The sequence below is a fragment of the Mesoplodon bidens genome, assembly GCF_964165515.1.
Source record: "Mesoplodon bidens genome assembly, chromosome: 2".
NCBI classification, from domain to species: Eukaryota; Metazoa; Chordata; class Mammalia; order Artiodactyla; family Ziphiidae; genus Mesoplodon; species Mesoplodon bidens.
The window spans coordinates 164,353,391-164,409,159 of NC_138177.1; the positions used below are offsets into that span (position 1 = coordinate 164,353,391).

At 49.9% G+C, this 55,769-nt stretch overlaps 1 protein-coding gene across 1 annotated transcript; it reads right to left on the reverse strand.

The window, feature by feature from the left end:
* Positions 1-10,420: 10,420 nt before the first annotated feature.
* Positions 10,421-46,637, reverse strand: OPRD1 (opioid receptor delta 1; the record flags this gene model as incomplete). Its single annotated transcript, XM_081224183.1, has 3 exons — positions 46,402-46,637; positions 13,421-13,770; positions 10,421-10,953 (listed from the first exon to the last, which is right to left on the reverse strand). The coding sequence occupies exons 1-3, from the start codon at positions 46,614-46,616 to the stop codon at positions 10,421-10,423; spliced, it is 1,098 nt and encodes a 365-aa protein (XP_081080309.1). The 5' UTR covers positions 46,617-46,637.
* Between the last annotated feature and the right edge of the window lie 9,132 nt (positions 46,638-55,769).

Genomic DNA, 55,769 nt, shown 5'->3' on the forward strand with positions numbered 1-55,769 from the left:
ATCTACTTCTGCTCTCATTCTGGATTCTCCATCCACTCACTACAGCCAGGATGGTGAAGAGAAGCTCAAAGGGGTCCCGGGGGCCCATGGGAGTGGAACAGCAAGCAAGGGGCCCTTTTGGAGCCCCACGCTGTACAAGGGGAAAGACTGGACTTTCATCTGTTTATTCACTGCTTATCCTCAGTCTGAGCACAGATCCTGCCACACTGTGCACAATAAGTATTAGTTGAATGAATGAATTTGAGGCAGCAGCTCAGGGTAGGGGAACCTTCTTGGGTGGGGAAATCATCCCTCCAGGTGGACCTCATCCACCTCTGGGTGCTTCTCCTGGTCCTCTGGGGGTGGGGATCTGGGCTGGGTTTCCTACAGTTATTTTTTTAATATAAATGTATTTATTTATTTTTGGCTGCATTTGGTCTTCGTTGCCGTGCACGGGCTTTCTCTAGTTGTGGCGAGCGGGGGCTACTCTTCCTTGTGGTGCGCAGCTTCTCACTGCGGTGGCTTCTCGTTGTGGAGCACAGGCTTTAGGCGCGCGGGCTTCAGTAGTTGTGGCTCGCGGGCTCTAGAGTGCAGGCTCAGTAGTTGTGGCACACAGGCTTAGTTGCTCCGCTGCATTGGCAGGCGGATTCTTAACCACTGTGCCACCAGGGAAACCCCCTACAGTTCTTAGTAAATATTTTCAGCTTTGCTGTGTCTTCCTTCTCTTTCTCTCTGGAGCAACATCCTGACTATCAGAGGAAGCTGCTGTGTGAGTTTGGGCAAATCACTTCCCCTCTCTGAGCCTCCAGCTCCTCATTTGTTAAAAATACTCACTTTCGGATTTCCCTGGTGGCGCAGTGGTTAAGAATCTGCCTGCCAATGCAGGGGACACGGGTTCGAGCCCTGGTCCGGGAAGATCCCACATGCAGCAGAGTAACTAAGCCCGTGTGCCACAACTACTGAGCCTGTGCTCATGAGCCACAACTACTGAGCCCACGTGCCACAACTACTGAAGCCCGTGCGTCTAGAGCCCGTGCTCCGCAACAAGAGAAGCCACTGCAATGAGAAGCCCACATACTGCAACGAAGAGTAGCCCCCGCTAGCCACAACTAGAGAAAGCCCGCGTGCAGCAACGAAGACCCAATGCAGCCAAAAATAATAAATTAAGTAATTAAAATAAATTTTTTTAACTCACTTTCAAGGTTTTAAATTATTCAATTGAAATATTTATTATGACTTTTCATGTGCCAGGCACTGCATAAGGCCCATAGATTTAAAGACTAAAGGAGGTAATCGCTTTAAAGGACAGTAGTGCCTGACACGTAAAGGGTGGTCAGTCAGTTATAGTTCTCCATGCTCACCCAGTATCTCCCAACAGAATGCCTCCCTCATTTAAGACCCTCTTTCAGAAACCAGTTCCAGTCCACAATTTCCAGGGATGAGGAGAAGTCTGGGCCAGTGGATGAGCTGTGGACAACAGAACAGGAGAAAGGAATAGGAACCTAATAAGGGTGCTAATGCCAGGCATGGCCAGTAGATGGCAGCAGCGTCCGTGAAATGAGCTTGTCCTCCTGAAGCCTCTCCTAAATTTCCCCCAGACCAGGCTGTATTCATACAGTGAACACATTAGGGTGAGTAAGTGTGTATCCTGGTGGGAGGTGTGTGTACAAAGAAATGCGTGTGCATGTGTATGTCAACAATACGTGTACAGGTGCCAGGAGTGAGTCTGGGTGAGAGAACAGAACGCACCCAACAGTGTGAAGGAGTGTGGCGGGAGGAGGTTTGTGCACACAGTCAGGTATGTGTACGTGTGGCCTCCGGGTCAGTGTAGGTCTATTTGCATGTGGCTGTGTGGTGTGTATGGACTCCCCCCAAACCCCCAGAGCAGCCTCTTAACCTTTTGGGTCCTGGAGCCCTGGGCACCTAATGAATCCCGTGGCAAAGCACATACTTGACACAGAGTGCATACCCCATTTCAGAGGGTTCTGGAATCACTGTGAACCCCCTGGGGGTTCCCCTGGGTAAGGGAGTACATCCAAATGTTAATAGAATGGAGAACTATGGATGACGTTTTGCCCCTTCTTTTCAAGCTTATTCTCAGTTTCTATAATGAGCATTTTATAATGACCGTAAACATCACTGAAGAAAAAAACCCGTGTTCCCTTCCACCAGTCTTTCCTTCCCTCTCCTCCCAACACCTTAGGATGCAGCTGGGTTCCCCTATGTCTGGACGAGCTGTAGGGCCCAGCAGCTTGCTGAGAGAGGGCAGGTCTTGCTCAGCATGGGGGTGCTCTGTTAGCAGCTGCGGGATACCCAGGCAGGGCCAAGGGTCAGCACAGTGCAGTCAGAGAAGGCTTCCTGGAGGCAGTGGAAGCGGCACTGACTTGGAAGTGTGAAAAAGCTGGCACCTGACAGAAGTCTGCCCAGCCCGCCCCATTTCTCTGAGAACCGCCTGCCCTTGGGCTGGGCCTCAGCAGTCCCCTTACTGTAGAGGGTCCCCCTCTCTCTCCGAGGGATTTTGAGGTGGCAGGCAGGAAAGATCGAACTAAAACTACTAGCATCCTCTGTTGGGAAGGAGCACGAGAGGTCATCTGGATTTTTCAGGCAACTGGAAGCTACTGAAGGTTAAAAGCAGAGTGTGTTTCCCCATTAATAATAAGGTGCCCCCGTTACATGCACAGCTGTTGTCTTGTTGGGTCCTCAAGAGAATCCTGGCAAGTTAGTTACAGTAACTGTTTTCCTATTTTACAAAAGAGGAAAGTGATGCCCAGAGTGGTCCTGCCGATGTGCTTTTCCTCAGGGCAACTCCAGAGGTGAATTTTAAAATCTCTACGGTGCACATACTCACATAAACGCCTAAGGCTCTGGCACGTGCCCACTCCCCTCCTCTCCCTCCCCTCCCCGCCTCACCTTCAGAGCTGTTCTTCCCAGCCTCAGTGGGAGTTGGCTCTGGGCAGAGCTGCGGAGCCTCTGGGAGATCTGGACTTGAGCCGCTCCCTGAGTAGAGTGAGGCCAAGCAGTCAAGGCCCCTCCCTACCCCCCCGCAGCCCGGTAGCCCTGCCTCCACCGCTGCCCACACACTCTGCAGCTGGGGGTGGGGTGAGATCCCAGTCTGGGTCAGGGCACCCACCTGAGTTGGAGCTTTTCACCTTGACACAGCAGGGCCCAGGTGGGCAGCCCAGGGCTGGGGCTCGAAAGGGAGGTTGCCCCAGAGGGGAAGAGGGGCTCTGTGCCCTGGTGCTCTCTTAAGGACCCAGTCACACATGGTGGGGAGGCACATCCTGGGCAGGAAGTTCCCGTTCCAGAGTTACTGAGTAACCAACCATCAGGGCGAGGAGACTTGGGGCTTCTATGACCAAAGGCAGGGTCACGGTAGGGCAGGTGGGAGGAGGGTGGAAGCGGGGAGGGAGGTTAGTGGGAGCCCCAAGAGGCGTGTGGGCAGGGCTCTGGAGGACAAGGGCCTTAGATTAGGGGGTGGGCCACAGGGAAGAAGGAGGAGCCAGTCTGGAGGGGTGGGGGTGGGAGACGCTCTAGGAAGTGGCTACAGCTGCCTCGTGTGTCCGTCTCTCCCATCAGGTGGGGTTCTTAAGGACAGTGTAGCATCTCCCTCTGAGATAGGTCCTGAGGGTAGGGCTACCCTCTCCACTCAATGTCAGTGGGCAGGTCTATGTCACCCCCCAGATTGGGCCCCCCTCATGAGGGGAACACAGAGGGTGAGCAAAAGAAACAGCCAGAGACGTGGACACTGAGAATAGGGCTCACTTTATTGGGAAAACAGAAGGTTGGGTCCTTGGTCCCAAAATGGGACCTGGGAGAGGCAAGAGCCAGATGTTTTGAGTCAAGTTCATTTTGACATGCCTACCTCCATCACCCCCAAAGGGGGGCAGCTCCAATTACAAACACCAGTCCCCCAGGGGGTCTCTGGTTTTTCCCAGTCTCTGGGCAAATGCCCAGGGGATTTTACCAATAGATGTCTGCTTCTCGGATCAAGGAACATGAGGGAAATAAATGTCTCTTTCTCTCCCAGGATGGCAGCACACTCAGAACCCGTCAACTCCTGCCTCTGCCCCTCCATTGTGCAGAGGCCCAGAGAGGGACGGAGCCCTGCCTAGGGGCACACAGCCAGCAAGTGGAGGATGGAGAGTCAAACCCACATGCCCTGTCTCCTGGCTTGGGACTCATTCCAAGAGGAGATTCTAGAAGATGAGCCCCATCAGATGGATGTCACCTGCACCAACACCCGCCAAGGGACTCCATCCCCATGACTCACAGGCAAGCCAGAAGGCCCAGGCCAGTGCCACCCAGGGACCTCTCTTCCCTCCCAGGCTGTGCCCCAATCTCGGGTCCCTGGGCGGGTAGTCCTGGTGAGGACAAAAGGGGACAGCTATGTAGAAGGTACTTGGAGAGAAGACATCCTCTTGAAATTTGCTTCTCCAATGCATGCTGTCCCCACTTCTGAAACTCAAGGAGATGGTTAAAAAGGAAAGTTCTTTGCTCCTGACCCACCTACAGCACTTAAGAGACGGGGGTCGGAGCAGGTATAAGGTGTCACATTAGATGACATTAAAAAGCTCCATTTGTTGAGCACTTACTATGCACCAGGCATAGTGTTACCAAACCAGGTTCCTCTGCCTGACACTCCTTCATCCACTCCGTAGAATAATAATTGCCCTGTGCCAGTTGCAGTGTCACTTGCTGAGAACACTTGTGTGACCCAAACAGACAGGTCCTTCACTCATAGCCTCTTTGTAAATCTTCACAACTTCTTACCAGATAAGCGTTGTCATCCACGATGGAGGAAATGGGCTCAAAGAGTGAAGTGACTTTCCCAAAGTCACACAGCAAAGACATGGCAGGCAGTCAAAAAAAAATCATAGAACGAGCAGGTCTTCCAAGGCAGGGAGAAACTGGAAGGGAGAGCGACCTGCCAAAGTCACAGCAGTTTCTTGGATGGCTGGCCTGTGCCGCTGCTGCCAAGGTGATGAGGCACAGAGCCTGGCAGGAGGATGCTCAGTTCACACCTGTCAGCCGGACACCAGGGTCTCCCTAGTACCACCAGTGTAATCAGAGTGTCCTCTTGGGAGCCAGGAGGAGGAAAGCCGAGGAAGTGCACTCGACAGACCCAAAACAGCATTCTAGCTGGCCCAGCCATGGACAAGCCGGTAGCCTTGGGCAAGTCATTCCCTTCTCTGAGCCTCAGTTTCCTCATCTGTAAAACAGGGGTAATAATGCCTACTTCACAGTCATGCTGTGAAGACGAAATGTTACCCCATGTAAAGTGCCTAGAACAATGAAGGGTCCCTGCATGCTGTAGTACCTGTTATGCTTACACTGGCCTCGCACTGAGATCTGTGCCTGGGAAGAGCTGCGCACAGGTGGGGCTCATGAAGGTGGTGCTCGTGGAGCCAGAACCGGAGCGACCCCCAAGCCTAATGCTCCACTCCATCAGGAGGCCCATCAGGAAGGCACCTCATCAGCCCCTCTCTGGGCCCCATTTTGAATTTCCAAGCTGCCCGCCACCAGAACCACACAGCCTGCTATTCTAGCCCCTGCTAGAGAGTCCTGACCCTCTCCTATCACTCCCCCCAACACCCAGCACTATGTGCTCAGTGCCCAGAAATGACATAAAGGAAGACACGATGATGAGATTATAAATGAAAGGAGTGTGCGTGTGTGTGTGTGTGTGTGTGTGAGTGAGTGTGAATGCTGGTGCCAGGATCCGGGGGGATCACTTCCTAGGTGTTTTGGAGCCTCCAAGCTGGCTCCCAGCCTGGATCTGCAGTAGCTGCCAGGTGGGAAGGCACGCCGAGGACAGGCTAAGGATCTGCTGATGATGACAGAGGGGCTGGTTTTTGGGTGGAGGCCCAGCAGGGGCCCAGCCTGGACTGTTGCCCCTCGAAGTCCTCTCAGGACATAGTGACCCCTCTCCATCTTGGGGAACATTTCAAGTTCCAAGCCAAACAAAGCTCCTTAGACAGCAGCTTCTGGCACCCTCATTATTATTACAGGATAACCCTGTATTGGGGGCCTACTATGTGCCAGGCAACATCTCTATCCTTCAGAGAGAGCGCTTGGAAGTGAAGTGACTTGCCTAAGATCACACTGCTAGCAAGTGGCCAATAATCCGGCAAAATCAGGACACTTACTAGAAACTGAGCATCATATTAGAGACTGAATCAGTCCCTCATCTTAAATCTAGGAGGAAACAGAAGCTCAGAGAGGGCGAATCCCTTGCTGGGGTCACACAGCCAGCCGGTTAGCATCACAGCTGAGATTTGAATCCATTGTTGGGGCTTCCCAGGCCATGCAGAAAACTGAACTTGAGGGCTCTGGTTTACTCCCATCACCCTCTTGCCCGCCCCACCCAACCTCTCTTACATGACACTTGACATTATCCATCACTCTCTCCCCCTGGGAACGCCCTCCTCCGGTTTCCATGGCAGCACATTCTCCCCATCCTCCTCCTGCTTCTCTGGCAGCTTCTCACTCTCCATGGTGGCTCCTGAGCCTAAGATGCAGGGGGATCCCCAGTCTGGGTCCCCCATCTCTTGTCTTCATCACTACCCCTGAAAGCTCATCTCCTTTTCCGTCTAGATCTCTAGCTCTGACCTTACACTGCAGCTCCACTTTTAAGTAATAGCGGCTACTTACCATGTGCTAAGAACTTATGTGCTGGGCCCTATACATACATTAATTCATTAAATCCTCACAACAATCCCATGAAGGAAGTCCATTCTACGGATGAGGAAACTGAGGCACAGAGAGGGAAAGCCAAGATCTGACTCCAGCCTTAATTAACCACTACTTCTATTATAAGAATAGATACGAAATTGTAAGACATTTTGAAACCAGACGCAAAAACTTTCCTCCCACCTCCTGAAAAGAGAGGAGTGGAAATTTTGGAGGAAACCAGACCTACTCCACCGCTTTGAGAGCTCTGTGATGATCTAGAACTACACGTTCAACTTGGAGCTTTAAAATGCATCATGCACAATACACTTTGAAACGTGAAGGTTTGGAGAGCTTCAGGAGGAACAAAATTTCATGGAAAATTGCCCCTTTCCCTCAGATTTTTCCATTTAAGTTTTAAGTCTTCAAAAACCTCATCCCAGGATGCCAGCTACTAAGGCTCTTCTACTTCAACAATGCCTGGAATTCACTGGAAACTTGGACCCTGGAGTTCCACTGACTTGAGTTCTGCCACCACCAAAGAACGGGCTCTGTGACTTAGGGGTAAGTGGCTTGACCTCTCTGAGCCTGACTTCTTGTCTAAAATAAGGGCAATGCTGGGGCTTCCCTGGTGGCGCAGTGGTTGAGAATCCGCCTGCCAATGCAGGGGACATGGGTTCAAGCCCTGGTCCAGGAAGATCCCACATGCCGCAGAGCAACTAAGCCCGTGCGCCACAACTACCATAGAGCCCACGAACCACAACTACTGAGCCCACGCACCGCATCTACTGAAGCCCACACGCTCTAGAGCCCATGCTCCACAACAAGAGAAACCACCGCAATGAGAAGCCTGCACACCGAAACGAAGAGTAGCCCCCGCTCGCTGCAACTAGAGAAAGCCTGCGCGCAGCAAGGAAGACCCAACACAGCCAAAAACAATAAATAAAAATAAAATAAGGGCAATACACTTGCCCCACTGGGCTGTCATGAAGATCAGAGGGATAATGTGCATCAAGCATGTGGCATGGGGCCTGGCACACAGAAGCATTCGGCTAAGCCCCACACTCTGGCTACACACAACTTCTTGGGTTTGCCAAACACTTGAACATTTCCATGCTTTTGCACACGCTCTTCTCTCTTCTCGGTGGTCAACTCCTAGTCAACCTTGAAGGCCCTCTGACCCTTTCCACCTCTTCCAGAATTGCTACAAATATAGGTTTCAGTAAAAAGCTAGAAAAGGCACTTCCCTGTGACACCCCCGCCCTCCCTGTCACAGAATGCATCACACTGAGATGCAAAGGTCTGTTTATGCTTTTGTCTGAGCATGGGCTTGAACTTTCTGAGGGCAAGGCCGTATCTGACTCATTTCCGAGTCCCAGTGCCCAGTGTGCACATGAAGTAGTCAGCCCCTGATGACTCCAAGACAAATTTATATATAAGAAGTGGTAAAAAACAAACAAACAACAACAACAACAAAAAAAAACCAGGCAGATCTGTTACAGCCACAGGAAATGGCAGTGAGTGGATCCAGAGCAGCCTCGAGACAGGCCTGTCCTAGGAGGGGTTGAAGGGGACACAGTCTTTACATGGAGAAGAAACAGCCCTGGCTCCAATATCACCTCCTTCAGGAGTCTTCCCTGGTTCCTAAATTGTCCCCTTTCTATGACATCTCCACAAGGCACTAGCAGGAGGGGTCCCAAGTGATAACAAGTGTCCAGGAGTGTGTCCCCTGCCTTGCTGACACCCCGCCATTCAGACACAGAGACCTCTATAGTCCAAGGATCCGTTTGGATGGTGAAGGTGGTCTAGGTGGGCTGGGACCCCAGGCCTTGGTAGCTTAGCAGCCTGGATCTGAGTGCTGGGCATGGTCCCACATCTTCCAAGGTCCTAGTAGAGCCACTTCCTGAGGGAAGGAAATTCCCAGGTCTGGGGCTTCCTGAGAAGGGGACTATGCTTTGCCCACTAAGGGCATCTCTACCCCTAATGTGTCCAAAGCCCACCTTGGTGCCTAAGTGCCAAAGCCCCTGAATGCTAGCTCAGCCCCTGCTGGAGTGACAGCCTCCCAGACAGCGGAAAGGCTTTTGTTCCAAGGAAATGACTGTCAAAGGCAGAAGAGGTATATCGTTTCTTTTTTTTTTTTCTGTTTGAGACAAAGATGTCAATTTCTTTCCATCTGTCCCAAAAAGGGAAGAAAATTAAATTTGTTTTTACAAAGATGTCAGCACACTGCTTCAGTAGGGATTCAGGGGTGTGTGACAGAGACAGTGCCGGGGAGAGAGGGGGGAGAGGTGGGGAGGTGGGGAGATGAAGCATGGGGGAGGCACAGGGAACAGGCCAGACCCTGATACTGGGGGAAAACAAAGACCTGGCAGTGGCTGAATAAAATGCCGAACAAACAAAGAGAAAAACTTCTATGCCTAGCTCTGGTGGACCTCGCCCTTCGCAGCTTGAAGGGGGCAGCTCGAGCAGGTGGGGGACCTGGGGACGCACACTGATGCTGGCACTGCAGTTATAAAAGTCTTCTTCCCCCCAGTTCCTTCAAAGTCAGGTCCCGGGCAGGGGATGTGGTTCCAGTTCACTGGACATGTTGGGTGCAGCCAGATGTTGGGAGGAGGGAGAGAGGATTTCCTGGAGGTTCTTATCAAGGCGCCAGAGACTGAGAGAAGGAAAATTCCACCCTGGTGCTTCAGATGTCCCCACCCAGTCCCAGGTGCCATCTACATTCACGGAGCTCTAACTAGTGTGGACCTCTGTCCTCCAGCACCTGGGCCAGAGAAGCCAGGGCCGTGGGGATCCCCAAAGCATCTGCCCTCCAGCTTGAGGACCTAACCTCAAAGCAGAAGCCCCCTCTCTCTGCCACCCCCACCAGCCCTTGGCACAGAGGCCGACTGGCAACTCCGGTTTTGGATCCGCAGGCCCTCCCTACTCCTTCCTGTTGGGACCCTACCCCATCTGAGGCTTCCCTATCCTGGAGCCTCTGTCCTTGCTCCACTGTCTCATCCCAAGCCTCACAGGGACACAGTGCTGGAGACACTACTTCGATGCGGGGCATCCCTGCCCATTCCAGGGAAACAACTGTCAAGGAGAGAAAAGGTAGAGTGTTTCTATTTTATTTTCTCTTTGTTTATAAAGATGCCACGTTGGACCTGGACCTCGGCAAGCCCCGCCTCTTTCTGGAACTCGGGGTTGGTACTCTACCGCAAATTGAGGCCCCATGCCCTGCACACAGGCCCTATCTGGTGGCCCAATCGGGAGCCTCGCTGTCCTGTCCTTCGACTCACCCCCAGAAGGGGCCCCTCCCCACCACACAGAGGCCCAATCTTGAAGCTCAATTCCACCGTCCTCACCACTTCCCCTCCTTGGTCCTGGGCCCGGTGTCAGGCCAGACCCCAGTTCCTGCAAGCCCAGCTGCAATTAGAACCCGTGGCTGTCTCGAGGTTGGGGCCCCGCCCCGCCCCCGCCCCCCGCGCGGGGGCCCCGTTTAGCCGCCCAATCCTAGAGCAACAGGTCCCACTCCCCTAGGCTCGCTAGCTTCCCCAGCCCAACCCAAAGCCTTTGACCTTGAGCTCAGCCTAGAGGCACCGCCCCACCATCCTTCCCCCCCGCCCCCCGCCGCCTTCCCCAGAGGTCCACCCCACTGCAGGGGCCCCATCTCCAGGCCAGCGGCCCCCTTCCGCCCCACTCCGCGTCGTGGCCCCCGCCCCCATTAGAACTCGGCATGACCGCCGCCGGGTCACTCCGGAGGGGCGCGCGGCGGGCCGGCCCGGCGGGGTCAGGCGGCGGCGCCACCGTCGGACAGGGTGCAGGCGGTGACCCGATCGCGGGCCGTGGCTTCGCGGGCGCGGCCGAAGCTGCCGGGTTCCGGGCGGCCGCAGGGCGTGCGGCAGAGCTGGCGGAAGCAGCGCTTGAAGTTCTCGTCAAGGAAGGCGTAGAGCACGGGGTTGAGGCTGCTGTTGGCGTAACCGAGCGCGATGCACAGGTGCAGCGCGGCCACCACGAGCGGGTCGCGGCGGTCGATATCCACCAGCGTCCAGACGATGACGAAGATGTGGATGGGGGCCCAGCACACCACGAAGGCGCCCACCACCACCAGCACCATGCGCGTGATGCGCCGCAGACTGCGGTCTTTCTCCTTGGAGCCAGAGAGCAGGCGCACGCTGCGCAGGCGCAGCAGCATGAGGCCGTAGCAGACGGTGATGACGAGAATGGGCACAACGAAGGCGAAGAGGAACACGCAGATCTTGGTCACCGTGTCCCAGTACCAGCTGGGGCTGGGGAACTGGAGCATGCACACCACTGCCCCGTCTGGGCCGGGGAAACAAGGAAAGACAGTGGGTGAGGGGCTCGTGGGCCTAAGGACCTTGTCTCCCTGCTCGCCCACCCTTCTCGGCTTAGTCAAGCCCCACTGCCTCCTCCTGGCCTTTTCTCAAGGTGATTTCTACCCGGAATGTCCTCCATCACTTCTGCACTTGGTGAACTCCTATTCATCCTTCAAGACCTCAGCAGGATTGGCCCTAACCTAGGAGGTCTGCTTTCTATATTCTCTCCCAGTCCCTTTATCAACCTCTGTGTACATGGGCAGCAGTGATATAATGATAATGATATAATTTAGCCCAAGCCCACTAAATGACAGTCATTATGATAACAGAAAATACCCCACACATTTCCAAAGTAGCTCCAATGGGGAAAATATTGCTAGGATTGACTTAGAGAGCATGAGTTAAGAGCAGGACTCAGGCCCTGCTGTGTGATGTGGCCTTGGGCAAATTATTGAACCTCTACCAGAGCTCCCATAAAGTGGGACTAACAATAGTACCTAAACTCATAGGGTTGTTGTGATTAAATGGGCCATGGCACGGAAAGCATTTAGCACAGTGGAGTTCAAGCACTTGGTGCACTCACAGGGCCGAGGAGCAGAAACATGTGGGAGTCCGGGGATCAGAGCTAGGGCCAAGGAGGCAGATGTCAGCTTAATGTCAAGAACTTTCTGACTGCCACACTTGTCCAGAAGTAAGAGGGGCACCTAGGATGGAATGAGCTCCCTGTTCCAGGAGTGTGGGCTTGGGCTGGATGAGCACCTCAGGGGATGTTATGGGATTCAGATACAGGGCTGAGGCTGGCCCAGGGGACTTCCAGGACCTCTTGGGATTCTGGAATCTGAGGACCAACCCAGTGGACTTGGAGCCTGAGAGTTGTAAGAAAAGGGCTGGGATCCACAGACAGAGTGGTTCCACAGGACATCAGGCTGGCAGGACCCCCACCAATGACTGAACCCAAGGACTTCATTGTACAGATGGCAGAAGCAGGCCCAGAGAGGAAGAGCACTTGTCCAAGGTCACACAGCAAGTGGCTTTACAGAACTGAGTGCCAGTGACACACACTGGGGGAGTGTATGTGTATGTGTAAGAGAGTGTGTGGGGGGGGGGGGTTGGGGATGAGGGGGCCCATCTGGCCTGGCCCCAGGAGGGCTGTGGTTAATGGCCTGTAAACTGAAGGCTGACAGTGAGGAATGGGGCCCAGCTGGTGAGTCAAGTCTAATCACACGGAGACTATATAAGGCACCAGGAGCTCTACCCTTGTGAGAGTGGAGGGTGGCCAAGAAACCTCCCACCAAGCCTGTTCCCTCTCCTACCACAACACAAACCTTCACCCCAGCAGCCAAAAGGAGCAACAGATATGGGGGTGGGAACCTTGGGTTCTAGGCCAGATTCTACCAAATGTCCGGCTATGTGACCCTAAGTAAACCACCTGACCTCTCTGATTCTGTTTTCTTTTGGTCCTATGGAAGTAGGAGTCCCTGCCTTGTCTATCTCACAGGCTTAATCGTTCTGATAGCTGCTACTTATTGGGCCTTGACAATGAGCCAGGCCTTGTCCTAAGTCTTTTCCACATATAACCTCATTTAATCTTTTCAACACTCCATGATAGAGTGTGGCTCAGATAGGTTAGTGACCAGTGTCTTTGGCACCCTGCAAAACTACTTTTCCCACTTACATCAAGTAGGGGTCATGTGACCAGCCATCACTAGGAAGTGATGCGCCCTGACATTTAAAAGTGGTTGTGCTTTCTCACCACTCCCATATTCATCTGCTGGCCAGATGCCAGCACACTGCATCCAAAACCATCATTTGGAGCCTGGATCCCTGAATGACTGTATGGAATAGAGCCCCTCTCCACTTACTCACATTGGATTGTGATGTGAGTGAGAAACTTCTACTGTGTTAAGCCTTGGAGCTTTGGAGATTGTTACAGCAGCCATCCTGACTGATACAGGTGGTTACTGTACTAACTACTATTTTACTCTGAGAAAATGCACCTGTCATTCTGTGCAGGCCATTCTCTAGGCCTTGCTTTGGTCATCTGGGTCAACAGAGTGGAAGGGAATTTGGGATGGGATTGCAGATCTTGTGGCCTGCACTGCTCACTGGTCAGTGACACCCTCTCCCCACCGGCTATCCATCCATCTCCCTAAAGGTCAGTCATCCACACATCTAGCCATCTGTAATCCCATTTATAAACTTCCTTTGGCCAGCTACCCATATGACCACCGACCAGTCATTCATCCTCACAACAGTTCACCATTCACATTCCCATTTGTTGACTATTCACAGTCCCACTGGCCAGCCATCCACACTTTCACTGATCAGTAATCCATACTTCCATTGGTGAGCCACTTAACACCCACCCTGGGAAGTGGCCTGCAAACCCACGGAGGCCCGTGAGCTGCCTCCTGTGGTCAGTGACCTGTACCAAGGCTCCCTCCCTCACTCACCCCGGGGGCGGGTCACGGCCATGACCATGATGGGTACACCAACACCCGAGGCCAGGACCCAGATGCAGATGTTGATCAGCTTGGCCTTGGCAGGTGTGCGTAAGTCCAGGGCCTTGACAGGGTGGCAGACGGCAATATAGCGGTCGACACTCATCATGGTGAGCGTGAAGATGCTGGTGAACATATTGTAGTAGTCAATGGAGAGCACAACCTTGCAGAGCAGTTCCCCAAAGGGCCACGTCTCCATCAGGTACTTGGCACTCTGGAAGGGCAGTGTACTGGTGGCCAGTGCGTCTGCCAAGGCCAGGTTGAAGATGTAGATGTTGGTGGCTGTCTTCATCTTAGTGTACCTTAAAAGGAAGTGCATTTGTAATTTTTCCATTTCACAGATTTCAGTTTCACATGAAACTCAGGGAGGGGAAATGACTTGCCAAAGATCACACAAAAGGTCAGGGGCAGAAGTGGGACTAGAACCCTGAACTATCTGATTCAGCATCGCTCCTTTCCACTATAACAGATGCAAAAGGAGTTCTCTGGCAGAGGGTAACTTTGGCAGGAGGTATTGGAGGAAAAACCCTTATCTTCCCAGGGGTTCTAAGCAATATGGTTAAAGATAAAGCTGGGCTCCAGAGGAAAACAGGTCTAGGTCCTAATTCTGCCTCTACTATTTATTAGCTGAGTGACTCTAGACTAGTAACTTGAATTCTCTAAGCCTCAGTGTCCATAACTGTAAAAAAAGGGTGATACTTTTACCAACCTCATAGGGTTGTTATAAAATTTAATGAGATGATATAGCATTTAGCACTGAACTCAAAGCATGGTAAGTGCTCAGTATGTGATAGCTGTTATTATTCTTCACATATAAGAATGAAGCTGGAGCCTAGACCAGAGTGACCTGACCCTCTGGCCTCTGCCACTGACCTGGCCTTTTGGGAATATGATTAGCCAGCTCCAAGGAAGCTGGGGCAAACTGGCTGGGGCCTTAGACTGCCTGGATATCCTCCATGGTAGACCAAGGCCCCCAGTCTATGGTCCCATCCAGACCATCTTATCCCCAGGTAGCTGGACTCACCCAGCTGTGGGGAAGGGGAACAGATGACAGAGTCACACATCTGACCCAGGGCACGAGCCCAGGTGTCCAAGCCGGATGTCTGCAACAAGCTGGGCACCCAGAGTTCTGCAACGTCCCTCCATGCTCTACGCTGCCGCCCAGCTGCCTGCACTACAGCTGACCCCTTGTCGGGCCAACATTTATAGTCACAATGCTTCTGTACCAGGGCCTGGGCTGGCCACCGGATAGCCTGGAGGAGGCTAAATACACTGAAATAGACCATCCCCATGCAGTGTGATCATCACAGAAACACATGCACACTGAGGCAGGGGTAAGGATGCCTTTCATGCCCCTGGAATGATCTGAGAAACCCAGGGAAGGGTTGCATGAGCAACTCCTCAAATTTCAGAGCAGGAAGAGCCCTGAGAGATTGAGGGGAAGTGATGTTACTACCGTGTGGTCCAAGGACTCCCAAAGGAATTATCGGAAGAGCCTGTGAGAAGTGAAAATTCTTCGACACCCCCCAGACCTTATCAATATTTTTTTGGAGGGGGGGCCATGCGCGGCATGTGGGATCCCCGACCAGGGATCGAACCCATGCCCCCTGCATTGGAAGCGCAGAGTCTTAACCACTGGACCACCAGGGAAGTCCCCTTCTCAATCTTAATCTCTGAAATTCAGGCCCAGGAATCTTCATCTTTAACAAGACAACACACACACACACACACACACACACACACACACACACACACACACACTTACTTCTCACGGAGTTTAGTTTGAGAAACAGTATGTAGCCTAAAGCCCACACGGGGGAGAGACGGGAAAGTGACCCAAGGTCACAGAGCCACAGCGGAGGAACCAAGGTGAGAACTTGGACCTCCCGGCTCCCAGACAGTGCTCTCTCCACCCTCCACCAAGGGTGGAAGCACGCTGTGTGCCTCTTCTCCCCCGGGCCGGAATCCCCCTGACACCATGCCGAGCCCGGGGCACCCAGGATGAGCACACCCGGTGTGTTCTGAATGACTGAACGAACTCATATCAGCTAAGGCTGTTCCTTCATGAAGTGACTGATTTTTTTGGTTAAAAAAAAAAATTGACTCTTTCATGGTCCTCCAGGGCCAGCATCTGTCCCACTCCCTTCCAAAATAACTATCTGCCCTGGGATGGAGAAGCAAACAGTTTTGCTCGGAGACAGCAGAACTGCAAGTCTCGGGAAGTCTGCTTCAGCGGGCGCAGGAACAGCTGTGTGGGAGGCCGCCTCAATCCCGCAGCTGACTTGTCTAATTTCACTTCTCTTACGCAGAACAATCAGAGGCTGTTCTTTGCCTGCTATTTTGATTTGGGAAGGATCCTTCAATTCCCAGAGTGGGCTGGGACGCTGGGAAGTGGGTGATGAAGCTGCTGTAGCTGGTCCAGGCAGGGCTGAGGCACGGCCGACTTTGGCAGGCGGGGCCCCAGCAGAGCTAGAGGGAGGCCTCTCCTCACAGGTGTCCCCACCACTCCCACGGCTCACCGGCTGTCAAGCCCGGTCCTCCTCACCTCCTCAGACAAATCCTGCCACTCTGGCTCTCAGCCCCGTAGGGGCTCCCCAAAGTTCCTCCATATTCCACAAACTGGCCCTGACCACCTCTTGGGTCTCAGCTCCCAGAACCTTCCCCCTGATGGACGCGCCCCCCACTCCCCATCCCGGCCTCTCTGCTGTTCTTTGGACACATCAAGCCCATCCCACCTCAGGGCCTCCAGACTGCTGCTCGCTCAGCTTGGAACCTTCATCCTCCAAATTTTGCCTGGCTTGTTCCTTCACTTAATTCGGGACTCTATTCAAATATCTCCTCCTCAGAGAAGCTGCCCTGCCCTCTCTATCTTAAGTACCCTCTCTTCCCTCTCTTTATGCTGCTTCATTCTTCTTTACAGCACGAACCACCACCTGACTTTATCTTCTTTTCTCTCCCTTTGCCTCTCTCGCCCACGTAAGCTCCCTGAAGGCAGGGCACTTTGCCCATCTCGTTCCCTGCTGTGTCGTCAGGCCTACTAATGGTACCTGGCAAATAGCAGGCTCTCAGTAGACATTTGTGGTACAGATGTCTTAGTCCAAGCCTCCTCAGTTCTCACGGGAACCATCACAGCAGGCTCCCTGCCCCACACTTCGTCCTCCACATGAAAAGGTAGATTTTCGCAGGCAGATTCGACTCTACTGCTTACAATCCTTCCACGGCTCCCCACTGCCATCTGGATAAAACCCAAACTCCTCACACTGGCATTCCATCTGGGTAGCCTCCTTTCCCACTGTGCCTGCCCATCACATCCAGCCACATCTGTGGTTCCCTCAGATGCTCGTTCATTCTAGCAAGCCCTCCCTCCTAAGAGACAGCCACGGTGATGGTTTGGCAGGAATCCTTCCAAACCGCATATATGTGGTTTCCGCCAATGTAATACAATTACCTAGTGTCATAGTACTATAATGAAAACACTTGCCCCTCTGCCCTACCCCATTCTCACTTCTCTGTCCTGCTCACCAGAGGCAACCACTTTTAATGTTTTAAATTATTTTTCTAGTGATTATCTCCATAATTCTAAATAATATGCTTAAATGTCTATTTCTTGATGTATCTATTTTAGACAGTATCTGTTGAGGTTTGTATTCGGTTAAGCCAGGCTATGCAGCAGTAACAGACAATCCCAAAATCTCAGTGGCTTAACACACAAAAAAGCTTTATTTCTTACCCTTGCAGAATCCATTCAGTGTCTCCAGCACAACCATATTCCATGAGGCAATTCCAGCCTGCTTCAATCTTGTGGCTCTGCTATCTTAACCCAAGGCCTCCTGGGTCACCACAGAGGGAGAAGCGACAGCCACAGGGGCATCTAAGCTTCATTCTAGCTGCAAGACAGTACTTTCACCTGAAGCTGACTGACCAGAACTAGTTATATGGCCCCAACCAATTGCAAGGGGCCGAGAAGTAAGCCCAGGAGGGAGAACCAAATATTAGTGAACACTACCAAGATCCTCCACAACTCTCTAATATGGTAGATGAGGATTAACTCTCTTACACTACACAACTTCCTCTCTCCATCCTCCCAATACAGTTCTACCACAATTTAAAATTTTTTAGCTAAATTGATATTCAAGGTTTACTTTTTTCAGGGCTTATATTCTTTTTTCTCTTTCAAGCTTTTTTTTTTAAATTTTTTATTTTAGGCTGTGTTGGGTCTTTGTTGCTGTGTGCAGGCTTTCTCTAGTTGCGGCGAGGGGGGGCTGCTCTTCATTGCGGCGCGCAGGCTTCTCATTGTGGTGGCTTCTCTTGTTGCGGAGCATGGGCTCTAGGCGTGCGGGCTTCAGTAGTTGTGGCTCACGGGCTCAGTAGTTGTGGCTTGCGGGCTCTAGAGCGCAGGCTCAGTAGTTGTGGCGCACAGGCTTAGTTGCTCTGTGGCATGTGGGATCTTCCCTTACCAGGGCTTGAACCCACGTCCCCTGCATTGACAGGCGGATTCTTAACCACTGAGCCACCAGGGAAGCCCCACAGGGTTTACATTCTTATGACTTTGTAGATACTGTCCACTGAGCCAAATGGTATACTATAGTTACATTTATTTTCTAGTACTGATTTTTGTTTTTCCTGGAGTTAATAATTGCCTCTTTTTTTCATTTGCTTAGTTCTGGGTACATATTGGTAAATCTCTTCACAAACACTCCAGCAGATCCATAAAATGCCTTTTCCATGCAGTCACCTCATCTATCCGTTCCTTTTGTTTTTCTAGTGAGTCCACTTCCTGGAGCTTCCCTCCTCCCTTTTCAATCTGGGACTGGTTGCTTTCTAGACAAGCTGCACACCTGTTGCCTGGGTTACAAGTCTTTTTATCTTGGTTTATGCCCTTATTTTAGTGGAGCATATCTTTTAGTCACTTCCTAAGAAAGGGCACATAGGAAGTAAAAATTTTACACCCTTGTATGTCTGAAAACATCTTTCTTCTATCCTCATTTCTGATTTCATTCATTCTACATAAAAGAGTAGATTGGAAATCATTTTCCCTCAGAAAATTGAAGGCATGGCTCCCTCATCTTCTAGTTTCTAGTGTTGTCACTGAGGTATCTGAAACGATTCTGATTCCTGATGTTTTGTATGTAATCTGTCCTCCCCACCCCTGAAACTTTTAGGACCTTCTTTTTATTCCCAGTATTCTGACATTTGTGATGATGTGCCTTAGGATGGCTCTTTTTCATTTTTATTAGGTCCTCTCAGTCGCAGGTTTATGCCCTTCAGTATACAATGTCCTCTCATCATTTCTTTGATCACTTCCTCCCCTCTGCTTTCTCTGGAATCCCTGGACAATCTGGTAGTCAGATATCAGGTCCCCTGGATTGATCACCTAATTTTCTTATCTTTTTTATTTTCCATCTTTTTGGTACATCTTCTGGGAAATTTCCTTTTCATTACCTCTCAACCTTTCTACTGACTTTTTTAAACTTTGTTTTGTCTCTCATGTTTTATTTTCCCAGTGCACTTTCTTCTCTTATTGTTCCTTTTTATATAGCATTTATAGCATCTTATTTCATGGATATAATATCTTCTCTACTCTCTCTGAGGATACTAATAATTTTGTTTTGTATTTTCTTCTGCTCTCTGCATTGTCTAGCTGCTTCAAACATTTTTCTTTATTTGTCTGCTTTGGCTTCCCTCTTTTATCCTGGAGACTTCCTTCAAATATCCGGTGATATGTGACTAAAGGCTGGTCTTTGAGTGAAGCACTAATTAATTAATTGACAGCACTTGGGGTCGGGGGCTGTCAACTGGTGTGCTTCATTCTACAGGGATTGAATGAAGATCTGGCTTTTACACTAGGAACATTTAAATATCAGTGTCTGTAGGTCTCTTCTTTGGGGCATTCAGAAGAGAATCCTCCCATTTCCTGCCCGGGGAGCACACTTTTGGCTGTCAGGATTCTTGTAGCAGAGCTGGAGAAGGGGTCTGGGAAACCTCCATTTTTTCCTTTGGTATCTCACTCTGACCCTTTCTGTGTCTACTGGTCCCAAGTTCAGTTCCTCCAGGTTAACTTCTCCAAGGAAAAAACCATGACCTCCTGCAGAGCGGAGGGGTGGCCACCTGGCTGTGCAGGGTACAAGGGATGGGGGACTAAGGGTCTCACTGCTCTCTCTATAGGTAATCAATTCCCTGCCCCTGTTTTCAGCCCCACATCTCACCCCTTCTTAGCCTGTTCCTCCTCTTTGAATTGCTTTTCATCATCCAAATATGTGTTGCCATACCTTAAAGAACATAAACTGAGACACAAGAGATGAAGTGATTTTGCCCAAGGTCACATGGCCATTAAGTGGCAGAGCTGGTATTTAACTCCGGAAGTCTAGTGCCAACACCTGGCAATGACTTTGCTATTCTGCCCCTCCATGATTTTTACCTTCCTTCCTCCTCCACTTCCTTCTTCCCCCACATTCCAAAAAGTCAAGGAATGTGAGCTTATTATAAGCTGAGGTTTGTTCACTCATCCAACAGGTATTAATTGAGCAGCTGGTATGTGCCAGGCACTGAGTAATGGATATAGGAGTAAAGATGACAGTCTGACTTCTTGAAATTTATGGTCTCAGGGAGGGGGCAGACACTGAACAAATTGCTGCACTTTTTAGGCAGGGGAGTGATGTGGTTTGATTTATGGGTGTTTCTCAAAAGATCATTCTGACTACTGTGTGGAGGCTAGTTGTAGGGCAGAGCAAGAATGGGTGAGAGAATGAATTTTCTAGGAAGATAAATTATTTATTTCCCCACATCTCAAAATCCTACTGTTGGTCTCTAATTCCTTTTTCTTTTTTCCTATTTCAAAAAGTTGTAGATATGACATTGGACCCTTATATTATACCATATTTAAAAATTAACTCAAAATGGATATAAGACCTAAATGTAAGAGCTAAAACAATAAAACTCTTAGAAGAAAACATAGAGGGAAAGTTTTGTGACACTGGATTTGGCAGTGACTTCTGGGATATGATACCAAAATCACAGGCAACAAAAGAAAAAATAGATAAACTGGACTACATCAAAAGTCAAAGCTCTTGGGGTGCAGTGGTTAAGAATCCACCTGCCAAGGCAGGGGACATGGGTTCGAGCCCTGGTCCAGGAAGATCCCACATGCCACGGAGCAACTAAGCCCGTGCGCCACAACTACTGAGCCTGTGCTCTAGAGCCCGCGAGCCACAACTACTGAGCCTGCACGCGACAACTACTGATGCCCGTGCGCCTAGAGCCCATGCTCCACAACAAGAAAAGCCACCGCAATGAGAAGCCTACGCACCTCAACGAAGAGTAGCCCCACTCGCTGCAACCAGAGAAAAGCCACGCGCAGCAACAAAGACCCAACGCAGCCAAAAAATAAAATAAAATAATAAAATAAATAAAGTTATTAAAATAAAAAAGTCAAAGCTCTTACGCATCAAAGGACACTATCAACAGAGTGAAAAGGCCATCCACAGAATGGGAGAAAATATTTGCAAATCACATATCTGATAAGGGGTTAATATCCAGAATATATAAAGAACTCCTACAACTCAACAATAAAAAAGCAAACAACTGGATTTGAAATATGGGTAAAGGACTTGAACAGACATTTCTCTAAAGATATTCAAATGACCAATAAGCACATGAAAAGATACTCAACATCGGGCTTCCCTGGTGGCACAGTGGTTAAGAATCGATCTGCCAATGCAGGGGACACGGGTTCAAGCCCTGGTCCGGGAAGTTCCCACATGCCGCGGAGCAATGAAGCCCGTGCGGCACAACTACTGAACCTGCGCTCTAGAGCCCGCGAGCCACAACTACGGAAGCCCGCATGCCTAGAGCCCATGCTCCGCAACAAGAGAAGCCACCACAATGAGAAACCCGCACACTGCAACGAAGAGTAGCCCCCACTCGCCACAACTAGAGAAAGCCTGCAAGCAGCAACAAAGACCCACCACAGCCAAAAATAAATAAATAAAATTAATTAATTTTTAAAAATCATATTAAAAAGCTATAGGGGCTTCCCTGGTGGTGCAGTGGTTGAGAATCTGCCTGCTAATGCAGGGGACACGGGTTCGAGCCCTGGTCTGGGAGGATCCCACATGCCGCGGAGCAACTAAACCCATGAGCCACAACTACTGAGCCTGCGCATCTGGAGCCTGTGTTCTGCAACAAGAGAGGCCGCGATAGTGAGAGGCCCACGCACTGCGATGAAGAGTGGCCCCCACTTGCCACAACTAGAGAAAGCCCTAGCACAGAAATGAAGACCCAACACAGCCCAAAATTAATTAATTAATTTTTTAAAAACCCACTACTCACCCTTAATATTAAAAAAAAAGCTATAAAAAAGATACTGAACATCATTAATCATTAGAGAAATGCAAATCAAAACCACAATGAGATACCACTTAGGATGGCTACTATTAAAAATAATAACAGAAAATAACAATTGTTGATGAGGATGTGAAGAAATTAGAACCCTCGTGCACTGTTGGGAGAATGTAAAATGGTGCAGCCACTGTGAAAAATAGCATGGCAATTCCTCAAAAAATTGAAAATAGAATTGCTATATGATCCAGCAATTCCACTTCCAGGTATATATCCAAAAGAATTAAAAGTAGGGTCTTGAAGAGATATCTGTACACCCATGTTCAAAGTAGCATCATTCACAATAACCAAAAGGTACCCATTGACGAATGAATGGATAAACAAAATGTGGTCTATATATGCAATGGAACATTATTCAGCCTTAAAAAGGAAGGACATTCTGACACACGCTACAACATAGATGAGCCTTAAGGACATTGGGCCAAGTGAAATAAGCCACCCACAAAAAGACAGAAACCTCTATGATTCCACTCATATGAGGTACTTAGTCAGTCATAGCAGCAGAAAGTAGAATGGTGGTTGCCAGGGACTGGGGGAAAAGGGAAATGGGGAGTCATTATTTAATGGGTACAGAGCCTCAGTTTGAGAAGATGAAAAAAAAATTCTGGAGATGGATGGTGGTGATGGCTTCACAGCAATGTGAATGTACTTAACGTCAGTGAACCGTACACTTAAAAACTGTTAAAATGGTAAAGTTTATGTTATGTGTATTGTACCGCTATCAAAAAAGAACCTGTGGCTATAATCAAGTGCTCTCACTGTGTCTGTTTTCTAAGCTAGAGAGTCTGGTGAGGGAGTCCTTTAGAGCCATTAGGATCTTAGCTCCTCAACATACTTAGCTGTGTGATTTTGAATATATTACTTCACCTCTCTGAAGCTGTTTCCCTCATTGGTAATTTCAGTGTAATCATGCTTTTCAGGAGCCAACACATGTGAAAGCGTCTAGCTTACTAGCCAGCACACAAACAAGAATTAGCAGCCCTTTTGGGTTTATTTCCCCTGATTTTTTTTTTTTTTTTTTTGCAGTACGCGGGCCTCTCACGGCTGTGGTCTCTCCCGTTGTGGAGCACAGGCTCCGGACGCGCAGGCTCAGTGGCCATGGCTCACAGGCCCAGCCGCTCCGCGGCACGTGGGATCTTCCCAGACCGGGGCACGAACCCATGTCCCCTGCATCGGCAGGTGGACTCTCAACCACTGCACCACCAGGGAAGCCCTCCCCTGATATTTTTTGCTTTTTTTTCTCATAGAATTCAATCCTTTATGGATTGGACCTAACCCTGGGGGTGAACTCTACTGCCTCTGCAATGCCTTGGGAAGCTCTTTGGGTTTTTTTCTAGGTCAAAATCCCCTTTAAGCTCATCTTGAATTCCATAGCCGCTGGGGAATTTGCTCCCAACCATCCTTCTCAGACCTCACGGAGGCTACCCTTATATGAAGCACCAAGTGGCCAACCATGTTGGTTTCAGAGCCCTAAATCCAGTCCGTCATCTGTCAAACAGGCCCCCCCTGGCAGGGAAGAACACAACCACCTCTACCCATTTTCCTTCAATTTGATGGCGACTGGGCATGTTCTCTGACTGACGTACAACCCGGGCCACATTAAATCCACACACACTCCTGGGTCTCTGGGGAGCTGGGCTTCTCAACTGACAAGGAAGCTCCTAGTAAGAATTTCCGCCCCCAGGCAAAGCCAGGGCAGCGTGCTGACATCTTCATGCCTGGTGCCCAGAAGAAGGCTGAAACGGTCTCTCCTTCCTAACAGTCCCTGTTAGACCAGGGACTGATCTAACAGCTTTGGGCGGGTCGTTTGTTTTCTTTAAGCAATATTCTCTGTCTTTTCTTTCAGGTACCAGGCACTATGCCAAAAGCAGTGAATGCATGATTTCATTTCATCGTCACTGCAACCCTGAGTGTTAAGACCACGCATGGAACATCCCCATTCTACAGAGGAGCTAAGTTAGACGGCTCATACAAAGACACGCGGCTAGGAAGTGACAATGGCAGCATTCAAACTCCGACTTGGTTTCCAGAGCCCACACTTATAACCACTTGAGTCTGTACGTCACTGTTCACTGCCCCACCACCACCACCTGCCACCTGCACTAGCTTATCACACATTGGCCATGGGGAGGGGGCCAGTCTGGAGGCCGGGGCCAAAGGGAGGGAACTGGTCCAGAGGTGGGCTGCCTCCAGAGCCTTTGCCTGTTTTCACACGTTCCTCAACCCTGCGAGGGTTTGGAGAAAATCTGCTCACAGCCCAGGCAGGGTCGGGGAGAGACAGACTTATAAACAACAGAACAATGTCACAGGCACCGTGACAGGGCTCAGTGGGGCAAGGAGGAGAGGTCAATTCAGAACAAAACGTACACTTCTGGTCACAAGGGGGTGGCAACCAGTATTGTGGTACAACAGCTACGTGCCAGGTCTTTCTCAGGCATGATTTTATGTACTTCTTACACCTGTGTTTTGTTTTTTTAATGGATAATAAACAGTTGTTAGACATTGACTCTTTTCCAGGCACGGGGAAAGCATTTTACATCATTTAATCTTCCTAGCACCCCTACAGGGTAGACAGTATTTATCATTCCTGAGTTATAGAGAGCAGTAAAGGAACTTGCAGTCAGAGGCTGAGCGGAGATTCAAACCCCGTGCTCTTCCCCAAGACCCCGGTGCCTTCCTCTGGACTTCAGTTTCAGCTTCTCCCCTGAGGACCCAAATTGTGCGCCCCTCACATATTCTCTTTGACAAGGAAAACATAAGGTCCCAAAAGCGTGGCATTACCTTGGTCACCACTATGTGCCTGAGACTTCCAGCAGCGCCCAGCTCAGAGCAGGCGCTCAAAACACATCTGTTAGGGAATTCCCTGGCGGTCCAGTGGTTAGGACTCGGCACTTTCACTGCTGGGGCCCAGGTTCAATCCCTGGTTGGGGAACTAAGATCCTACAGGAGCGGCCAAAAAACCAAAAAAAACAGAAAACAAACAAACAAAACACATCTGTTGAATGAATGAACATCGACGTGTCTGACCTCCACACTAGACTGGGACGCCCTGCAGGCAGGAACCGTGTCCCCTTCATGCTGTGCAGAGGGGACATAGTGTTTACTGGAGGACTCCTTGTGGGACAGAGAGTCAGGAGCCCTGATTCTTGGAAGTAACCAGCCACAGACCCAAGAGCTTTGGGACAAATTAGGACAGCTCTTCCTCCCGCCTGCCCCCCTCTCCCTTCCTCCCCTCCTCCCTTCTAACCTTAACCTGGACCAACCCAGGTCCCCTGAAGGACACCTGGGCCTGACCCTGTCTGCCCTGAATCTGCAGTGACTCAGCTCTGCCACTGTCACGGGAAATGTTGTCACAGATCATTTACCCAAAGCAGCTAATTTGTTTTTAACTAAACTGAGGGGTATTTTTTTTTCCTCGTAGGCACAAGAGCTCATGGGGGTCAAAGCCAGGGCAAGAGACCTAAAAACAATAATAGCAACAGCAACAAGCTAAGAGCACCAACCCTCTGTCTGACCGACCTTATGGCACCTTAGGAACCAAATCAAACAAAATGCTTGAGCCTAGATCAAAACTCATTTGGTCCCAAACAGCGTGGACTGCTGGAGCATTTAGAGTTAATTTTATTCCCCAATGCTTCGTGAGATCTCAGAAATAACAGCTGCTCACTATAAAAGGTCCAAACAATACAGAATCACTTCATAAAGAAAATTTAAAAACCAACATCAATAGTACAGACTATCATTAACAGACAACAGGCAAACACACAGGCCCTGTTTTATATAAATGGGATCTGGTTCTAACATTATTAAATAACCTGTTTCTTTCTTCTCAAAAATATGCTGTGACCATCTTTCTATATCCACAGATACAAATTAATATGATTTTTGGTGACCGATTGTTATTCTAGTCTAGAGGTCAACAGGCTTTTTCTGTAAAGAGCCAGAGAGTAAATATTTTAGGCTTGGTAGGCCTAAATATTTGGTAGGCCTAGATGCATAATCTTCTGTTTCTTGCTTTTGTTTTTGTTTTTGTTTTTGTTACAAGCCTTTAAAAGTGTAAAAAGCATCTTTAGCCCAAGGACCATACAAAAACAGACTACAGGCTAGAGCTAGTCTCACTTATAGACACTAAAGCTCCTGAATACAGTTACTTAATAAATTCCCCTTTAAAAGACAGGTAGGTTGTCTCTGCTTTTTTGTTATTATAAATAATAGTGTGATAAACATTTTTGTGCACACGGATATCTGATGGTTTCCTTGGGGAAAATTCCTAGAATCTCAGAGATAGAAGGAAATTTCACAGTGAGGGCATTCCCTCTGTGGCACTCCAGACAAATGGCTACGCAACTTCTGCTTGAGTATATCCAGAGACAGGGAACTCACCACCCGTAGGCACAGTCCATCCTATTGTTGGGACCACTCACAGGATAACAAGTTCTTTGTTTTATTTGAGCTGAAAACTGCCTCCTTCTCACCTGGCACCATTTTTCCTGGTTCTGCTCACAGAATCACAGAATCTAAACCTAACCCTTCTCCCTTCCATGTCTTGGAAAATAAAGATATTAACAGTACACAGGGACTTCCCTGGTGGCACAGTGGTTGAGAATCCGCCTGCCATTGCAGGGGACACGGGTTCGATCCCTGGTCCGGGAAGATCCCACATGCCATGGAGCAGCTAAGCCCGTGTGCCACAACTACCTAGCCTGCGCTCTAGAGCCCGTGAGCCACAACTACTGAGCCCGCGTGCCGCAACTACTGAAGCCCATGCTCCTAGAGCCCGTGCTCCACAACGAGAGAACCCACCGCAATGAGAAGCCTGTGCACTGCAACGAAGACCCAATGCAGCCAAAAATAAATAAATAAAATTTATTTAAAAAAAAATAAACTGTACACACTTTGCCTAGCTATGATGAGACCTGAGTTAGTACAAGTGCTCAGTACGTGTTAGGGGTTCTGGCCGGTTGGTGAGCTGCCTTCTCACGCCGTGTAGCCATTCCTTGGAGCCCTCATCTCGGTTGGGCTTCATGCATTCAAGAGTGTGATTATCTGAGTAAAGGTGATACCACGGGACTTCCCTGGTGGCGAAGTGGTTAAGAATCTGCCTGCCAATGCAGGGGACAGAGGTTGGAGCCCTGGTCCGGGAAGATCCCACGTGCCGCGGAGCAGCTAAGCCCGGGCGCCACAACTACTGAGTCCACATGCCACAACTACTGAAGCCCATGCACCACAACTGCTGAAGCCCACGCGCCTAGAGCCTGTGTTCCGCAACAAGAGAAGCCACTGCAGTGAGAAGCCACGACCTTAACAAAGAGCAGCCCCCGCTCGCCACAACTAGAGAAAGCCTGTGCACAACAACAAAAACCCAACGCAGCCAAAAATTAAATAAATAAATAAATAAATTTATTTTTTTAAAAAAAGATGCTACCACCCTCTAGGTTAAGGGAGGGCCCAAGATGATGCAGGTAAATCACATACCAGGCACTCAGGCCAGGCCTTGTCCCATCACTCCAGGCAAGTAAGGAAAGCTAAATCCATTTTCTGTGGGATCTATAACCTCAAAGTCATTAATGTAGACACATGTCACAACAGGAAGGGGGCCTCTGTGGACAAGTTTTCAGGTTTCTGCCCCGTGGCTGGCTGTATTCACCATACCCAGATGTGGCATGGGGGGCGGCGGGGAGGGTTCTTTTTTTTTTTCTTTTTTTACTTGTTTTTCTTTTCTTTTTTTTTTTTTCAGATGTGGTTTTTGTGTATTTATTACCTCACTGACATCACTGCTGGTGGAACACCAGCTTAAGCCACACCCCCTGTCACTCATGGTCCCCAGACTGGCCTCCCTAGCTCACAACTTTGTTCCTCTCCTACTTTTTTTTTTATTTGCACCACGCGGCAAGCAGGATCTTAGTTCTCTGATCAGGGATCAAACTGGCACCCCCTGCAGTGGAAGCACAGAGTCTTAACCACTGGACCACCAGAGAAGTCCCCCTCTCTTTTCTACTTCTAAGCCGTTCCAGAAATTCCCTGCTCCCTGCACCTCCAGCAGATACTGTCACCACCAAGTCTTTAATAACTGTAGTGGGTTGAATGGTGACCCCTAAAAGACAAGTCCACGTCCCAACCCCCAGAATCTGTGAACGTGGTCTTATTTGGAAAAAGGATCTTTACGTATGTCATTAAGTTAAGGATCTTGAGACCACCCTGGATTATACGGGTGGGCCCTAACTCTAATGACAAGTGTCTTTGTAAGAGACACACAGCACACAGGGAGAAGAGAAGGCCATGTGAAGATGGAAGCAGAGATTAGAGATAAGAGTGATGCAGTCACAAGCCAAGGACTGCTGGCGCCACCAGAAGCTGAAGAGGAAAGGAAGGATTAGCCCCAAGAGCCTTCAGAGGAAGTGCAGCCCTGAATACACTATTTGGACTTCTGGCCTCCAGAACTGTAAGAGGGTAAACTTCTGTTGTCTTAAGCCATTAAGTTTGCACTAATGTGTTACAGCAGCTCTAGGAAACTGATACAGTAAAAGCGCAGCCAAGGAGAATCATGGACTTTGGCACCAGACACACCTAGATTTAAGCCTCAGCTCTACCTCTCACTGTATGACCTTGGGTGAGTTCTAACTTCTCTGAGCCTCAGTATGCTCCTCTGTGAAGTGGGTATAAGCATCCTACTTCTTGAGGGTGTGGTGAGTGTGGAATGAGTTCATGCCTATGATGTCCCTAGCACACTGCCTGGCACACTCATATCATAGTGGCTTCTCTTCTTGTCCAGATGAGGAAAATGGGCCCAGAATGACCCCTGATGAGCTGCCCTGCAGTCCCAGGCTCCTGACTCCTTTCCTGGCCCTTGGTAGCCTACTACCATTGGGGTGGGACACAGAGTCCTGTGCTGGAACTTCAACACTAGAAGAGGCTCTGATCTAACACTGAGTTCAAACCTCCTCTCCCACTTTACAGATAGGGAAACTGAGGCCTGGAGAAGGAAAGACAATTGTGCAATGTTACACAGGGTATCGGTTTCCCTGAATTCTGAGAGCCCAAGGTCCTTCTACTTCTCCAAGCTGCCCTCCCAGGAGCTAAGTCTCAGATGAGGGTTCAAGGTGGCTGAGGCCAAAAAGAAACAGGGGCTCCTATCCAAGGCTTCAGAATTCCTGACAAGGCCCTGGCCTACATTCTATGCCCCTGTGTCCAGTGATTAACCAATGTAGGGTGGGTCCATGGATGGAACTGTTCCCATTACTGTTATCATCTTTGCCACCATCTGCATCACAGCAGCTACACTGACTCAGTGTTTACACAGGCCTGATGTATTCTATTGTGTCCTACCGTAATTTTTACATAGATTATCTCATTTCATCACTCCAACAACCTTATGAAACTGCTACTATTATCATCTTCATACAGAGGAGGAAAGTGAGCCTTGGAGAGCGTACTGGGTTGAACAGTTGCCCTCAAAATTCATGTCTACTTAGAACCTCAGAATGTGACCTTATTTGGAATTAGGGTCTTTGCGGATGTAATTCATTAAAATGTGGTCATACTAGATTAGTAGGCCCTCAATCCAATATGATGCAGAGACACACACAGAGGGACATGGCCATGTGAAAACAGAGGCAAAAACTGGAGTGATACAGCTGCAAGCTCAAGGGATACCAAGGATTGCCGGCAACCACCAGAAGCTTGGCGAGGAAGGATTCTTCCCCAGAGCCTTCAGAGGGAGCATGGCCCTGTTGATTTCAGACTTCTAGCCTCCTGAACTATAAAGAAAACATTTCTGTTGTTTTAAACTACCTAGTTTATGGTAATTTGTTATGACAGCCCTAGGAAACTGATACAGAGGGGTTAATCATCTTGCCAGCCATGGCCTAAAACACAGAAGCAATGTCTGTTAAAATTGCTCCACTCCACAGCTCTCCCAACATAACAACTTTTTTCATCAGGAATACAGAATGTTGGCACTGAAAGGAAAGATGGCTGATGAGAGTATTTACTGAGCACTTACTATGCGCCAGCTGCCCTGCTAAGGGCCCTATGGGTGTTCACTATCCCACTGAATCTACACAACCATCACCGGAGGTGAGCATTATTCTCCCCATTTTACAGGTGAGCAATGTTGAGGCTCAGAGGGATGAAGTAACTTACCCAAAGTCCCGCAGCTGGGAGCGGCAGGGCCTAGGTTAGGCCTGGGTTGACTCCAGAACCCAGAATCCTGACTTCTACCCCATCTTCTCCCTGTCTGTCAAGTTCAACCCCTTTGTTTTACAAATGAGGAAACCAAGGCAGAGCTACAGCAGTGATCCCAAAGGCTCTGCCCACGCTGGGGGATAAACAGTTTAAATAAAACAACTGCCAGTCAACCAGGGTCCAGCTGGGGCTCCCTCAATTTGTAGACACAGGGTGGTTGCTCTTCTGGCTGGCAAAACAAGCAGGGCTGGGCAGCAAGCGCTGGGAGCTACAACCCTGCCCACCATTCCACGGGAGTGGCGAGAGGCCAGAAATGAATTAGCTATCTCAGTTTTGGCAAAGCCTGAGGAAGGAAAGTGGTTAATTATAACGAGGCCCAGTGAGTGTGTCTCCAAGAGAAGATTAAGGATTGGAACATGGGTATGCAGAGCTCCTGAGCCGCACATGAGCGGGGAGGCCGACCAGGGCGTGCTCAGCAATAAACAGGGCAGACACCGTCTTCGGTTCAGTTCAAGAACCACAACATGCTCGTGAGATGCAGGGAAGAGAAGCTCTTCTCCATCACCCTGGCTCTGCTTCCGGCATAAGGATGGCTGGACCAGGGCATGGGGCAGCCAGACACAACGGAAGCCCTGAAAAAGCAGATTTCCTTAAGTGTGGCATGTCGGCCCATGGGTCTCTGGAAATAGGACACGTCCCTCCTACAAACACGTACTGACATGCTGCATGAGTGTCAGACCCTAGGCTGGGGCTCCAGCTACAAACAAAGGATGCTCGCTCCACCCCACACCCCCTCATTCGGGGAGAGAGAGAGAAATGAGCAATCAGCGGTTTGAAAAGTGTATGGTCTCTGATGGGGGACACTTAGGACACCGTGGGAACACAGAGGAGGCATCAAAGAAGGCTCCCTGGAGGAAAGACTTACTACGCTGAAAAGTAAGGGGTTTCCTCTAGAGGAAACAGAGGCCTGAGGTTCCTACATATCTTCTTTCCCTCTTGTAGTTGGGGGATTTTTATTATAGATCCCAAGAACCCCACAGAGGGAATTTCATTAACAAAGTGCCAACTAGATCTTTAAGAAACACTCAGTGATGCCTCCTCAGAGTCAGGGATTGGGCTAGGAAACAGGATAGAAGATGAAGAGGATGCAGTTCCTGCCCTCCAGGAGCCACCAGTGTAAAATGGAAGTCAAACACAGGAACAAGCAATTACACTACAACCAGAAAACACCCATTTCAAGACCATCAATGTTTGTGTGCATCTCCCCTCTTCTTATATGACAGGCACTGGATGAAGGTACTTGATTTACATCATTGCACTTAATCCTCACAACAAATGATGGTCGTAAGCACTATCACTGCATTTGGCAGACAAGGGGACTCTGAGGCTCAGAGAGGCAGATAAACTTGCCCAAGGTCACACAGCCTATAGGTTGTAGGACCAGGACTCAAGCCCAGGTCTGTCTGACCCTGTGATGGCAATTAATTTTTTTTTTTTTTTGCGGTACGCGGGCCTTTCACTGTTGTGGCTTCTCCCGTTGCGGAGCACAGGCTCCAGACGCGCAGGCTCAGCGGCCATGGCTCACAGGCCCAGCCGCTCCGCGGCATGTGGGATCTTCCCAGACCGGGGCACGAACCCGTGTCCCCTATATCGGCAGGCGGACTCTCAACCACTGCGCCACCAGGGAAGCCCGGTAATTAATTTTATGTGTCAAAGTGGCTGGGCTATAGTACCCAGTTATTTAATCAAACACTAATCGAGGTGTTGCTGTGAAGGGATGTTGTAGATGTCATTAACATCTGCAATCAGTTGACTTTAAGGAGATTATCCATGATAATGAGGGTCTGCCTTAAGAGCAAAGCTGAGGTTTCCCAGAGGAAGAAGAAATTCCTCCTGTCGACCGCAGCATCAGCTCTTGCCTGAGAGTTGCCAGCCTGCCAGCCCCCCCTACAAATTTCAGACTTGCCTAGCCAGACCCCACAATCGCATCAGCCAATTCCTCAAAATATATCTTACTGGTCTTTTTTCTTTTCTGGTAGGACCTTGACTGATACAGACCCGAAAGTCATGCTCTAGGCTAAGGATGGTGCCAGGAAGCCACACCATCTCCTCACCCGGAAAAGGACAATGACAACCGCCACCATGCTGGGTTGTTTCAGGGGTCCAGTGTGATGAGAGGCAGCATGATCAAATGGAGAGGGCAGGCCCTGCAATCACTTACTAACCTTGGTGTCCTTGGGCAAAAGTCTCATATCCCTGAGCCTCAGCTTCTTCATCTGTAAAACAGACAGATGGTTCCTACCTCACAGAAGTGTCGTGAAGATTAAGTGAGATTTTGCATGGACGGTCTCCTGTATGGAGCATTGTAATAGGGCCAAAATGGATGCTTGGGACTTCCCTGGTGGCGCAGTGGTTAAGAATCCGCCTGTCAGTGCAGGGGACACAGGTTTGAGCCCTGGTTCGGGAAGATCCCACATGCCGCGGAGCAACTAAGCCCGTGCGCCACAACTACTGAGCCTGCACTCTAGAGCCTGTGAGCCACAACTACTGAGCCCACGTGCCACAACTACTGAAGCCCAACATATTGTATGATTTCATTTATATTAAATGTCCAGATCTGGCAAATCTATAGAGACAGAAAGTAGATTGGTGGTTACCCAGGCCTGGGGCAGGGCATGGTAAGGGAGTGACTATTCGTGGTTATGGGGTTTCTTTTTGAGGTGATGAAAATGTACTAAAATTGGTTGTGATGATGGTTACACAACTCTGTTGCTATACTTTGGGTGAATTGTATGGTATGTGAATTATATCTCAATAAAACTTTTATATTTAAAAAAGGTAAAAAAAAAAAACCCACCTACTGAAGCCCATGTGCCTAGAGCCCGTGCTCCGCAATAAGAGAAGCCACCGCAATGAGAAGCCCTCACACCGCAACAAAGAGTAGCCCCCGCTCTCCGCAACTAGAGAAAGCCCGTAGAAAGCAATGAAGACCCAATGCAGCCAAAAATAAATACATAAATAAATAAATGTATTAAAAAAAAGAAAAAAACGCACGCTCATTTTTGCCACAGTTGTAGTTGGTGAATTCTTCATTACTTTGAGTACTTACCATTGCCAAGTAAATGTTCCAATCCCAAAATTCCATGTGAAAAATTGCCCTCAAGTTTTCCATTCTTAGTGACCTTATATGGATGCTACAGTTTGCCTAATCTGTACCCTCCCACCCCGCCCCACGCCTCACCCCCAGAGCCACTCCTTGAGGACAATGGGCAAGGCAGGCCCCATGCAGACCGCTTCACACACATTCTCTCCTTTGACTCACACCCACCGGGAAAAGTGGGTATCAATACATTCCCATTTCGTTCACAGAAGAAACCTATGGCCCAAAGAGAAGAGGTGCTTGTCCAGAAGCACAGGGTGGACAGAACCACGGTCTAAAGCCATGTGTTCCGAAAAGCCCAGGCTTCCCACCTCCAGGCCTTTGGCCATGCTGGGCATTACTTATACTTCCTTCTGCCTGACACACAATAGAGTTTCACTTTTATTCTATTTATTAATAATTCAGTATTTTAATAACGATAAATCAATCCTGCTCCATGGCCTCTCCCAATCCCTGGCTGTATGACAAAGTCATTTTTCCACATTTGGGATCAGAGGGTATCATGAGTTTGACCTTCTTCACGGACGTTCCTTCACGGACACTGCATGAGTGGGCTCCGGGAATCAAGGCTCCTCAGTTCAAGGCTGATTCTGCCATTTACCCACTGTGGCCCTCGGCAAGTGAATTATCACCTCTGAGCCTCAGTGGCCTCATCTGTCAAATGGAGAGAAACACGGTCCCAAGCTCAAAGAATTGGGAGAATTAAATGAGATCATTTATGTGAGGCGCTCGGCACAGAGCTGCCCACCTTGTCAGCCCTCATGAAAGGCCAGCAGTGCTATTTTTGGTGTTCAGTCCGACAAGTCAATATGCCATTCTTTGCTGTTGGCCTCTCTCGTACCTGGGATGACCAGGCCTGAGCCTGTGGAGGAAGCGCCTTGTGGCCACCTGCCCCTTCCAGCAGGACAGCCCTCTGACCACGTGTGGGCTCTGCTCCCCCTGCACTGGGAGGAATGGAAAATCACTAGATGTGGGGCATTTCCTAGCACTTCAGGAAGATGAGTTTTTGTAACCAAGGGAAACAAATTACCTCCATCTGTCCTGCAGGGGCATCTGGCCTGGCTGGCAGAAGCAGTTTCTTTCCCTTGGCTTAATCCTTGCCTCTGTTCCCAAGTCCTAGGCAACCAGCCAAAAGGCATCATTATCACCAACGACTTCCTGTTATGGGCCAGGCCTTGTGCTAAGGCCATACATCATCCCCCTTAACTTTTGCCTTCACTGTTCCCCCTGCTAAAACATTTCCTCCTAGCAACTGGCCTCTGCTCAATTGTCTCCTCGTCCCCAACCTCCCCATCTACATCTGCAGCCCCGCCACTCTGTCACCATGCCTGTTTTAGTTGACTTCGTTGCCTATAGGCCTTACATCTATTTCTTTATTGTCTATCTTTTCCCCACTAGAATGTCAGCTCCATGAGGACAGGGACTGTGTCTTGATCATTGTTGCATACCTAGCACCTAGAACTCTGCCTGATACTTAGGAGGAGTTGCTGAATGTATGTTTACCTTCAATGTAGGTGTTTTTCTATCATCCCTATTTCACAGATAAGAAAACAGGCACTGTGAGGTGAGCCCAAGGGTGGAAAGCCAGCAAAAAGCAGACCTGGATTTGAATCCAATCTCTGAAGGATATGGCTGCTTCACTAGCTGCTGGCCTTGCCTCAGGGAACTTGGGTTCTTTGGGCCTCTTGGGTGTTGTCAGTGGCCCCCAGGCTGGACTGCCTTGTGTAGGAACTAACGTCTCATGCTCCCAGCTACTCCTATTCCCAGCCACCCTTTGGCTCTCCCTTAGCCCACATAATCCCAAGCATGGAAACAGATGCAAGAGAAGGCAAGGGGTTAGGAAAGGCAAGTTCCAGTCCTGCCTTGGCCATTGACTCAAAAGACACAGAACTTCTCCAGGCCTCACTTTACTCATTTGTAAATCAGAGGGGTTGAACTTGATATACAAGATGGCAGAGGACAGGGCAATGGTTAAAAGTGCGAGCTCTACTATTCACAATAGCCAGCCAAGACACAGAAACAACCTAAACGTCCATCGACAGATGAATGGATAAAGAAGACATGGTACATAAATACAATGGAATACTACTCAGCCATAAAAAAGAATGAAATAATGCCACTTGCAGCAACATGGGTGCAACTAGAGATTATCATACTAAGTGAAGTAAGTCAGAGAGAGAAAGACAAATACCATATGATATCACTTATATGTAGAATCTAAAATATGACACAAATGAACCCATCTATGAAACTGACTCACATGATACTATACATAGAAAATCCTGAAGATGCCACCAGAAAACTACTAGAGCTAATCAATGAATTTGGTAAAGTTGCAGGATATAAAATTAATGCACAGAAATCTCTTGCATTCCTATACACTAACAATGAAAGATCAGAAAGAGAAATTAAGGAAACAATCCCACTCACCATTGCAACAAAAAAGAATAAAATATCTAGGAATAAACCTACCTAAGGAGGTAAAAGACCTGTACTCAGAAAACTATAAGACACTGATAAGAGAAATCAAAGATGACACAAACAGATGGAGAGATATACCATGTTCATGGATTGGAAGAATCAATATTGTGAAAATGACTATACTACCCAAAGCAATCTACAGATTCAATGCAATCCCTATCAAATTACCATGGCATTTTTTACAAAACTAGAACAAAAAATCTTAAAATTTGTATGGAGACACAAAAGACCCCGAACAGCCAAAGCAATCTTGAGAAAAAAAAAATGGAGTTGGAGGAATTAGACTCCCTGACTTCAGACTATAGTACAAAGCTACAGTAATCAAGATAGTATGGTACTGGTACAAAGACAGAAATATAGGTCAATGGAACAGGATAGAAAGCCCAGAGGTAAACCCACGCACCTATGGTCAACCAATCTATGACAAAGGAGGCAAGTATATACAATGGAGAAAAGAGTCTCTTCAATAAGTGGCACTGAGAAAACTGGACAGCTACATGTAAAAGAATGAAATTAGAACACTCCCTAACACAATACACAAAAATAAACTCAAAATGGATTAAAGACCTAAATGTAAGACCAGACACTATAAAACTCTTAGAGGAAAACATAGGAAGAACACTCTTTGACATAAATCACAGCAAGATCTTATTTGATCCACCTCCTAGAGTAATGGAAATAAAAACAAAAATATACAAATGGGACCTAAGGAAACTTAAAAGCTTTTGCACAGCAAAGGAAACCATAAACAAGATGAAAAGACAGCCCTCAGAATGGGAGAAAATATCTGCAAACGAATCAAAGGACAAAGGATTAATCTTCAAAATATATAAACAGCTCCTGCAGCTCAATATTAAAAAAACAAACAACCTAATCAAAAAATGGGCAGAAGACCTAAATAGACATTTCTCCAAAGAAGACATACAGAAGGCCAAGAAGCACATGAAAAGCTGCTCAACATCACTAATTATTAGAGAAATGCAAATCAAAACTACAATGAGGGGCTTCCCTGGTGGCGCAGTGGTTGAGAATCTGCCTGCCAATGCAGGGGACACAGGTTCGAGCCCTGGTCTGGGAGGATCTCACATGCCGCGGAGCGACTGGGCCCGTGAGCCACAACTACTGAGCCTGCGCGTCTGGAGCCTGTGCTGCGCAACGAGAGAGGCCGCGATGGTGAGAGGCCCATGCACCGCGATGAAGAGTGGCCCCCGCTCGCCGCAACTAGAGAGAGCCCTCGCACAGAAACGAAGACCCAACACAGCCAAAAATAAATTAAAAAAAAAAAAAAACTACAATAAGGTATCACCTCACACCAGTTAGAATGGGCATCATCGGAAGATCTACAAACAATAAATGCTGGAGAGGGTGTGGAGAAAAGGGAACCCTCTTGCACTGTTGGTGGGAATGTAAATTGATATAGCCACTATCGAGAACAATATGGAGGTTCCTTAAAAAACTAAAAATAGAATTACCATATGACCCAGCAATCCCACTACTAGGCATTTACCCAGAGAAAACCATAATTCAAAAAGACACATGCACCCCAAAGTTCACTGCAGCACTATTTACAATAGCCAGGTCATGGAAGCAACCTAAATGCCCATCGACAGACGAATAGATAAAGAAGATGTGGTACATATATACAATGGAATATTACTCAGCCACAAAAAGGAATGAAATTGGGTCATTTGTAGAGACGTGGATGGATGTAGAGACTGTCATACAGAGTGAAGTAAGTCAGAAAGAGAAAAACAAATATCGTATATTAATGCATACCTGTGGAATCTAGAAAAATGGTACAGATGAACCAGTTTGCAAGGCAGAAATAGAGACACAGATGTAAAGAACAAACATATGGACACCAAGGGAGGAAAGTGGGGGGTGGGGGTGGGGGGGTGGGATGAATTGGGGAGATTGGGATTGACATGTATACACTGATGTGTATAAAATAGAGAACTAATAAGAACATGCTATATAGCACAGGGAACTCCACTTGGCTGTACAGTAGAAACTAACACAACATTGTAAAACAACTATACCACTCCCCCCAACAAAAAAAAAAGAAACAGACTCACAGACATAAAGAACAGACTTGTGGTTGCCAAGGAGGAGGGGGGTGGGGGAGGGATGGATTGGGAGTCTGGGATTAGCAGATGCAAACTATTATATATAGAATGGATAAACAACAAGGTCCTACTGTATAGTACAGGGAACTACATTCAATATCCTGAGATAAATCATAATGGAAAAGAATATTAAAAAGAATGTATATATATGTAGAACTGAATCACTTTGCTGGACAGCAGAAATTAACACAACATTGTAAATCAACTATACTTCAATTAAAAAAAAAAAAAAAAGTGCAGCCTCTGCGATCAGAATGACCTGACTTCAATCCGACTCCAGGACTTTCAGGATGTTATATCAAACATTCTCTGAGCCTCGAGTTTCCTCATCTAGAAAACGGGGGCAACTGCACTCACCTAATAGAGGTCTGTGAGGATTAAACAGGATAATATATATACATCTCTAAGCAGAGTGCCTGGCACAAAACAAATGTGCAATAAAGAGAATAATCATCCGTGATTCAAAATTCTACGCCCTGGTGAAAAGGTTACTTAGGCAGGGGAGGGGAGTGAGCCCATTTGTACCTCTCCCTGTGTCATGTTTATTGAACGGGACTCTTTGACCTCACAGGACTCTGAAGTTTGAGTTCCTTCCACTTATCAAGAAAGACTTGGGAAGCTACAGAAGAAAAAATTCTTGCTGCACACACCCACCCCGGCCAGAGACAAAGCTGCTGATTTCTGCAGCTGAACTGGGAGCTCTAAATCAATAGAACACAACGCAGACACCCCACTCCACCCCATGCCGCCCAGATGGTAATGGGGCCTCTGCAGCCTGCAAGATGGTAAATTGCTAATTTAAGCCGGGCTTTCTGCTCTACACCACGATTATCCCTCTTCCTGTGCATGTTATGATGTCTGAGTAGCAATTAGATTTCGAGGTCCCAGGACTCCGAGGTTAATGAAATCATGCCTTGCCCTCGCACAGCCCCCATCCTCTAAAGTTCAGGCATCATCCGCCAGGAAGGGGAGAAGGGAAATCTGAGATCACAGAATCTGAGAAGCATTCTTCCTCCAGTCTCAGCTGTGGGGAAAGGAGCCTGAAATTATGTATGTCTATCTTTTCTCCACCCAAATCTCCACACAGTGGTTTGCCAGTGCCCTCTTGCATAGCTTCAGGGACAGGAAACTCCCTATATTACACAGCAGCCCATACCTTCCTGAAGAGCTCTGACTGTTAGAAAATTTCTTCTAGAAATAATACGAGATGTGCACAAACATATGGGTTCAAGAATGTTCACAGACACATTATTTAGACTGGCATGATATGGGAAACGATGTAAGTCCCCCCATATAGAAGACATTCATACAATGCAGCCATCAAAAATCATGTCTTCAAAGAATGTTTGATAACATGAGAATACACTCATAATGGTATGTGAAAAGGCAGCTTACAAAATATTATATATGATGTGATCATTATTTCAATATAGTATGATACAGATGTCATTAAAATACACACACACACACACATACAAATAAACACAGAGCGAGAGACACAGAAAGAGATGGGAAGGAAATACACCAAAACGACAAAGCTTTTCTCTTTATGGTAGGATTATGGGTATTGTTTGTCTCTGCTTAATCGTTCCAGTATTTTCTGAAATAACTACAGTGTTACTTATGGTGATTTATGTTACTGTGTTTATTGTAAAAAAAAAAAATGTCTAGTATTGAGCTGACAAAGTTTCCCTGTAGCATCCACCCAATAATTCTAGTTCCTCTGGGGCTCGATAAATGTCGATCAAACGAGTGAGAAGCAAGTCTCACTCCTCTTCTAAACAGACATAATAATAGAAAATGTTTATAGAATACTTAGCAAGTTCCTGGCTCTGTGCTGAAGTCTTTCACATGAAGCCTCATGAACTTCTCATAACCACCCTATGAGGGTCTATTGCTACTCCCATTTCACAGACAAGAAAACTGAGGCTCAGAGAGGTTATGTATATATCTCCCAAGCTCACTCTCTTAGTAAGTGTGATCCCAGGTCAGTCTGGCTCTGATGGCCAGGCTCCCAAGTGCTGTCACCCCACACAGAGGCCTCAGAGGTTTGCAGACAGCAATCTGCCCTCCTCCCCAGCCCTGGTCCTCCCTCCTCTAACTAGACAGCCCCAGCTCTCGCCTCCATTTCCCACGTGTCCCATGGATGGCAGCGGCAGAGTGGACGTGGAGGGGTTTGGGAGTCAGAAAGACCTGGGTGTGCCTCCTTCTGGCTGTGAGAGGCTCCCTCGGAGCCTTCCCGCCCTCATCTCTCATACCCTCGCAGGCCTGTCATGCAGCTTGGAGGAGCCTCTGGCACGTGGCAGGAGCACGGGAGTGACTCCTCTGGATTCTCCCCGGTGTGTCTGTGAGTCACACATGTTCCCCAGGGAATGAACCCAAGCCCTGGGAAGCTAGGCCCCAGGGCAGGGCCAGGAGGCTTGGGGACACCATCCAGGGCTGCTGCCCTCCCCACTCGCCTCGCCAGAGCTCATCTGGCCCAGCCTCCTGCCTTCTGCAGGTCCCACAGCACTCCGGCTTAGAAAGGAACAACCAAGGCCAGGGTTTCTGGGGTCTGTCCCAGGTCACCCAGCTCTCTTCCATCACCCTGAGCTGACCCCTTCCAATCCGCCCCAAGCCCACCCACAGCAAATTCGTCCTCTTGAACTCCATTCTGCACAGACTGCTCCAAAGTTCTCTTCCCCATGGCCTGTGACCAAAAGCTCCATTTCCCAGCATGGCTGCCTTACCATGGGCCCCAAGAAACTGTCTAGTCTCACAACTCGAGCCACAGCACGGCCTCTGGCCCCTAACACAGCCACGCTGGGCCGGACTCCAGGCCCCTCCTCAGCCCTCCCTCCCCACCCCCCTCACCAGAATGACTCCCTCCAATTCCCTGGGGCTGGTCCATGGAGTTCCTCTAATATTTGCACCCTCCCCCAGGAATTCTGGAAGGTCAGTGGGTGCATCATTGGCCCCAGGGCCTGGCCGCAGCTCAGCACACAGCAGGCGCTGCTGACAACCACAGTGAGGAAGACACCTGTCTGCAAGGCCTTCCCTGCTTTGGTCCTTATGGCCTCTGCAGCCTCACAGCCAGCCCAGCCCCTGGCTCTCTCCATCCTGCCACGGTGAACTTCCCTGCCCTCTGCAGCTCTGCCATCCGATCATCTGCTGAAGCTTTCTTTGCTTGTGCTGTTCCCTCTGCCTGGAATGTTCCAACCCCCTCTCCGTGGAGCCAACTCCTGATCCCCCTTCACGACTCAGCACAGACACCAACTGCTCTGGCTGGGTCAGGTGCCCCCCTGGACTCCCTCAGCTCCAGGAAGCTGCAATTGTCCCTGGGGCTGTAACTAACTAGGGGGTCCTGAGGGTACATCAGAAGCCAGAGGCCATGCTGAGGCTTAAGCTGAGAGTCTAGTCAGTGGGAGCTGAGGCTGGACGGGCCTGCCACGGGTCAGCATCAGCAAAGGCTTGTTGAATGAGTAAACATGCAGACGATGCAGGAAACAGGAAAGTACCCAAGGTGGAAAGTGTAGACAATCAGGTCTCATAGCCACCAGCTCTGCCTGCCTGGAGCAGCTGCAGGGGTGCCTGTTAATCTCGGCATTTGAAACATACTGAAGGCCTACTATGTGCCAGGTGCTGTGCTATGACCTTCACATTCATGATCTCACTTAATGCTCCCAATAACCTATCCTGATCACCCCAGTTTTGCAAATGCAGAAATGGGGCTCAGGGGAGTTAAGTTGTTTGCCCAAAGCCACAACACTGGGACATGGTCGAGCGGGGATGGAGACCAGCATGACCTGACCCCCAGCCGTGAACCTTCACCACTGCACTGTGTCACCTCACTGGGATCTCTCCTGGCCCGGGAGCCCTGCGTCCACAGACCCCAATCAGGACAAGAGAGGGGAGGGAGACAAGAAGGCAAGGGCTTCACGCTGCATCCCCAAGAGCAGGATGGGGACTCACAGCTCTCACCCTGAGCACTTGTCCCAGCAACCCCTGGCACCTCGGTAGTAGACAGAGGGGACACCCAGAGCCCTTACTCACCTGTCATGGCCCCGCCCCACACTAGGCTGCCAGGCCCAACCTCCCCTCCCTGCTCTGTGCTGCAGTCACCTGGGACGGGAGGGAAAACACGATGCTCTACCAACGTCATCTTGTCATCTTTAAGACAAAGGTGCCTCTGAGGCAGGTGTTATGATCCACATTTTATAAATGGAGAAACTGCGGTGCAGAGTGGCCATCCAACCTGCTAAAGATCTTAGCAGGTGGCAGAGCTGGCATTTGATACAAGAGTCAGAAGAGACACCAGCCCAGGAAGAGCTCAAGGGGCAGAGAAACGCATAGTCTGAAACAGAGTCATGAAGAGGCAGTCCGGGCTGGTAAGAGGCAGGGAGGCCCGGTGGGGGTGATGGGGGTGGTGAGAGACAGAGCAAGGTGCAAACCTGCCGAAACCAGGGTCAGGGAGAGGTGGAGGCTGGGGACAGGGCAGGCGGACAAGAGACCAGGTGGAGAAGTATTGACTCCAATCTCCTACCGGATTCAGGACAGGCAAACTGGGAAGCTCTGAGCCATGTAGAGGGAAGATGGGGTCACCCATCAGAGATGTGGGGGTCCTTAAGCCCTTCACACTCCACCCTGCCTAGAGGGCTGCCAATGGGAACTCTGAGATGCCAGCCCTGCTCAGGGTACGACTGCACCCAGAAGGAGGGGTTGTTGGGTGTCTGCTCTAAAGACCCACCAAGTCACCACCCTGGCTGAACTCACCCTGCAGGGGTAGGGAGTGTCTGCCTGGGGACCACACATCCCCAGAACTCCTGCTCACACTTCATGGAACCCTCAGGAACCACAGGCTGTTTGCTCAGAGTGAAATTCCCAGAGGCCCCTCTCATGTATCCAGAAGGATGAGTGGGCTTCTCAGGTGGGTCCATGGATCAAGGAAAGGGTCAGAGTTGGGGGGGGAGGAGGGAACGGAGAGTGCTTTGTGCTCTGGGATTCTGAGATACCTGTGCTCTGTTTTTTCAGCCCCTCATCCACGTCAGGCTTCCCGTCACAGGCTCTTCCCTCACCTTTTTACTTAGTTACCCCCTCCTCATCCTTCAGCTCCTCAGAGGCCTTCCCTGAACTTCCAGACCAGGTGAGACCCTCCCCCCATCATGGGCCCCCACAGCTCCCCCATACCCTTCCACGGCCCTCACCACAGCTACAAACTTAAATCTGTCTGATGGATGGCTGATGAATGTCTATTTCTCCCAGACCTGAGCTCCATGAGGGCAGGGATGGTGGATTTTCTTCCCCACCATCATATCTCAGCATCTAGCACAGTGCATCCATAGGATTTTTCTTGAATGAGTTCATTCTTTTCATTCCTTCACATAGAGACCCTCCCTGTTCTCAAAGGGCTTAAATGGCTCAGACATAACATGTTATTTAATCCTCGCCACAACCCCAGATGCATTGCTGTTACTTCCACTTTACAGGTGAAGAAATGAACTTCCGAAAGGTGAAGTCACTAGTCCAAATACACAGCAAGTAAGTGGCTTTGAACTCACGATTTGCCCGTTGATGCATCTGACTTCAGAGCCCCAGCTCTGCCACCACACCTCCCTGCTTTTCTGCCTCAATGGTCCTCTGGATCTTCCTTTGCAAACCTTCCCCTGCTCCCCAGATAGGTTCAGCTCAGGACTGACAGGCAGAATTCATTCATTCAATCACTCATTCATTCAACCAATCAACTGACTCACTTATTGGTGGGGCTGGGCTCTGCACGGGTTGTCAGGGAACCACAGATACACCAGAGGCTTTTCTCCATCCTGGCTCCCCTCCCTGCACTGCTCCTGGGACTTTGCCAGCAGAAGCCAAGCCCCAGGCAGCTGCCCTGTCCCTAGCCTCCCTTTCAGTGGGGAAGGACTAAGTGCAGGGGCCCGTCATTCCCCTCCCCAAGGACGGCAGCCTAAAATACGTGAGCTGAATAACGCGTAGGCTCATCGTCCTTTTGTCTCCATCATTCTCTGAGAATCCTAGGACAAGAGGAGGGACAGGATTCTGCCCCCTCCTTCCATGCAATTCTTTGTCCCCTACCCCAGGCAGCTCTGGAAAAAGTTCTGGACAAGACCAGGGTTCTACTCTGGGTCTGGAGCCAGCTGTGGGACCTCAGGGGAACAGGCCACATTGCCTCCCTCTGAACTGCAGATTCCTCACCTGTAGAATGGAGGTGACAATGATGGGGATGCTAATGCCTATCCCACAGGGTTGTAGGTGAGGATTAAGTCAGTCGGGCCCAGAGATACAGTGATCACATAGATGGCTGGCCCAGGAAATGTCTTAGCAACACAGGGACCTGAGGGGCCAGCTATGCTTCTTCCAAGATGCATTTGACAATGTGATTCTGGGAAGCTTGGTTGGAGTACCCTAGCAGGCAGAGCTCAGGGCCTGCCCTGAGTGGACCCTCGGAAGTGAGAGGCCCTCCCCTGGCTCAGTGGTAGTGGGGAGCTGTGCTCATCAGCCCACCAGCCAGAGGCCCCAGGAAAGAGACTGGAGATGGAACCGAACACACTGACACTCAGCTTTCCCCAGATCAGAGCACTTAGAGCCCCCCTAAAGAGCACGAGTGCCAGGAACCTGGGACTCCCTGAATCAGAGCTACTCCCAGGCCCACCTTAGGACAAGTGCCCCCTTACTCTCCTCTGTCGTAGGCACTGGATTCTGAAGAATCTGGAAAGTTACTCATCCGCATCGTACACACAGCTTCCACTTATTGGGTCCAGGCATCACGCCGACTGCATTATATATGCTCGCTCAGTGACACCTCACAAAAACCCTGGCGAAGAAGCTTCTATTATTCCCCCATTCTATAGATGAAGAAACTGAGGCTCAAAGAGACTAAGTGTTTTACCCAAGTCACAGAGCCAGTTCGTGGCTGGGATTAACACTCAGGTTGACCCAAGTCTACAGGCCACACTACTTCCGAAGGTAAAGTGGGGAGCATCACCGACAAAAATGCAAAGCAAAGATCAATCCTGCCTGTGCTTGGGAGAATTATCCCACTGTGGCTGGTGATGAGTCACTGAAAGCACAGGACATTCTTGTGCCCTCCACTCTTCCTGGGAGAGCAAAGCTTCCCCTGGAGTCATCGACGCCAAAGCTCCCTCAACACCCACACATCCACGCAGCGCTCCAGTATACTGCACCCTGCCCGGCAGAGACCCCATACTCTGGAATTCATACTCCCAACTGAGGAGATTGGGTCTCTATCCCTCAGACAGGGAAACTGAGGCAGATGGGGCAGATGGTGGGGCAGGGGGAATGGGCCCCCAATGTGACAGGCATCAGCGACTGCACCAAGACCACAGTTCACATCTCCCACCTCGGAATCCACAATCTGCCCTCTGCCTTCTGCCCGGCTTGGTGACACCAGAGCCCAGAGAAGTTTAGGGTCGTACTCTTGGTCAACCACCGTGGATGACCCATTTCCAACTAACAGTAAATACCAGGGCATCTTTGTTGTTATAAGGATAGGAGTTTCCTTTCAATTCCTTTTGCCAGTGTCTGCACTGGCGGAGCTGGTCAGGAAGGCTGCTTCTGAGCAAGCCAATGATGTTTTAGACTCTCTGAGAAAGTCCCCACACTGAACATAGATACCAAGAAGCGAACTTCACTTCCTCAGATGAAAGTACAAACTCCACTCCAGCCCAAACAAATCACTTTTGTCTTTTCCAGAAAACAAAAGACTGTGAGAGGAGAGGAGGAGAAGGTGAGGGGGAGCCTTTGTGAGGAGGATCTGAGGTCTCTCTGAATCGCGTCCAGAGCCCAGGACTAGAGGGCCACTGGGGAAGGAAGCAGAGAGCGACTAGCTGGCCCACTGTACCCAGGAACCATGGCTACCCCTTAACAAACGCACACACAGGTGCACAAACACAAGTGTCCAAAGCCACTCTGGAGGCTCTCCTCCTCCGAGGGTTTCAGGGGTCTGACAAGAAACAACAGTCACACTGTCACGTGCTCCTACACAGAGAATCACAAACTGACAGTGTGAGACAAGCACACACACCAACACTGGGACCCCAGCAGAAGATCCCCAAGTGTGACTTGGTAAGTGCCCACTCAGCATGATGCAGACACACAAGCGCTCCTGTGCCCTCACCTGTGTAGTCAGCCCACACACTGCTGTCTCCCCAGAGGCCCATGGCACTTCCGGCATCTCTGCCCACCCCTACCAGGTTTTTGGAGGTCCAAACACACATCTGTACTGTCACAAACAAAATAACGCACTCACAAACTGTGACAGACACACAACTGTCGCCAAACTGTCCCACATAGACTGATACAGAAATAGGGGATGCCAACAGATGATCAAATGTTATTAGTTAAATGCGGGCGCGCGCGCGCGCACACACACACACACACACACACACATACACACGCGCGCGCGTGCGCGCGCGCCAGCGTCCCCCTCGAGATGGAAGTGGTCTTTCCGCTGGGCCCCGGGCGCCCCCTTCAGGAAGTGCGGAGGCCCCGGGAGTGCGGGGTCTGAGGTCAGGGTCCCAGGTCCGTAGTCCCCTCCCCACCCCACCCCGGGGCACAGCCCGCAGCGCACTCACCGGACGATGCCGAACATGACGAGCACGTTGCCCAGCAGTCCCACGGCGCACACCGCCGAGTAGAGCGCGGTGATGGCGATAGCCAGGGCGAGGGACGAGGCGCTCCTTGCTGCCGGCGGCCCCGACGCATTGGCGCCCGCGCTGGGGAAGGCGTCCGACGCGTTGGCGAGGAGCAAGGACCGCAGCTCGGCGTCGGGGGAGGGGGCCGGTTCCATGGCGGCCAGGCGGCCGGCGCCGCGTCCCTGCCCGCCGTGCGCCCTGGGCGCAGAAACCCGGTGCGAGCGGCGCGCCAAGGGACGAGGCCGCGGCCCCGACGCCGCCAGCTGCTGCGCCCCGACCGCCCGGCTGCCTCCGCGCCCCCTCCGCCCGCCTCGCCGCCCGCACCGGCCCGGCCCCCAGCTCCCGGCCGCTCGCCGAGCCCAGACCGCTCTGAGCCAGGAGCCGCTGCGGGCTCCTCGGACGCGCCTGCCGCGCGCACCACGTGGCCCGGAGGCGGCAGCCAGTCTGCGCCCGCGACCGGGGCCGGGCGCTGCACCACCAACTTGGAGTGGAGCCAGGGAAGCTACCCACTCCCTCCCTAGGGATGCTCCGCCGGCTCGGGTGCGCCCCCACCCCAGCCGGGACTCACTTCTGCATCCTCTGCCGCTTTGGGATTGGAAGGACCTCTATATGAATCCCACCTCCCACTCCTGCACCAACAAACAGAGTGACCTTGAGCAAGTCACTTAACCTCTCTCAGCTTCATTTTTCTCTTCTGAAAAATGAGGATAATCGCACCACCTCCTTCAGAGGGTTGTTGGGGAGATTAGTAAGATGATGCGGGTAAAGAACTTAGCTCAGTGCCGTGTACACAGTAAATGCTCCGTAAATAACCATTACTATCCATGGCTTTCTTTTACTCCATTAATTTGCTCAACAGACCTTTTTTGGATGCCGAATATAAGAACGAGGTACTACTGGGGAGCCACTAGTGCATAAAACCAGATGCGGCCCCTGCCTCCTTACAGCCCAGTGGAGGAGAGAGACGTCAATCCCAGGACCACACTGATGAAGATACAGCTACGCACAGAGGAAAAGTGAAAGAAAGCAAGGCATTCCTGTGGCAGGACCTACAAAACCCAGGGGTCAGGACAGCTTCCCTGAGGAAATGACACCTAAGGTAAGATGTGAAGTGTGAGGAGGGACTGACTTAGGGAACAACTAGGGAAGAGCATGTCAGACAAAGAAGCCACATGTGCAAAGACCCTGTGCTCAGAGGGATTAAAAGGCCAGGAAGAGGAGAAGGCAGAAAGGGAGTGTGGGGAGAAGGGGATGAGGTGGTGGGCAGGGTCTCAAAGACCACCTTAAGGGTCACTCTGGCTGCTGTAGGTGCAGATGGAAGGGGCCTATTTCTGACACCTTCTCCCTAACCTGACCAGCCCAGACCCAGAGCCATCCTCCTTCTTGGGACTCCTGTCCTTCCCAGAACATTCTCCCTACTGTTCCAGCACTGTGCTGAGCCCTTTATCCATGCAGCAACACTTTGGCGTAGATTCTATTATTAGTGTCCCCAGTTTACAGACGAGAAGACTAGACTAAATTATCCCATATGGTAATTATTTCTATCCAAGTTTGTCTTTTCCTTCGGAAGACCAGACCTGATTGATCCCTGGACCCAGTGGAAGGCTGGGGTCATAGTGGGTGCTCAGGAAATACTTGTTGGATGAATAAAAGTCCCAAGGGGAATGGAATGGGACAATATTGGGGCTCCTGGGCTCTGGGGTGACACTCTTGGCCCTGTGAGTGGCTGGGCAAGGACCCCTCATTCACATCACTGTCTGGCTTGAGTCATCTGTCTATGTGCGAGGCTCTTCTTACCCTTTCCCAGAGAGAACAAAGACAGAATTCCCACGTTCACCCTCTGTCCATTCTCTTTGTCCCTCCCAGCTGCTGTCCAAGCCCCTCTACAAGCTACAGCAGACTCCCCACCCCAAGGCTTTCCCACCCAATCATCTAAGGACTCGTCAGACAGGTGATTTTTGCTCTGTGGTCACATAATGCTGCCAAAACACTCTCCCTTGTCCCAAAGGGGCTGCTATCCACAGAGACTTTTCTGGTGCCAGGGGAGAGACATTGAGACAGGAAGAAGGAGGGCTATTTTACTAGAGTTCTGGCCCCCTCCCAACCCCTCCAACAAGCCACATTTTTTCCAGCTTCAGGACATTTGCGTATTCTATTTCTTCCACCTGGGAGGCTCAGCCGTTTCCTCAGGCTAAGTGCTATTCATCCTTCAAGTTTCAGCTTAAATATCACTTCCTCCATGAAAGCTTCACTGACTGCCCCCTCCACACACACACACACACACACACACACACACACACGCGCGCGCGCGCAATTAGACCAGGTGTCCTTGTTGTTCTCATAGTGTCACGCACCTCTTCCTTACAGAATTTCCCACGTATTTATTTGGGCAGTCATTGGATTTGTGTGCATCGCGTCTACAATAGGTCTTGTGCGCTTCCCTACCTCCACCCTAGTGTTTGATGCGTGGTTGACATGAAAGCTCAGTTCCAGCTTTGGTGAGCTCCCATTCTGACGAGGGAGACACGGCATTTCTAGCTTCGTAGAGGCCCGAGGAATTCTTTTAAGCAGCTAAAACCCTTTGCATAAACTCTGCAATCACATCTCATTTGGAACTGAAGTACAGAGCTTCCTCAATTACAATGGGGTTACGTCCCAATAAGCCTACTGTCAGTTGAAAATATCATGGCAAATCAAAACTGCATTTAATACACCCAACCTACCGAACATCATAGTTTAGCCTCCCTTAAACATACTCAGGACACTTACGTTAGTCCACAGCCAGGCAAAACCATCTAACATAAAGCCTGTTTTATAATCAAGTGTTGACTCTCTCATATAATTTATTGGTTGCTGTACTGAAAGTGAAAACCAGCATGGTTGTGTGGGTGCAGGATGTTGTAACTGTACCGGTTACTTGCTGGGAGCTGCGGCTCGCTGCCGCCACCCAGCATCACAGGAGAGAACCATACCACATATCACAAGCCTGGAAAGGATCAAAATTCAAAGTATGGTTTCTACTGAATGTGTATCAGCTTTGCACTATTGTAAAGTCAAAAAATCATAAATCGAACCACCGTAAATCAGGGACCATCTATACTACTTCCCTGCTCCACCCCCCACCCTCGGCTTTTGGCTGTCACCAAGCAAGCCTTCCCTCACCCCTTGGCGCTGCATTTGGGGCCCTCTGCAGTCTGGTCCTGACCAGGGTTTATTGCCACCCTCTTCTGACACCACCCCTAACCCCATCCTAATCGCATACCCTAGCCATACTGGGCTGAAGATAATTTTTTTTAATTGCATTCCACGATGTTTTTGAGTCCCTCCTGGGTAAGGAAATGCTATGGTGGAGGCAAATGACAGAAAAAGAGTTTCCTTTAACTTCTCTGAGCCTTAGTTTTATCATCCATAAAGTAGAGAAGGGCAGGATTTGGGTGAGGATCTGGTGAAAGGACAGATGCTCTTCCAACTGCGAAAGGGCTGCATGAACACGAGTTACAAAACCAGGAGCATGAGTAAGACCATTGCTCTCTTAAAGGAGCTCACAATCAAGAAGCTGTGATAGATATGTAAATGACCATGTAAAGAGCGACATAATTGCTAAGAAAGCGCAAGTGCTGTCATGGGCTGCGCCTTTTCAGAGTTTGCTTGCCGAAAGGCAGCAGTCTGCAGCCTGGAAGAGGTTTCTCACCAGAACCCAACCCTGCTGGCACCCTGAGACGTCCAGCCTCCAGAACTGTGAGAAATAAATGTCTGTTGTTGATAAGCCACTCAGTTATGGTACCTTGTTATAGCAGCCCCAAATGACTAAGGAGCTGAGTTCCTGCCCCCACCCAGGACATTGGAAGGACACATGGAAACTTGAAAGGCATCTAAAGGGGTTTCCCCCATGACCTCCCAGAATGAATACTTTGAAGCGATCAACCCTTACCCGAATGTGAGTGTTCTAGTCTATTTATCTTTATTTATTTTTTATTTTTATTTTTTTTGCGATATGTGGGCCTCTCACTGTTGCGGCCTCTCCCGTTACGGAGCACAGGCTCTTGACGCGCAGGCTCAGCGGCCATGGCTCACGGGCCCAGCCACTCCGCGGCATGTGGGATCCTCCCGGAGCGGGGCACGAACCCGTGTCCCCTGCATCGGCAGGCGGACTCTCAACCACTGCGCCACCAGGGAAGCCCCTAGTCTATTTGTCTTTAAAAGACAGTCTCATTTCTGTGGTCACAACTCATAAATAATCCTGTCGGCTACCATTTAGAGAGAAATTGCTGTGTGCCACGCATGGGGTCAAGTGTTCTGTGGATTATCTCATTTAATTCTCGGCAGCTCTAGAGGTGTGAGGTCTTTCTATTATTCCATTTTGCAGAGGATAGGTTACACGCCTACGCCAGAGCAGGGATGCCAAGCCAGGTCTGTGTGACCCCCCCAGAAGCCACTCCTGACAACCACACTACTGCCTCTCAGAGCAGAGCCTAGAAAGTCATCACCGGGCTTCCCTGGTGGCGCAGTGGCTGAGAGTCCGCCTGCCGCTGCAGGGGATACGGGTTCATGCCCCAGTCCGGGAAGATCCCACATGCCGCAGAGCGGCTGGGCCCGTGAGCCGTGGCCGCTGAGGCTGCGCGTCCGGAGCCTGTGCTCCGCAACGGGAGAGGCCACAACAGTGAGAGGCCCGCGGACCGCAAAAAAAAAAAAAAACCACCAGAACCCATGGCTGCTGTCTCTGTTCAGCAGTTTCCCCTTGTGGAGGGCGATGAGTCACGTGAACTCAGGAGATCCTTGAGTCCATCCCTGCTCTTGGTGGAGCAGAGAAGATGCAGCCCTCCATGCCTGGGCTGCCAAACAATTCCATTTTCCTTGAGCCCATCCTTGACTTCAGATTAGAACAAAATCAAAAATGGATGGGGAATCCTGGGCCAACCCAGGGCATCAGAAGGCGTCAGTGGTAGAGAAACAGAAATTACTGAAGGAGTCGGAGCAGAAAGGAACTCCCCGGGGAAGCTATTAACAATTTAGTACGTGGGGCTGTGGCTCCCACCTGCCAAAGAGACACTGCCTGATGGAAATAGTGTGGCTGCCTCCAAGTGAGTGAGCGAGCGAGCAGCTCCCCTGGGTTGCCTTTAGTCTGGCTCCATCTGCAAGCCCCAGGAGGTGGAAGGACCTTAGCCAGGAACCATAAAATAATAACCACTTGCATTTGCAAAGTACTTTTGACTTTCCGGAGCACTTCAAAATTGATGACTTCATATTATCTTGACACCATCTGGATAATGGGAAGGTCAGGTTTCATTATCTTCATTTTATAGCTAGGATGACAGATAGCTAGAGAGCCTGGGTGAGATGATTTCATAGCAAGCCAGCGAAGGAAATAGGGTTGGGACCTTCCGTCTAGTTGCCCAAATCAGAAGCCTGAGGGTCACTCTTGACCCTTCTCTCTTCCCTCCTCCAAACCCCCACCTCTAGGTAATCACCAAGTCCTGTGCATTCTTCCTAATAACCCATGAATCCTGCCACTGTTCTTTGTTTTTACTACTGTCTGCCTAGTCTATGCATCATCATTTCTTGCTGAAATTATTGAAATAGACTCTGAAATTGAGCCCCTGCTTCCAGGCTCGCTGCCTGCAAGCAGAAACATGGCTGCAGGATTCTCCACACGTGCACTTCTCTCTGCCTTGCTAGCCTCTCGTACCACCTTCCCCTTCACATGCTATGTTCCAGCCAAAATAAACTCCTTATGGTTCTCCAAATAACCTGCTTCTCTCACATCTGGGTTCATCTAAGCAGTTAAGAGTGGGGCTTTGGCATCAGACTAGTTGGATTGAAAATCCCAGCTCAGCAACTCACTAGTTGCATGTCCTTGGGCAAGTTCCTTAACTTCTTCTGTAAGTTTCACACAGTGGGAACAGCAAAAGCATCTGCTTCATGGAACCTGGCATGTAGGCAGTGCTCAATATGTGAGCTATTACTGTGATGATGGCGCCTCTGCCTGGAATACTCTACTGCAGGCTCCCAAGCCCCTTTGTCACCTAACCCACTCCTACACCCCCGCCCCGTCTCAACTGAGATGTTGCTTTCTTCCCTCCTCCCTCAGATTAATTTCTATCACATATCGTCTGCTCTCTTGGGGCTCATCTTCCTCCCAGAAGCATAGTCAGGTCCTGAGTTCCTAGAAAACTATTCCACCCAGATGTTGCTGGGAGGCCTGGGTCTGTCAGAAAGAGGAGGGAATGGAGCTGGAGAGAGAGGGTGACCAAGGCAGGAGACAGTTTGATTCTTTGAGAAGGTGGCGCAGTGGTTGAGAGTTGAGAGTCCGCCTGCCGATGCAGGGGACGCGGGTTCGTGCCCCAGTCTGGGAAGATCCCACATGCCGCAGAGTGGCTGGGCCCGTGAGCCATGGACGCTGAGCCTGTGCGTCCGGAGCCTGTGCTCCGCAACGGGAGAGGCCACACCAGTGAGAGGCCCGCGTACCGCAAAAAAAAAAAAAAAAAAAAAAATCTTTAAAAGAAAAGTGGGGTGGGGCTTGAAAGATGAGTGAGCGGCAGCAGGGAAGGAACAGTGGCTGGGAGGAGAGTACGGGACAGGCTCAGAGCTCCCCAGCTCAGTGCCAACTACCTCTGCGTGAATAGAGGCCTCGGTGCTACAGGCAGAAGGCGAGGGGCCTCAGAGGCCCAGGGCCCCAGCAGCGCAGCCCATCAAGCGCTGCACAGTGGGGAGAAGGGCCTTCCGCGGACTTACCCTCGAGGACAGTTCACACTACCTCCCCGCCTGCCTCCACAGGATGGTGGAAGTGAACGTGCTCCACTTGTCTCCTGTTTTTTTCTATCAGGCTATCATTTTCCTTCTAGAAAAAGTAGTTCTTCCCTTTCCTTTCTCTACTTTTTCTTCTCCGCTCATTCCCTTCAGCTCCCCATCCCACAACGCACCTCCTCCTGCCCCGAATTTGGATTCCCATTCCCTCCACTGGATCCCTAACGCCACCCACTCCCATCTCTCCTCCTTGTCTAACCTCAGTAATTACCCTCCAGTAGCACTGACGCTGCACTTCTCTCACCTCCACACTCCACGCTTGACGGTATTAGAAACTGCTTTCGGTTGACCTCATCGGATGGGTGTTCCCCACCGGCAAGTCCCTGGCCTCCTCCTTCCCCTTTCCACCCATCCCTGTCCTCCCCACAAAGCCTGGGCAGGACTCTGAACCAGGGGAGGACACTGGGGGACTAGACTGAGTGCCGACAGGCTCAGCCCTTGTGGAGAGATCCTGCCTTCAGGGGCATCTCTCCCCCTCCTGCAAAGGGCCCTGGGGCTCAGGGTGCTGGCTTCCTGGCTGGGTCCCAGGGCCATTTTGGCAGTGAGGCAGGGTGGTGTGGTGAACAAACACAACGTTAGGAGCCCTGGGACTAGCATTCTGTCACCAGATGTACAGAACCATAAGGCTGGAGAAAAAAAACTTAGGCATCGTCTCATCCAACCCTCCTTTCGTTTACAGAAAAAGATGCTGAGGTCCAGAGTGGTGAAGGGACTTACACGCAGCAAATTAGTAGCAAAGTCAAGACCAGAACCTATGTCTCCTGAATCATGTAACAATGTGCTTTCTCCCACACCGGGCAGGGTGACCTTGGGCAACTGCATCTCTTCACATACCAGGCACTTTGGAAGCACTTTTATGTATATGATATGATTTAACCCTTCACCTAACTCTTTCAGGGAAGAAGTGTCATGATCCTCAGTTTACAGACAAGGAATCCAAGGCTCAGAGCAGTTCAGGAACTTGCCCAATGTCATGCAGGGGCTGGATTGCAACCCAGGTCTTTCTGACTCCAGAGACCCTCCTAGCCACGGCACAAAACCTCTTTGTGAAACACTAAGCACCCTGGGCCTCAGTTTCCTCACCTGTTAAATGGAGGAGTTGAACTTCGTGGCCCTAAGACCCACCTGCGAGGCATCAAAAAGAACTCCAAGGAGAGGCAGGCTGTTTGCTAGTTGCCCACATTCGTGGGAGAACTTGTCTGTTTTCCCCCCTTTGCTTCAGAACAGCTAGCCCCCAGGTTTACACTGAGAGGAGCCCAGGGAAGGTGCCATGGCAACCACAGCGGCTCCAGGGAGCCGAATTCGCCTGACTTGTCCAGACTGGCAAACTGAGTGACCTGAGGCCTGCCCTACTGGAGAGGGTCAAGGCAGAGCCACGGCTAGCCCAAAGGACTGAATCAGACCACAGGTTGTCCAGGGGAGGGGTCAGCAGCCTGCACTCTGCCCCAGAGATCCCGGCAGGGCTGAGAGAGCATGGATTTGTAGCCTGAAAATAAGGATCTATGGCCAGATCAGTGACATACAAATTTGGGGATCTTGGGCAAGCCTCAAGTTTTTTTTTCCCACCTAGCACATAGAGTATGCACAAAATAAATAGCAGCTACTATTATTAATCCTAATATTCAAATTTTGAAGAGTTGGATGCCCATCAGCTAATGAACTTGAAAATGCTTTATAGAGAATTTCCTGGTGGTCCAGTGATAAGACTCTGTGCCCTCACTGCAGAGGGCCCAGGTTCACATAACTAAGATCCCGCATGACACACGGCTCGGCCAAAAAAAAAAGCTTTATATAGGGCAGCACTGCACAAGTGCAAGATATTATTACCCAGTAAGAGTATTCACACTCCCCTGGCTGTGTAGGACCCTTTATTGCATATAATAACTGAACCAAGCACTTTCCATATAAAAGCCACATTAGACACTATGTTTGGGGAGAAGTACAAAGACCTCTCAAAGTACCTGAATCTTTACAGGCTAGAAGGTGACATTATAAGGGACGAGTAAGGGTCAGATGTTATGAACAAGGGTCAGATGGAGGTGTTGGGAGTTGAGAGAGACCATAGACTGAATTGGGAAAGGCTCTCCTGGGGATGTAGCCAAGTAGGCAGGCCACATCCTCACTGTACCCCGGACTGCAGACACCTCTGTTAAGCATACACCTCCTGAGTTATAGTTGTTTACAGCCATTGTCTCTCTGGCTGCAAGTAACAGAAACCCACTGCAGCTAACTTAAGCCGACAAAGGAGATTTATTGTATGGGAACGGGGTGTCAGAGAATACATAGTCAGGGATGTAGACTGACTCTGGAAAGACCCTGGGACCAAGAATAGAATCCCAGGAACTCAATCTCTGTTTCTCACCTCGCCCCATTCTTCTCTATCTACAGACCAGCTTCTTCTGCGGCTCCAGCCAAAGTGATGGGTCTGACCACCCGCAGCTCCTAAATTCACAGGTTTAACACTCAGCCTGGCACCCAGCAAATAGGGCAACCAACCATCCCGG